We start from the raw sequence: 72,089 nt of genomic DNA on the forward strand, positions 1-72,089 counted from the left end.
CAATCTCCTTTTGCATGGCCTTGGCGTCATCCTCATAGGTGGCTCTGCTTCCACCACGCGAATGGCTTGCACCGGGGTGTATCGTATGCACACTTCCCTCTCGATCCCTCTGACGCTCGAGACGCTCAGAGTGATCTTTACGTTGGGACCCTTGAGACTCTGCACGATGTGAATCTAAGCCTGTTATAACGTTCCAATTCCTTCAGCACTTGGTTGCCCACAGACAGCGCCAATTGTAAGTGCACAATTTGTACCCGGTCCAATCACTAGACGGACTCAGGCTCAAAGAGCCTTATACAATAAACTTTGTAGAGTGTGGGCTTAAAACCTAAGCTATGGATGTTGGATAAAGAGAAGAATAATGCTAGATTGCCGTTATCCGCGTGTTCTATAGATGGGAATAGCAAAGAAACTCTCCTCGGACGTAATCCGAGGACCAATTGTACTGCCTTTCTCTCCTTAAGAACAATATTACAACTACCGTTTTTCGTCCCCCTCCTCTCATACCTCTCTTGTTCTTTTATATCCATCTTCTTCTTCCTTTCTTCTTCCACGTGTAACACAGATCTTTTCCTTAGATACTTGTCCTATCCTGCACCTTCTTGAAGTCTTCAAACACCAGCTGGAAGGCTGAACATTGCTATTCAGAGGTCATTTCTCCATTAATGGGGCCAGGGAGGTAGGTGCAGGGTCTTTAATGTGGTGGTAGCAGCCTTTTCTCTTTTGATATTTATCATATGCTCTTACTTCCAATAACCGCATGAATCATGCCTTTACCCAATAGAGCTTCCAGAGTTCTCCCTCCAAACCCCTTAACATGTCCTATGACCTTTACTTGACCCATCCGAGTAGATACTCCTCCTCGGACAGCTCCTCCAACCCTTATAGCACGAACTGGTCTACGAGCCTCAAAGGCTATGCTCGAACATGCTTTCTCCACCAAATCAGGCCCAAGGCCCAAATACATATTTTAATCATTTTACCCCCCACAAAAAGTATAATTGATAAGGAGAAAATCATCACTTAATGCGATCAATACATATGAATAATAATGATATGATGATATATCTTGAAACGTTGATAAAATTAATATTAATAATTATTTTATTTAAATGAGGAATAAATAAATTTGTAAAAAAAAATTTCTTAAAAACAATGTTTTAGACTATGTTCCTATCAACAAATAGGAGGTGACCATCCATTAAAAAATAAATTTTTTTAAAAAAAGAGTTGACCGACCTTGAGCCAAAAGAATGCTAGATTCATGGAATTTATTTTGGAGATGGATTACAAAAACTAAGACCTAATATATTATGGATTTTACTAATATGTGTCCTAAGGGCACACAATAGTATACTATTTTTAGAAAAAAATTTATTGGGAATTGCAAAAGTTTTACAGTTTTTTTAATTCTTCATAAAATATTTCTAAAAATAAATGGCTTAACATGTGCCCTAAAGGGACACATTAACGAGACCCATATATCATAGCTGTTAGAAATACTGAATAAGTGTATTGTATTTCTCAGTGAAAGAATATACACGAGTGTCTTTATAAAAGAGGCATATAAGTGCAATACAAGTAAGAGTGTAGTACAAGAATGTGTGTTATACAAGTAATCTAGTTGGGCATAAAGCCCACAACATTATACACGTTAACAGCCCCCTTAAACTTAAGGTGGATGTGAGACCAACTTGAGGTTTTCAACCAAAATACGAAGGCGTCCCTTAAGATGTGACTTGGTGAAGATATCTACAAGTTGATCTTTAGAGGAGACTGAGATCAGCTTAAGAGCATCATGGACAAGATGATAATGGATAAAATGACAATCAATCTCGATGTGTTTAGTTCGTTTATGGAAAACATCATTGTGAGCAATATGAATGGCACTCTGGTTGTCATAGTAAAGAGGAGTAGTAAAGGATGTAGACACACCTAAATCTTTGAGAAGCCATCGTAGTAAAATAAGCTCAGATGTGGTATCAGCAAGGGCACGATATTCTGCTTCAGTACTGGAGCGGGCCACATGAGTTTGTTTCTTACTTCGCCAAGAAATAAGAGAAGAACCAAGAAGAAAGCAATAACCGGTGAAGATATCTACAAGTTGATCTTTAGAGGAGACTGAGATCAGTTTAAGAGCACCATGGACAAGATGATAACGGATAAAATGACAATTGATCTCGATGTGTTTAGTTCGTTTATGGAAGACATCATTGTGAGCAATATGAATGGCACTCTGGTTGTCACAGTAAAGAGGAGTAGTAGAGGATGTAGACACACCTAAGTCTTTGAGAAGCCATCGTAGTAAAAAAAAGCTCAGATGTGGTATCAACAAGGGCACGATATTTTGCTTCAGTACTAGAACGGGCCACATGAGTTTGTTTCTTACTTCGCCAAGAAATAAGAGAAGAACCAAGAAGAAAGCAATAACCAGTGGTAGACCTGCGATCTGTGGGATCTCCTGCCCAATCAGCATCAGAAAATGCACGGAGAATAAGAGGAGACTAAGCAGAGTAGAAAAGACCATAGAAGAGAGTGTCCTTTAGGTATCGAAGAATGCACAGAACAGCAGCATAGTGAGTCGATCGTGGAGTAGATAGATACTGGCTCACCTGGTGAACAGCATAGGAAATGTCTAGACGAGTGACAGTGAAATAAACTAGACTACCAACCAAGCGTTTGTAAAGAGAGAGATTAGACAATGGTTTCCTCCCTGAGGGAGTCAGATGCGCATTAAGCTTAACTGGAGTGTCAACAGTGTTGCTATCAGTGAGTCCAGCTCGAGACAAGAGTTTAGAGGCATACTTAGCTTGAGTAATATAAAGTCCATTTGTAGAATGAGTGATTTCAAGACCCAAGAAGTAGCTGAGATGTCCAAGATCTTTCATCTCAAACTGTTGACTAAAAAAATCCTTGAGTTCTTGAATACCACTGAGGTCATCACCAGTTATGATCATATCATCAACATACAGGAGATGTAAAATAGTGCCTTTGTCAGTGGAACGAAGAAATAATGCCGAATCATAATGATTGGCCATGTAGCCCAAGAGAGAGATGGTAGAGCTGAATTTGGCAAACCAAACTTGTGGAGCTTGTTTAAGGCCATAAAGTGCACGTCGAATGTGACAAACCTTGTTTGATTCAACAGAGAAACTAGGAGGAGGTTGCATATAAACTTCTTCACTTAAATCCCCATTAAGGAATACATTTTTGACATCCATTTGAAAAATGTCCCATTTATTGGCAGCAGCAATAGCTAAGAGGGCATGAACAGATGAGATACAAGCAACTGGAGCAAAGGTCTCTTCATAATCAATCTCATACTCCTGTGTAAAACCTTTTGCAACAAGACAAGCTTTGTAGCACTTAATGGACCCATCAGAGCGAGTCTTAATCTTGTAGATCGATTTACAACCAACCACAGATTTCCTAAGGGGGAGTGTCACCAAATCCCAAGTATGGTTTTTGGATAATACATCAAGTTCCTCTTTCATTGCAATCTACCATAAAGGGTCAGTGAAATTCTCACGATAGGTGTGAGGCTCGTGCAGTGTAGCAAGAGTAGTGTAACAATTATAGTCAAGTAAATGTGAAGAAATGGATCTTACCCGAGTTGAGTGACGAGGTGGAATGTCTTGTGTAAGATCTTCAGGCAGAGCAGAAGCAGGGGACCCAAGCTCAGGGTTAGGGTTGGGTAGCTCATCTTCGACATGTTCATTAAAGGGTGAACTAGGAAAGGGATCAATGATATCTGGTGGTTGGACAGAGAAGTCTATAGGAGAACCAGGAGCAACTACAGAAGGAATATGTGCCTCATCTAGAAAAATGTCTAAGACAGAGGAGGAAAATAGGGAGGCACGAAAGTGAAAGAGCTCGACAAAGAGGCGATGTTCCCAAAAGACAACATTGCGGGAGATACGAAGATGATGAGAAACAGGATCATAACACCGATACGCCTTTTTAGTTTCACCATAGCCAAGAAAACAACAAAGCCTTGACCGAGGCTCAAGTTTGTTATGCTCATATGGCTGAAGAAGAATGAAACAGGCAGAACCGAATGAGCGAAGGTGATGATAATCTGGAGATGACCCAAAAAGGCATTCATATGGAGTTTGATTTTGGATGACAGGACTGAGAATGCGATTAATAGCATAAACAACATGAAGTACAGTTTCGCCCCAAAAAGGAGCAGAAACTTTGGCAGAGAGAAGGAGAGTACGAATAGTGTCAACAATATGACAAAATTTTCGTTCGGCTCTACCATTTTGCTGAGAGGTACCTGGACAAGTTAGTTGATGAACAAAGCCATAAGAATGCAAAATAGCTTGGAAAGCATATTGAGTCTATTCAAGAGCATTATCAGATCGAAAAATTTTGGTGCATTTGGAAAACTATGTTTTAACCATTTTTGCAAAATTACAATATACTTGCAATAATTTAGAATAATGTTTCATATGAAAAATCCAACTATAGCAAGAGTAATCATCAACAAAGATAACAAAATATCAAGATCCACCAATACTAGAGACAGAGGAAGACCCCTAAACATCAAAATGAATAAGGTCAAATATATCAGTGGATATTGATTCACTAGTATTTAAAGGCAAAACTAGTTGTTTTCCTAACTGACATGAAACACAATCAAAATTTTATGTAGACATTGAATTTAACAAACCTCTAGAAGCCAATTCTTGAACTCGAGAGGAAGATGTGTGACCAAGTCGGGCATGCCAAAGTGCAAGGGAAGGAATAAAAAAAACTGCAGTAGTTGCAGCAATAGAAACAAGAGCAACAAGTGGAAGACGAAGGTTGTCCACGGGAAATATACACCCAACTCTGGAACCGATCCCAACCTCCTGTCCCGTCCTTGGATCATGCACAATACACCCAGAATAATCAAAGATAATGCGATAACCCAACTCAGCTAATTGTCCCATAGAAAATAAATTGTAAGAAAGGTCAGGAACATTAAAGACTCTAGGAACCAAAAGGTTGGAGGTTGAAACGGAACCTATATTATGACTAGACATTGTGGAACCATTTGCTGTGCAAATATTAAGAGGGTGTGGTGTAGGTTTAAGTTAAGAAAATAAGGAAGAGTGGGGTGTTATGTGATTGCAACAAGTAGAATCCATAAACTAAGAGGTTGGAGACATACCAGATAAAGCTGAGAGAGGAGAAATAAGTTGCATTACCAACCATACGAATGACATTAGTAATGATGTTTTTAAGGTTATCTGTGGACATGGTGAAAGTGTGTCCTGAAGACTTAGACTATGTAGAGACATGAGCCATTGGTTGAACACTCTCAGTGTTAGCAACAGTAGCAGCAAATATTAAAACAGCTGATTTGTTGTAATGATAGCAAGTCTCAATATTGTGGCCAAAACGTTTGCAAAAATTGAAAAAATATTTGCTGGATTATCGGCGATGATTATTGTAACAAGAAGAAGACCTGTCTTTATTCTTCATTTAGAAACAAAATATGCAAAAATGGACTGCAACAATAAAATCAACGCAAAAAACTAGGTAAGGAGCATTTGAACTGCAAAAAGTCAACCCTGAAGAAAGTCAATGGTCAAAGTCAACCTTCAATCAAAGTCAACACTAGTCAACCGATATGGTCAATGCGGTCAACGAACTGGTCAACGATGACATCAACTGACGTGGCAAGTGATGTCAGCAGATGAATGGAGGATGATGTCATCTAATGACATGGCAGTGATGACGTCACCTAGGCTAACGTCAACAAGGGCAAATCTAGCGTATGTAAGTGCGTGGTGGCGCATGTCGGCGCGTGGGGCGCGTGAGCTTCAGTGTAGAATCTTTAAGCGGCGCTTGAGGGCGCATGCAAGCTTCGATGACTGCGAGATTTCCACGATTGAGTAAATCGGGGCGAGACGATCACTGTGGTACCTGAAAAATACTTATTGGAGCAAGATGCACGACAAAGACAATAAGTGCAGTGGTCTATGTGATGCGGAACTCCTCAACGCTGCAGGTCCGAAACCCAAGGACAATAGCTGGAAGGCGTTAAAGGTTCCACAACGAAAGGTTGCCGTAGCTATTGTGACGGCGGAAGCGATGTTGAAAATGGATTAACACCAATAAAGACAAGACTGCTAAGAAAATGTCAGAGCAATGGCTCTGATACCATGTTAAAAATACTGAATAAGTGTATTGTCTTTCTTAGGGAAAGAATATAAATGAATGTCTTTATATAGGAGGCATATGAATGCAATACAAGTAAAAATATAATACAAGAATGTGTACTATACAAATAATTTATCCATGTTAACAACACACTGTGCATGTTACCAATAGCAACACCTGTCAATTTATCATCAAACTGATACGACCATTTCCACAGGCATGGGCTTAAAAATTTCTCTTTCATTGCAAAAATATATTCCTCTTTTTTTGTCCATTTAGGCCGATGACTGTGTGGAGACAAAGCTGCCATCTAAATCTTTTGTTACATCGAGGTGACTTTCTCTGACATTTTCTTGGTAATGTGTAGGCAAAATTGTCGATCTTGATCCCTCATCCATGAAAATCCCCAGAAGGTGACGCGTGGAGAGGAAATTTCATGATAGATTGACACGTATATCAAACGTGGAGAAGCAACAAAGCAAGAGAATATTATGACATGACATATAAGAAAACCATGAAGAACTCAGCTATAGCTCCAATAATCAGAGACAGAAACGAAAAGAAGATCAAAAGAAAGGACAATGGAGAAGAAACAGAGTGATCAGGAGAAGAGGGAGAGAAAGCCAGAGAGTGAAAGAGAGAAGGGAAAGTTAGAAGGGCTTCCTTTGGAGACCAGTCCGTATGTGAATTATGGGGACTCCGAAGATTACAAGCGCCAAGCTTATGGAACTGAAGGTCACCTCGAGCCCAAGACTGGTCGTGGCGCTGGAGCCACTGATGCCCCAACTCGCTCTGGTGCTGCTGTCTCATCTGACAGTACTGCTACTAATGTCACTAATCGCCAAGGGGTCCCCTAATTGTATTGTTGTTCCTAGCTATATAAGAGCGCGAGTGGTCTTTTTTTTCTTCTGTTTTTTAAATCTTTTTTCACCATGCTAAATCATATATTCATATCTAAACCTCTGTTCCAAATAAGATATAGGAAATGTGGTTTTTATACGAGCCTGGTCTCTTTTCTTTTCCTTGTCTGAATAAGATGACTTTATTAGAGAAACAAAGGCGAACTGGGTCTCAAATGACTCCTCTTTTTGCTAGCCAAAACTGGGAGTGAAATGGAGAGGACGAGGATGTATGGTCCCACTTTTAATCATTACAAGAAGAAGCTTATCCGGGTTATAGAGTGAGCTAATGTATTAGGGTTCCAAAATAAATGAGTCACGTGCTACAAAGAAAATATTTTTCATCATCTCTTGAAAAAAAAAACGAAATAAGCAAGAATTCATTTGATTATTTACTGTTCTTTGATTATTATTACAAGATAAATAAATAAATAAATAAAAAGAGGGTATCATACTTTTAATAATGATAAATTAATAATAATGCAACATAACTATGTTGCCCTAATCCTAATTCCTAATGGATTGATTATCCAACATATTCAAATTACAAAAAATTTATAATAAAAAAATCTTTCTTTAAAGTACAAACCCAAAAAAGAGATTTGCTTTATGTGATAACTTACTATAAATATAGACTAGTCATAATACGAGCGATTCAATATGATAGCATTAGCATGACAACATAAACCAAATAAATCTAGACAGCTAACATGACAACTCACTAAATAAAGGTAGCCAACATGACAACATCAAAGTTAAAAACTTTTAATTGTTTTCTACCGAAAAAAATGTGAGTTCTAAATAAACCAAAAAAAGGGTTTTTTTTTTTTTTTTTTCAAGTAATTTTTTGGAAGTTAATTTTCAATTTAGGGGAGAAGTATAAATTTTAGCTATAATTTTCAAATCTAATATATAATTATCTATAGATTAGAAATAAAAATCAAACCAGGGTGAAAAACAAACTTTTGATAAAGTTAAGGACATTTTTATAGGCTAGCCCCCCATTGTTCTCTTGTACGTAGTTCTATCACTATTGGCAATAGAGGCATTCTTTTTTTTTTCCCCCTCTTTTTTGAGATAGGAAATTGGCAATAGAGGTTGGTTATTTACATTCTTAAAAAAAAGGGTTGGTTATTTAGTAAAACCTTACCTTAAAAGGGGTGGACCTAAATCTGCCCCGAAGATCGTGGCCCGAGGAGAAAGTCTAAGGAAATCTCGTTTGTGGAATGGGCTCAGCCCAAGGGCTAACAAGAAATGGATGAGCCTCCCATTGAGGAAAAATAATTTGGGCTCATTATAAGGTAGTCCATAAAACCCATCTTTCCAAGGAAACGTGGCCCCATTGAGAAGCAGTCATTTGCTTAGTTGAATACACTCTTTTTCAGCTACTTTCCCAAGGGACACGTCAAGGAGAATGCAGAGCCCAATGTAATAGTCACCTCCACATATTAAGTTTTTCTCACCTAATGTCAGTCATATTGAATGTTGAATGACTGGCCTGAACCATGGAAACACTCAAACACCCCCAAAGTCTATCTTCATGATCAAGAAATAGTAGGGGAAGGTGCTGATAGGACAGTACCCTCCTTAGCAAAGAGAAGGACAGCTTGAAGAGTAAGAGGAAGAGGATGGCTATAAAAGGAGGAGGAGGGCAACAGGAGAGGAGATCCAGAAAAAGCCCAAGGAAGAACTAGAGAGATAAAGCAAGAAGAGTTTTCATTTGTATTCATCCTTTAGAACTCTTATTTATACCTTAGGAACACAATTCCCATATAAAAAGAGCCTTGATTCAATCATAATTGCCTCCAATCATCTTTTTAATCTTTCCATTGTGGATTTCTATCCCTCATACATTATAAATTAATTGTGTAAATCTTGAACCAAGTATATTTCTTTAGCTTTTGTGTTTTTGACCCCACATTTACTTTTTTATTATTATTATTATTATTATTATTATTATTATTATTATTATAGAAAGTACAATAAAATGTTACTTTCTTTTATAGAAAGAACCATGTGAGTGTCCTCATTCATGATAATTTTAGAGTCGAATGACTTGAAGCACAAAATTTCATTTCTCTTTTTCCGGCGAAAATGGGCAACTGCCCATTTTGCACAAAAAAATAAAGGGCAAATGCTCCCTTTCCCAAATTAATTAGGGATATGCCCTTCTTTTGAAACTTGATTTTTTTAAAATCAAATTTCATAAAATAGATTTTCTGGAGCCATATAGCAACGTTTTAAGGAGCCTATAGTAACGTTTTAAGGACCTATAGCGGCGTTTTTTAACTCGACCTCTATGAAATCGAGTTACATGCAAGTTTTTCTTCTTCTTTTTTACCTATAACTCGACTTCATGGAGCTCGAGTTACAAAACGCCGCTATAGGTCCTTAAAAACTTCACTTAGGCTCTTTAAAACGTCGCTATAGGGCTTAATTTGATTTTGAAAAAATCGAGTTTCAAAAGAGAGGTATTTTCCTAATTAGTTTGGGAAAGAGGGCAACATGTTGATTTTTTTTCGTGAAAAGGGCAAAAGCCCATTTTGGCCCTCTTTTTCCCTAAAATACGTTATTTTCTTTCATTTTGATCAAAACTTCCAATGTTTTCATTTCACTTTAGAGGTATAATTACTTTTTCATTCAGAATAATGATCAAATTTCCCCATATATATATTATTATTTTTTTTCATCTTATTCTATTCCATTAAGGTTGTTTTGAAAATCAACATATTACAATAACTAAATAAATTTATTTTCCACAGAATACTAATTTAAGAAAAGGTTGGAATTTAATTATCATAATTTCATAAATAAGGTTATCCTACAAAAATGAATTTACTAAGGTAAAGATAAACTGTAGTTAGGACCAATAACACCCCCCTCCCTCAACTTTTTGAATGTTATTCACTTATTCTTTATCTCTTTCTCATTTTTTTTTTTTAGTTATAATAATGGAAGAGGAGAATTTGAGTTAGCGTTATTCTTCTAATAAAGGAGAGATTATGCTATCGAACTACAAAGTTCTTTACTTATTTTCGTACAAGGACATAGTTGTTCATGGACTAAGGGGGGCAACCCCCCCCCCCCCCCCCCCCCAAAATTTTTTATTAAATCATAATAGTATATATTTTCTGAATTTTTTAACATTTAGGTCCAAGATAATTACTCTTGGCCCCCTCTTCCCAAAAATTTACATATTGGCCCTTAGAACCCAACCAAAAAAAAAACCCATCACTTTGGTTGATGGCCACTCCACAGACAAACAAACAAAATCCCCAATACATGAGTTTGTAAGTTTTTTTAGAAGTCTAAGAATTTTTCTATATATAATGTGTGTGTGTGTGTGTGGGCTTTTCTTATCTTCTTTTTGTTAACATATTCTTTTTAATTCTCAATCAGTAGAGCTATAAGGTTTGAAATTGATGAAACATCTAAAAATTAGTTAAATAAATAACAAAAGGAATTATATTGAAAACTTTAATTTTTCTAAGATAGTCTCATTTAATTACAAGTGAAAGAAGTTTTTTTAGCGAATGTTTTGCTCCCCTAAGTCTAAAGTCTGGCTTTGTCCCGTATACTTTAGTTTGGATTATATTGCATCATCTTATTACATCCAAACTGACAAAAAATACAAGAAAAAACACAAATTTACCCATTTTCCTTTCCAAAGATGTATAACACCAGGACATGGGTTGACATGATGTTGCAATATAGTATAAAACACAGATAGGTAAAGCGTGATATTGAAATAGTTCAGACTTAAGAGTTAGAAAAAGGAAAATTGATAATGACCGTAGCCACTAGAAGGTATTTTGTCATTACTCTTTTAGAAACCTCCTTTTCAAATTAGTAAGACCTTTTCTAATAGTTGAATTAATAAAGTTATCCTATAAATTTTTTTTAATAACCTCTCTTTTTTGTTTAGGAACGTGTGAAGTGTTGTGTTTTAGTCGAATAAAAAGTCTTCTAAAATAAGTTGTCACTTGGTGTCATTTACGAAATTCTTTGTTAGCTTATTTGCATAATGTGAAACAAAAAAAATAGAAACAACCTTATTTTCAAAAAGTTGATAGTTAGATTATTTGAAATAAAACTGAAATAAAAAATAATGTGAGACCTGCAAATAATAGATAATTTAAGCAAAAAAAAAAAAAACTAGCTTTTAATTGGTTGCCAAGCACATACAAAGACCAAACTTTTATCATGTAGTAGGGGTGGTAATTCGTGTTCGCATATCAGGTCATGAGTATTCAATTATATAAGTCAATATGAATATAACACGTTTATTAAACAAGCTAAGATTCCTCATTCCTAACACGATATGTTTCTTAAACAAGTAACACGATATGACATGCATGACCCGTTTAATAAATATGTCATGTTAAGATTGATACAAATAATATGTTATCAATATAGGTCTTGGGATAAATGATAGGAAATAAGCTTATATACTTAGGGTTTTGAAGGTTAAATTGGTAAAATGACATTGAGTTAAACGAATCAGACAAATTTCGCTTGTTGAACATAACACAACATGTTTATTAAACAAGTCAAATAATGTTGACTCAAATCTAACACGAATTCCGATTAAGCCTCAATTTAACTTACTAAATTCATGTCGTGTTTGTATTATGTTCACAAGTCGTGTCAGATACTGTCACCCTTATCACGTAGTATAGCTATTATGATTTTATTAGTATTCACTCAAATTAAAATGTCAAATATTAAGAAGAATATGTTATAAGTGGGTTTTAGTTAACTTATGTAAGGACCAAAAATATAACAGTCTCTTTAAGGAATCTCCTGCTTGTTTATTTACTCACGGTCCTTCTACAATACATTTGGTAGAGAGGGTTCAACAACAAAAAGTCCTCCCTTCGTAGTCTCTTGATTCCTATTTATATTATTTTCTGCTTTCATCCTAGCCCTACACCTTGCAATCTGCGGTCCTTTTCCCATGACATTTGTCCGTCGGCAACGGAGCAAGATTCTACTTTGCGTTCCGCACTGTTCAGGTCATGTCCACATTAATGCGACGGATAGAGGTGATGCTTGCTAATTAATGCGGCCAGAATGGTTGTTGTCGAGCATTTAATGTAACCTTCCAAATCAGTCTGCTACATCCAGATATTTGCAACACGTCCCTTACGTAACCATCGTCCACGCCACCTCATCTTCGGGCACACCCGAAGAACTTCTCTTCCTCCTTTGCCTCATCTTGCATAATGTATGTTGGCCTTCCTTTCTTAGGGTCCTCGGGTTCTTAGGTCCTCGGGTCCTCACAACAGCCCCTTTAATACTTGAGTTATTAACCATGGATTAATAACCAAGTTTTAACTTCTCATACACGCTTCTTACCCTTCCTATGTTTTCACACGTACAGACGTCTTTTCGCTGCCCCATGATCCGCGTCTGGCGCCTCGTATCCCACGATGGGGCATTTATGGAGTCTGGCGCTTCTTTTCCCGCGCACGTTCTACGGCTGGATGAGAAATGTACGACTCAGATTTCGCTCTTAATTATGAGCAGGAAAGTTACCGCTCTTATTCTTTTACCTCATTATTTCCACTTCTCCCACCCCTATAAAAGCAAACTCTTACGCTGGATGAAGCTCATTTTGACATTTCGAAGGATTGAAAGAAAAGTGAGCTCCCGAGGACAATCTTTAAGCGATCTTCAGAGGTGTGTTCATTTTCCTTTCGTTTTTCTCTACTTGCTTGCTTTTCTCCTCTTGTAGCGGGGTTAATGGGTAGGTACGCTAAGCTAGTGAACACAGATGAGGCGAAGGCCGCCTTTAAGGACCGATATCGGATCCCCAATGACGTAGATATTACGTATTGTGAGGAAGAAGATATTCCACTGGTGTCTCGGCCACCTGAATCCGTTTTGATTCCGATGATTGCGTTTATTGAGGGGGGTATGGAAATTCCTATGGGTAGAGTAACTAGGGATTTTCTAATAAATTATAGGCTTACCCCTTCGCAGTGCTCCCCAAATGTCCTTAGAATCTTAGGATGTACGGATGCCCTTAACCGAAAACTGGGGACCAACCTGACCTGGCAGGATGTAAATTGGGTATATAACTGCCAAAAAGGGGACAGGACTAAATACTATATGAAGTGTAGAATCCCTTCTGTTAGGCTGATTTCTTGTTTACCCGATTCAAGCAAAGGGATGGATGAAGATTACCTCGTCATCTCGGGCAATTGGCATGACGGATTGCATTGCCCTACCCGAGAAGGGGTACCAGGTAGGGTTCCCGAGGACTAACCTAGCACTTAGGATTAACCATATTCTTTTCTGTGCTTTACGTCACTCTACGTATTTGTTCTAATGACTTCATTCATTATTGCAGACGATTACCATACCGCCCCGAACTTGTCTGCCGTGAACCATGCCGATTTGAACAGGATTCTTCGGTCGAAGATATTCATACATAGGGACGGACAGCTTCGAGCAGCCCACGTCATTCTCGGATACACTCATTCTACTAAACGCTTCCAAAGCCCGAAGAACGTAATAAGAGCAAGAGATCTAAGACTAGCTCAAATTGACGTTGCTGCCCCGGGATTCTTATTAGCCGTACCTCCACCTGCAGGAACTCAAGACGCACAACTTCCTGCCCCACTTGCCGCCCAACTGATCTATCCTCCTTTGGAGCAAGCTGCTAATCCTGTTGCTGAGGAAAGAGCTGCCACGCCCGAGCTCCCTCCTCCCGAGGTGACAGAGAAAGATTTCGAGGTGTTTTACCGCCCAGACGCTCCCTCCAGTTCCCAACTGTCAAGCAGCCAAATGGGTTTTCAAGAAAAAGAGCTCGACCTGCTGGCCTTACTACAGGCACATGCAGGCGGCTCTTCGCCAGCGGTTCCTCCTCGTCCAGTTACTCCGGCTGTTACTCAGGCACCTTCCTCGGAGGCGACAGATAAAAAACGCAAAAGGGGCCAGAGTAGCAAAAACGTTATAGAAATCGAAGAAGGGGAAAGCCTCGACCCTTCTGTTAAAGATATCAGGGCTGTGAAAGCCCTTTCCAAGAAAGTTACTCCCACTGGTTCGTCGAAAGACCCCAGTGGTGAGTCTACAAGGAAGGCATCAGCCTGGCGACCCAACTTCACCCTCAGCTCGGGCAGCCCTGTTTTGGATGATGCCAATTTGCGGGATCCGAAGAAGGGAAGTTCGAGCCTGGTGGCTGAATGTTTGGAGAAGGCTCTGTGCCTTCCTGAAGATATGGCCGAGTTGCGGTCCTTCCGCAAGAGAGAGGTCTTCCTGTCCTTAAAACAGGATTTGGCCAAGGTATTTCTTAACCCTTGGCACATTCTATTTATGATCTTAGCTGTTGGTTATGACTAATTTTGTTCACTCCAATATGTCATAGGCAGTCCAGGCTTCTTTTATGGCCGAAGAGTGGGTAGACCATTCGCTGGATCTAGCCCGAAAAGCCGAGCATAATGCCGAGTCAGCAGTGAAGGCACAAAAAGAGGCCGAGCTAAATTTAAAGGAAACCCTCACTCGCTTGTCCGAGGTAGAGAAGGCTCATAAAAACGCTGAGTCTGCCCTGCAAAGCTATGAGGCACAGGCAAACCTTGCTCATGAGGCCCAAAAACAGGCACAAAACAGGCTCGTACTCACTGTTGTTGAGCTCAAGCAAGCGCAAGGATTGCTTGCTACTAAGGAGCAGGAGTAGGCCGCCGCGAAACAAGCAGCGTACGATGCTGGAATGAAAAAGGCTTCGGAAAGCTTGACCGCCCAACTCAAAGGGGTTGCAAGGGCATTTTGTTTGGAGGTATGGGGTCATGCTTTGGATGATGCCGGGGTAGCTGCCGATGCTGAACTTCGGGCTCTAGACAATGTCTATTACCCCGCGGCATTGCGACTAGCTCCTGTTGTCCCCATGCCTCCTAGTGAACAAGCTGCGCCTGTTTTCGCCCCTGACTCTTCTGATACGCCCACAATGGAAAACCCTTCTCCTATAACTCAGACCGCAGAGGAAGTAGCTGAGGGTAGCTTGACAGAGGAGCCTCTAAAGAAGAAGAAAAAAGACAAAGATCCTGAGAAAAGAAAAGACAAGCAACCTATTGCTTAGTCGTTTGTTATAGTTTTTTTTTTTTTTTTATAGTTTTTTTTTAGTTTTTTTTTTTTGTTATTATGACGGATGTAAGGGGCTATTTACTTGCCCCAGTTTTGTAACGAATATTCTATAAAAGACTAGTACAACTTTTCATTCTCTTCCTACTTATTATTTTTTGTATGTAATTCTTGTGCTGTCGTTTAAATATTTCGTTATACACATCCCAACAGAAGCTGAAATGGATAAAAAGAATCATTAACGCGTACACGTCGTCTTATTACTATGCTTGTAATATGCAGAAACACTGAAAGATTAGCTCGGTGACCAAAACTTAATTTCTTAACTTCTTGTGTCGTGTGAAAAGTAAGGTACGAAACACGATTAGATAAACGGACCTAGAGTGGGTTTATATTCAGATCGGACCGTTTGAGATACATGTGCCCTTATAGAGGTTTGTAACTCTTTGAGTTATGGTCCAAGGAACCAGTTAGCATTAGCTTAACACTTGTGTTTTTACAAATGATCAACTTCTCTGAAATTGGTGGCCCGAGGAGCCGTGCAAGGGCTAAGGTCAGCTTAACACTTATGCTTTTGGAAGTGGTTAATTTCTCTTAGGCTTGTGGCCCGAGGAGCCGAACAAGAGCTAAGGTCAGTTTAACACTCATGCCTTTCGAAGTGGTTAATTTCTCTTAGACTTGTGGCCCGAGGAGCCGAACAAGAGCTAAGGTCAGTTTAACACTCATGCCTTTGGAAGTAGTTAATTTCTCTTAGGCTTGTGGCCCGAGGAGCCGAACAAGAGCTAAGGTCAGTTTAACACTCATGCCTTTGGTAGTGGTTAATTTCTCTTAGACTTGTGGCCCGAAGAGCCGAGCAAGAGCTAAGGTCAGTTTAACACTCATACCTTTGGTAGCGGTTAATTTCTCTTAGACTTGTGGCCCAAGGAGCCGAGCAAGAGCTAAGGTCAGTTTAACACTCATGCCTTTGGTAGTGGTTAATTTCTCTTAGACTTGTGGCCCGAAGAGCCGAGCAAGAGCTAAGGTCAGTTTAACACTCATGCCTTTAGTAAATATAAGATTGATATATAAATGCACAGCAATGACACCAATGCTACAAAAGGAAATTCTTCTTAGTAATAATAACGTCGTAAGTTATTTACATTCCAAGGACGAGGCATCACCCTCCCGTCAAGATCTTCTAAGCGATAAGCCCCTACACCTGCTAATGAAATGATTTTATATGGCCCTTCCCAATTAGGACCCAACTTTCCCCAGGCAGGATTTCTTGCTGCACCTACCACTTTTCTCAATACCAAGTCACCGGGTACTAGGGGCCTGGACCTAACTCCTTTGTCATATGTCTGTTTAAGTTTCTGCTGATAGCTACCCATTTTTACGCTGGCTATTTCTCTCCTTTCCTCAATGGTATTCAAACTATCAAACATTCGGTCCCGATTGTTCTCATAGTCATACTGGTCAGACTTTAGGGTGGGAAAGCCCGATTCTAATGGTATTATAGCTTCCATACCATACGCCATTGAAAAGGGTGTCTCGCCTGTTGATCTTCGGGGTGTAGTGCGGTAGGCCCATAATACATGAGATAATTCCTCTACCCAGCTCCCTTTAGCGTTGTCTAGTCGTTTCTTCAGTCCTGCCAAGATGACTTTGTTCGTTGCTTCGGCTTGACCATTTCCTTGAGGATAGGATGGCGTTGAATACCCATTCCTTATGCCCATTTCTGCACAATATTGTCGGAAAGCCTTGCTATCAAACTGAAGCCCATTATCAGAAATCAAGGTATGAGGGATTCCAAAGCGAGTTATGATATTTTTCCAGATGAATCTCTTTGCATCCACATCCCTAATGTTGGCTAAGGGCTCAGCTTCCACCCACTTCGTGAAGTAATCCGTGCCGACAATAAGCCATCTTTTATTACCAACTGCCCGAGGAAAAGGTCCAACAATGTCTAAACCCCACTTAGCGAAGGGCCATGGACTGGTCAATGGATTTAAAACACCCCATGGTTGATGGATGTTTGGTGCGAATCTCTGACATTGATCACATTTTTTAAAATACTCTTGGGAGGTTTTCTGCATGCTCGGCCACCAATACCCTTGAGTCATGGCTCTATGGGCTAGTGATCTTCCTCCGGTGTGGCTCCCACAAAACCCCTCATGCAGTTCTTCCAACAAAGGCTCCACGGCTTCAGGATGTACGCAGAGCAGGTACGGCCCTGCATAGGAACGCCTATAGAGTTTTTGCTCTTCCGACAGCCAATAACGGGGAGCACCTCTTCGTACCTTCTCGGCCATTAGTCCATCTTCAGGTAGTTCTCCGCGTTGCAGGAAGGCTACGATTGGGTCCATCCAGCTTGGGCCCACATGAACGCTATGTATCCGTACTGCCGAGACGTTGGTCAGGCTAGAGGTGAGTAAATCCTCCACTATGACCATACGAGGTAATTTTGAACCCAGTGAAGTGGCTAACATTGCTAATGAGTCAGCATGGGCATTGTGTCCCCTTGGAACTTGTTGTATTTTGAAACTTTCAAACAAACCCAACACCCCTATGACTCGTTTGAGATAGCCCTTCATTCGCTCATCTTTGGCCTCGAACTCTCCATTAACCTGTCCTACTATCAATCTGGAATCACAATACAACCTCACCACCCTTCCTCCCAAATGTCTAACCATTTAGGCGCCCATCAAGAGAGCTTCGTATTTGGCCTCGTTATTAGTGGCTGAGAATCCCAGCCTCAATGACTTTTCAATGACTAAGTTTTCCGGAGAAATTAACACGACTCCAATCCCAGTTCCTTTTCGATTTGATGCACCATCCGTGTAGACTTCCCAAGGAATGACATTTTCCGTCCCAATGGTCATTATCGTCAACATAGTATCTTCGTAATTAATCTGACCTTCTGTGAACTCGGCCACAAAATCGGCAAGGATTTGCCCTTTGATAGCTGTCCGAGGCATATACTTGATATCATACGCTCCCAGTTTGGTTCCCCATTTTGCTACACGACCCGTGTAGTCCGATTTCCTCATGATAGCTTGCAAAGGCAGTTGAGTGAGTACTACGACAGTGTGAGCTTGAAAGTAATGAGGCAATTTCCTTGTTGCGTGCACCACGGCTAAGTGCGCTTTTTCCAGAAGCAGATATCGCTGTTCTGCTTCCTGTAAAGACTTGCTGATATAATATATTGGTTTCTGGACCCCATCATCATTCCGTATCAACACAAGGCTTACGGAGTGATTCGTGACAGCTAGGTAAGCATATAACACTTCTTCCTTATTTGGTCTTGATAATATTGGTGGTTTGGATAAGTACTGCTTTAAGTCCTCAAAAGCCAAATTGCACTCATCAGTCCACCGGAAATCCTTCCACTTGTGCAAAAGGCGATAAAATGGGCGGCACCTATCTGCGGATCGAGATATGAATCTATTCAGAGCTGCAATCATACCGGCCAACTTCTGCACTTCTTTCGGATTCCGAGGGGAATGCAATCCTAAGACCGCCTTAATTTGATCGGGATTAACCTCGATTCCCCGATGAGTAATCATGTACCCTAAAAACTTTCCCGATCCTACTCCAAAAGAACACTTTGATGCATTCAAGCGTAACTTGTGTTTCCTTAAAACTGAGAAGGTCTCATGCAAATCCTTCAAATGATCTTCCATTTTTTTACTTTTAATTACCATATCATCAATATAGGCTTCCATATTACGCCCCAGCTGCGAATCAAACATCCTGGTAACCATCCGTTGATATGTGGATCCTGCATTCTTAAGACCAAAAGACATCACCCGATAATGGTAGTTGCCATTAGGGGTGCGAAAAGCCGTCTTCTCCTGATCATTTATCGATAAAGGAATCTAATGATACCCCTGAAATGCATCCAAGAAGCTCATTCGGGGGTGTCCCACAGTCGCGTCCACCAATTGATCAATTCTGGGTATAGGGAAAGGATCCTTGGGACATGCCTTATTCAGATCTGTAAAATCAATACAAACCCTCCATTTCCCATTCTTCTTTTTTACCACAACAGTATTGGCCAGCCACTCAGGATAGAAAATCTCCTTGATCGCACCAGCTTTCTTTAGCTTACTAACCTCTTCTTTAACTGCCTCTGCATGCTCCTGAGATGCTTGCCGAGAAGGCTGTTGTCTGGGCGTCGCGTGGGGGTTAACATTCAAGTGGTGGCAAATAACTTCTGGATTAATTCCTGGTACGTTATAAGTTGTCCATGCAAAGACATCAACATTATTCTGCAAGAATTGAACTAACTCCTCTTTTTCCTGTACCGGCAGCTTGGATCCAACTTGAAAATACTTCTCTTTATCTTCCCCGATAAATACTTTATCTAGCTGCTCGGCGGTGCCCCCCTGCATCTAGGCCGACTTCCCGAGCAGTCTCCTTTAATTGCTATGATGTCTCAAGAACCTCTCCTTCCAACGATCCTCGGCCTGTTCGAACAGTGGCGGACGTTAGACATTGCCTAGCTACCATCTGACTGCCATGTAGTACTCTGACATCTCCTTGTATCGGGTATTTTACCATTACGTGTAAAGTGGATGAAACTGCTTCCATTGCATGCAACCACGGCCTTGCCAAAATAGCTGTGTATGGGGAGTATGCCATAACAACTATGAAGTTTACTTGTACCTCTAAACCCTCCACCTGCACGGGCAACCTAATCATTCCTCGGGGGGTCATCTGATTCCCATCAAAACCGACCAACGGATAATCATATTTTTCCAAATCTTCCTCTCTCAACCCTAATCCATTAAAGAGATCCGGATACATTATCTCGGCCCCACTTCCGTCGTCTACCAAGACCCGTTTCACATCATATCCCCCGATACGAACCGTAACCACCAAGGCATCATCATGGGGTTGAAATGTGCCTTCCTTATCCTTATCAGAAAACCCCAACACGGGCGTTGCCGAGACCTTCACTCTTTTACTTGCTTGGTGACTTTCTTCTATGTCCTCATTCCCACCTCTGTTTTGAACGGTCATGACCCGATAGGTTTTCCCGAAGTCTCGTCTCCCCTGGGCCAAGATGACATGAATAGTGCCTAAAGATGGTTGGGGGGCATGACCCCAATATTTCCGAGTGCCTAATTGTTCTTTGTTCCCATCCGGCTTTGCCAATAGGTGATTGATCTTCCCAGCCTTAATCAATTGATTCAGATGATCACGTAATGTCCGGCACTCCTCCATAGTGTGTCCTTTATCCTGGTGATAATGACAGTGGAGATTCTGATTTCTCATAGATGCGTCACCGCTCATTTTGTTGGGTGGTCTAAAGTATGTTTCATGCCGAATCTTCTCCAGTATATGATGCACGGGCTCTTTGAATAAGGAGTTAATCAGAGGCATCTCGGCACTTATCGGGTGGCTTGAAAGGTTTCGCTTAGGCCGACTGTCTTGGAAAACCCCTCCTCGGGGATCTTTCCTTTCGGGATACGCTTTCATTTTTCCTTTGCTTTGTAACTGGTATTCTTCTACCCGTTTATACTTGTCTATCCGGTCCATGAGCTGACGCATGTCTACTACGGCCTTCATCGTCAAGGACTTCCTTAGTCCGTGCTCTGTGGGAAGACCCACTTTGAAAGTTCACACGGCTACACTCTCCACATCTCCATCAATTTAATTATACATTTCCCAATACCGATCAGAATAGGTTTTGAGTGTTTCACCTTCCCTCATTGTCATAGATAATAAAGCGTCCAAGGGTTTAGGAATCCTCGTACAAGTTATGAACCTAGCCCCAAATGCCCTAGTCAGTTCTTCAAAAGACTTCAGAAAGCCTTCTGCCAGAGCGTCAAACCACCTCATGGCCACAGGACCCAAACTAGAGGGAAACACTCTGCACATCAACGCCTCGTTGTTCGAGTAAACAACCATCTTTTGACTAAAATGACTGACATGTTCCACAGGATCAGTCCTTCCGTTGTACATAGTAAAAATGGGCTGAGAAAACCTGCGAGGCAGTTTTGCCCTATTAATCCCAGTCACGAAAGGGGATTTGGCGATTTGCCTTAGGGCTTTACCCATTGCATCGCTTCCATCATCCGGATATACTCCCTCAGTAGCTAGTTTCCCCGTCTCTCTCTTCTCCCTTGCCTTTACGCCCGAAGATACGCTGACCCAGGTTGTGCTTTGAGTAGGCTCGAACGCTGGGGGCTTACTTCCTCCAAAGCTTGCTTTTGAACTATCACTGGAATAACAAGCATGACTCTTGCGTTTCCGTTTTCTACTATCTATACGTTTGCGCAAATAAGCTATCTCAGATTGCATTTGCTGCAACATCTCGTCACGAGACATATGCCCCTCATTTGGTGTTTGCCGTCCAGCCCCCCGTCCACTGTCATGTGCTTCTGCCACCGCTGAGATATGTCCCTTCCCCTTTCCTTGCTGGAGACTTGCAGTTACAGCCCGGCTTCGTGAATTTACCGATTCTTCTCCCTCTAGATACGCCTCCGCCATGTATCTCGAAATGGATGGTATCACGTTGTTGTTCCCACAGACGGCACCAATTGTAAGGACCAAAAATATAACAGTCTCTTTAAGGAATCTCCTGCTTGTTTATTTACTCACGGTCCTTCTACAATACATTTGGTAGAGAGGGTTCAACAACAAAAAGTCCTCCCTTCGTAGTCTCTTGATTCCTATTTATATTATTTTCTGCTTTCATCCTAGCCCTACACCTTGCAATCTGCGGTTCTTTTCCCATGACATCTGTCCGTCGGCAACGGAGCAAGATTCTACTTTGCGTTCCGCACTGTTCAGGTCATGTCCACATTAATGCGACGGATAGAGGTGATGCTTGCTAATTAATGCGGCCAGAATGGTTGTTGCCGAGCATTTAATGTAACCTTCCAAATCAGTCTGCTACATCCAGATATTTGCAACATGTCCCTTACGTAACCATCGTCCACGCCACCTCATCTTCGGGCACACCCGGAGAACTTCTCTTCCTCCTTTGCCTCATCTTGCATAATGTATGTTGGCCTTCCTTTCTTAGGGTCCTCGGGTTCTTAGGTCCTCGGGTCCTCACAACTTAATTAGTAAAATCTTTTGTCATCGAATAAAAGAACTGGAAATAAATCTCGGCCCACACCATAAATCATCTGGTGTCTTTGCCTGATAATTAAAAACATTTATCATGAAGATGACGTCATAGAAGGAAAAAAAAAATAGAAGAAAGAGGGGTGTTATAAGACTTTCTACTTTCATCTGTGTTGTCTATTGATGTTTACGTTGATATACTTGAAAAGAGACTAAACATATCACTTCACGCATGTCTTTCAGTCGACACATTATGCATTTGGCATGGATAGCGCAACTCCTATGGATCAAATTTTCTGCTGAAATGATTTGAGCAATATCGAGTACAACAGATCTTCACAGTGAGCAACTACTGTGTAAATACACTAGGGTAAATACTCATTACTCATATCAGATGGGTTGAACACAGCTCGCATAATTTTTTTATTTTGATTTTTTTGGCTGATTATGATATTCCCTTTTGTATTCGGACTGCTTTGATAAAGTTTGTACTAGAACCATTTGCAAGTCGTGTTTAATAGCTTCCTTTCTATCATTGGCGTAAATAAAATAAAATAAAAAACAAAATCAAGATTCAAGACCAAACCGTCTGGGTTTTATTTGGTGTATATATCAGTCACAATTTGTGTCACTCATAGTACACATGGGCCGGAGTAGCCCTCCCATCAGGACCGTCTTTATGCATAGGCAACTTAGGTCTAGGCTAAAGCCCCACATGTCTCAAAAATTTATAAAAAATTCGAAGCTTCATTGCATAAGCCTAAAGCCCCCAAATTTGTACAAAATGTCTCAAATTTATAGAATGATACAATTTTTTTAAAAAGAAAACAAATATAGATGAGTTTTGGATTCTTTTCCTATCCTCCAAGAAAGCTAATAGAAACTCAATCTACTTGAGATTGTAATCTATTTTTTAAAAAAATTATAAAAAATGAAAAAAGTGACTAATTTTTTTTGACAACTTTTTTAATATTTCATAAAAATATTTAAAATTGATTATTAATGTATGCCCTACATTTGAATGAGCGTGCCAAAAAAACTATAATAATGTAAGATAGATGCCTGTAAAATTTAAATTCAAAATACAATTAACAGTTTTGCATCTCAAAAATCATGAGGATTTTAAACTAGAAAGATATATATATATATATATATATATATATATAAAGTTAAATAAATAATATTTAAATATTATAAAAATCTACTTAAATTTACTGCACCTCAAAATTTATTGAGCCAATCCTACCTTGCATCATGAATTGGAGAATGATGTTTAAAGAAAATTCAATAAGAATGTTTTTTTTTTTTTTTTTGAGAAAAAATACGAATAGTCGTATCATATCATATATATTATATGTAAGTTCCAATTAACTCAACTGGTAAAATTTTTTATGGTTGTATAAGAGATATGGGATTCAATCCTCGCCTACACCAAAAACTGATTGATGTCTTGGTTTGATAATAAAGAACAATTATCAGGAACGAACGCCATAGGTTGAAACTCTCTAAATATATATATATATATATATATATATATATATATATATATATATATATATATATATATATTTTATACAAAATTTAAATCTAAGAAAAAATTCAATTAAAATTCAAATTAGAGTCCAATTTGAATGTACATGTCCCACCTAAATTTTCTAATTTTGCCAATTGAGTAAATTTGGTGCAAAAGATGAGAAGTCTAATATAAATAAACCATAATTTTTTTTTTTTGCTGAATGAAAAAGGAGGTCTTCGGTGTGAACTCATTTACCCCACAAATAAATCATATATCTTTAATATAATTATAATTAGAAGAAGAAAGAGTGTGTAATTGTATTAGTTTTTTTTTTTTTTGGTTAATGACGCATGATATTAAAACTAAGGAACAATAAGTCCATTACAAAGATGGTCAGCTTTGTCCTTAGCCAGCAAATCACCCACCACAGGCGGTGGGTTATACAAAAAAAAAAGAAAAAAAAAAAGAAAAAAAAGAAGAAGGTGGTCTAAACTCTAAAGTAAAACTCAGCTCCCATCCTAACTAATCTGTGAGCACAACTATTAGCTTCTCTATAAAATTGTATTAGTTCTTTTTTAAAAGAGGAGAACGGTCTTGTCTATTGGTATTTCTCCCCTCCTTTTAATGTAGGGGAGAATTCAATGAATCGTAAAAATTAAATATGACTAGATGCTTTTCTTACGACTTGGTTTTACCAAAATAATAAGCGAATAAAAAGATTGTCAGATTAAAATTAAAACTTCCTTAACAAATAGAACTTTTGCGTCTTTGCATTAAGGGGGACAAAAAAACAAAGTACTCAATGGTATTCACAGAACGGAAAAAAAATAGTAATGAAAAATAAACACTACATGGTCTTACATACAATGCTCTTAGCTTCCAAAATTAAACAAAGGAAGAATATTCAATGAGCAGAGAGGAAGAGAGAATCTTTAAATCAATGATTTTTCAATATATAATGTATCGTTTTTTAGCTGATTCTATTACCCTTAGAATTAATAAAAGATCTAATTCTTTTATAAAATTAATTTAGCTGGAATTATATATAGACAAATTGGAAGGAAAAAAAAAATCAAGCTAATTTCAGGGCCAGAAGCAACTTCAAAAGGTTGAAAATAACCATATCTGGTTCTCCTTCTCTGCCTGAGGACCTGAAAGGTTAACTTATGCAATAATCTCAAGTATAAACTAGTTAAACTGGGATAATATATTGATAACATAACTTTTTCCAATCTAAATTTGGAACCAAAAGCAATTTCGAAACCTTTTAGGGAATTGGATATTTATCTCTTCTCCGCCTGAAAGGTTAACGCGTGCACACAAAGTAACATCATGGGTCATTTGCGTCGACTAATTGTCGAATTTTCTGATTGATTAAAGTAATAAGAAAGTGATTAAATTATAACTGTTGAGATAAACTAGGAGCAAATTACTTGGTGCTAGGTGTATCCAGTGAAAAATGTGGCTTAGATCAAAGCCAATTATTTATGCCGAAAGATAAGAGAAAGGGAGTGTCCATTGAATCGCAATCTGTCACTCACAAGTCCTCCGTGACAATACATTTAATCTACTTATGCTTTATTCAACGCAAAAATCTTTGTTGTAAGATCAAACTATTAAACCCATCAACTGTATGAAAAGATCATATCATGTACATCATATATATATATATATATATATATATATATATATATATATATAATTGAGTTTAAAGTCTGATTGCATCAAATTGCTAAGAACCCATATGGCACTACTGCCCATATTCAATAAGCTATACCAAATGTTAAGAACTCATGGGTAGAACCCATCCCTAAAACCCTAAAAATCAACTTGCAAGAAAAGTGTTGGGAAATTTCGACCCTAATTTATAAAATTAACAAGTTTAAAACCAAGTTGTTAATTAAATTTATTATGAATAATCCTTATTCAAACAAAAAAAACATCAATATAATATCAATATCATGTACAACAGAATAGTAAATAAGACAAAATATAACGACCTAGGAAAACTAATAAAATAAACTAGTTTCACAGTAAAAAACCTTGAGAGAAAATTTCCCAAAAAACAATTCACTATAATAAAAAGAAGTTTCAGATCTAATACAAGATTATAAAAAAAAAAAAAAAAAATAGTACAAAATTTTTGTCCATAGACTCTACAAACCCAATAGATGAACTTACAGTAGAAACTTTCTACCGCTTTAGAATCTCTGAACTCTTCAATATATGAACGCTCCATCCACAATCACAATTGGGACTTCTAACTAATTAACTTCAAGAATCTCTTGAAATTTTTCCTCATAGTAGGAAGTCTATGGTGGTTGCTATGACTTCGGTTTCTTCACCAATGGAATTTTCATATCTACTTTGAAACTCTTTAGTATGGTGAAATAGAAAAAACTTGGTTATAAAACCCTAGCCACATAAGCGGAGTGTTTCTCTCTCTAAAAGGCTTTCTAATAGATGATTTATAATGTTCTTTAAATACAAATTCAAACGGATCTTAATTCGAGTTTCAAACGAATAAATTATGGGCTTTTTCGCGTTGCTAATCCGCAACGCTCGATAGATCGAGAGATATCAAGACTGCTATTGAGGAGCCAGTAGATTTTGAGCTTCTATTGAGAAGTATCGAGAGGTATTGAAGCTGCTATCGAGGTACATGCTGAAAAAGTGCTGAAAAATTGTTTTTCTTGAGCAAACTTTGCATCTTCAACTTGTACTTTAATTACAACTTTAAGACATATCAAGACTCAATAAAAGACACATAATTTGACAATACCAAAACACATGACCCTAATAGAAAGGGTGTTCAAGAGCTTATAAACACATTATTAAACTTACACTTAATCCATGTGGGACACTAGGATCATAACATAATTGTCTATGTTCTTTTTGTATGAAGTTGTTACACTTTTTTTGCACCAAGTGACTACCTTTCATTAAAGATTTTAATAAATTACATAATTCAACTATTATTTGGAGTGATTTCAAATTAAATCTTGAATCGTGAATAGTTTAATTTAAAATCATGAAATTTTAATGATTTCAATTCACACTCAATAAATTACTATCAACAACCATTAGTTCACATTATAGCTACAACTAAAACCTATCAAGCACAAAAAATCCTTCTATGAGAGTCTACAGTAGTTGTGATATCCTGTACGAGGATTGTGACATTATTATTATATAATACCTATATATATATATATATATATAATCTAAATCTTCTGTACCACTTTTTGTATATCACTCTATGTTCCATCAATCACTACTTTCCGTGTTTTCATTTTACTTTCTTTATAAAATAACTAAAATTTAAAATGAAAAGCATATACATGGTAAATAGTGATTGGTAAAACATAAAGTGATATACAAAAAATGGTACAAAGGATTTTCATTCATATATACACACACATTGTGTCTTATACCTAGTGATTGTGCCTAATGTATGCCCTGTTTGAAATTGAGTATTTTTTTTTCATTATGTCACGCACTATAATTACATTAAAATAATAACATGGTTACTTTATGTAAAACTTTTTATTTTTTGAGAAAGAACTTTATGTAAATTTTTTTTTTTTTTTGTTATTAAAATTAATACTCTAACTAAAATTCTATTACTAAGAGTTTGGGAAAAAAGAACATGCCAATGCATGGCCACACACACACATATATAGGTCCAGGAAAAATATAAACAAAAGTCGATGAGCTTTTTCATATGACTTATAAGTATATTAGAGTTAGTAATATATTTTACTTTAAGGGCAATCTCTTCCCAAAATATTCCAAATATTTAATAAATAAAATAAAACACTACAATATAAAAGCTCAATTATAAAAAAAAAAATCAAAAAATTTTAAAAGGATCATTATATATTTTAAATTATTTTATAATCTATTATAATCTTTGAATTTTTTTATTAAAAAAAACTTGGACTTTACATGGTGAACATTCATCTCGTAATTCAAAAGTATTTTTTATTATCACAACCTATTTTTTTTCAATTCTAATTATATTGAAATGATTTTTTGTAATTTATAGATCATGCATTACACAAGCATAATAGTAGTACTATATAATAAAATTTAAATCCTGAAAGTTGTGGTGGTTTTGTTAAGTGATCATACTCTATTTACATCTATGTACACCAAGTGACTAACCTTTTACTAACAATTTTAGTAAATTAAATAATTCCCCTATAAGTTGGATTGTTTCAAATTAAATTCTTAAAATTTTTAATTAAAACCCTGAAATTTCTAAATAATTTTCATTTCACACCCTCAATAAGTTACTATAAAATACAGCAGAAATCCACATAATATTATAAGAATTCTAGTACATTATATTCAATTATATGGATTATATGCTAACTAGTCATTTAGTTATTATCACTAAAGAATTTAAAATGAAATTAATATCACATAATTTCATGTCCAACTCATATAATATCGTGTATTATATAATAAAATTTTGTCCTATATGATGTGGTTGCATTAGATGCCCACTATTTTTTTTAGTCACATTTTTTCATTTTTTTTCTTCCTATGTCATTTTGTGCACCATAGTATATTAAAATAAATATTTTTTGATCCAAGTGAAACTCTATTGTCAATATTTCAAAAAGCTAAAAAAAATATTGTCCAATTAAAATTCTACTACCAAGAATTTCAATAAATTTAAAAGAATGTTAATTATTTTATTTTAATAAACTATTATAATTTTTGTTTTGATAGTAAAACTGGGTCATGTATGTTTTGCTTGTAATATGTGGTACAGTAATAATAGTACAATTCTACTACGCATTTTCACTATGCAAATAAGTACCTTAAAATCATTAATATATATTATATATTCACTCTAAATTTAAAATTCATATTTTTGCTTATCATTAGATTGTTTTAGTTTTAACGTGATTTAAGTGAGCCATGCATCACATGGGTATATAATACTAATTAGGGTTGTGCAAAAACTGATTAACTTGCCAACTTACGCAGCCCTCACCACTATGTGCAAGTCTATTTAGTAAGGTGGGTTGGATTGGGCAACTAAATAAGTATGTTGGGTTGAGTAGCAGATTGAGATATTTCTAACTCATCACAAATTTATGTTCATCACAAATGGTATCATGGGACCTAAGAAGTTCCCCAAATTACCTGCTCATAATGTTTTTCCCTTCCCTCCACCACGCCCCACCCTCACCAATCTTCTTGCCATTCACATGATAATTGCAGTGTACAAATAGATCTTAAATGAAAATTATACGTGCTTTTGTTACTTTTATTTAATATAGACTCAAACTTATGAATTGCAAATATTTTGTAACTATAAGATAAACAATAAAGGGCAACAATTTTGAAGTTAAAACTTCCAGATTTATTAGACTATATATATACACTAGCCTTTGAGCACGCGCTCAAGCGCATGCTTAGAGGTTTTTCTATTTTTTTAAGTAAAAGTTAATAATTTGCATTTTTTATAATTTAAAAAAATATTTTTTTTATTTTTCAAACAAATAAAAAGGATAAACTTTAAAGATAAGCCGTTATTGTAATTTCATTTTTGAAAGTGAAGGAAAAAAAATTCTAAATTTTAAGAGTTTTTTTTTAAATTCAAAATAAAATTTGTTATTTGACATTTATGACCCTATTTCTAAATGAAGTTATTTTTGAACCACATAAAAGTTCAGTTAAAAGTGGAGAATCCTCTTTTTATATATATATATATATATATATATATATATATATATAAAGATTTAAACCATAAATATTTAAATTAAAAATGTTAAGAATCGTTAGTTTTTTTAAAAAATGTTAAGAGTTGTTAATTGAGCTAAAGATTCTTGGTTGGATATATTATTTATTCCCCTAAGTATTATTACTTTAAGGGAATTTACCAATCAAATTTTGTTTCTTTAATTGTTAAAAAAAAAAAAAAAAAAACGTATTCCAAATAAACCAGTATTTTTTTTCCTCTCCCTTACCCTATATGCTTTTTGTTACCACTAAACAGGCAAAGGAAAAAAGCTGGCCATGACTGTTACATTGTGTCATTAGCTGCTTTTAGGACCATTCAAATTTCTACCACAAACTAATATCAAAATTTCAAATATCTTCTTTACCCAGAAAATAAAAAAATGGATATCATAATTATCACCACGCGAGGATGCAGAGACCCGCTGATTTAACACCAAGACAGTGACTTTGAAAGTGAGAGTAGAGACCTACTCGCTCTGCTAATGGCCTGCACAGAAGCTATTTGCTAATTTTATCTTCATTTGTTTCACTTCCAAACAAGGAAGGATCACTATTTGGTTCGCCTGCACTAACTTTTTCATTTTCTTTCTTTCTTTATTGCTTTCCAGCACTTCTTTTACTTTTATAGTATTCCTACTCCACATGTCTCCTCCTCTATCTCTCTTCCTATTCAAATATCCTCTTCTATAAATCTCTCTCTTTCTTCTTTCAATCTTCACAGGAGACTCAAACAGTTGTTTAAAATATAAAAAAAAAAAAAAACAACAACAAAAACATTATCTTCCACCACTGAAAATGGCAATTAACTGTGCCAAAGAAAGATGGGAACATTCAAACTCATCAGAGCAAGCAGTTGAAGAAGAATTAGATGAAGATTTATCATTCTGTGATCTACCAGTCATTAGTAATTTGGCCGAGGAGAAAGAAGAAGAGCAATCAAGAAAAGAAGACGCTTTGGCAATTGATCGTCAAACACAAGAAGAATTCGATTTTCCCTCAACGGGTGGCTCTCTTTTGAGAGAATCAGAAATGTGTGCTGCTGATGAGGTTTTCTTTCAAGGTCAAATCCTCCCACTACGTCTCTCAGTTAGCTCCCAGAGTGGCTCAGGCGGTGTCAAGCAAGAAAACCAGAACATTAGCCGGTGCACATCAAGGTCTGAGTCCATGGACCATAATTCAACAAGTGGGTTCACTAGCAACAATAGTAGCAGAAGCAGCAGTACTAGAAGTCACAACTCAACAAGCAGCACTAGCTCCAACAGTACATTCAGACGAAATTCCAAGCCAATTAGAGTCCAAAACAACTTTCTTACATGCCCAAGTCCCAAACCCCAGATCAGAATTTCAACAACTCGACAAGGAGCTGTGAGTAGCCGAAGCCGCAACTCATCCGCAAGGGACTTTTTCCGACTGGGTTTGGTACCAACACCTGAGATTGGATTGCAAGACCTTAAGGTTCGTAGAAACAGTAGTGTTAACAAAAATTCAGTCAGTCGCAATAGCAGTCTTAGTAGCAGTAGCAGTAGTACTAGTGCTAAGATTAATAATTGTAGTAGTCGCAAAAGCAACTCTGGTTTGAACATGGAGGATAAACAAATAAGGCAAGGATTCTTGGAGAGAAGACTAGGAGGATTGTTGAGTGGCTGTAAGTGTACAGATGAAACAGTTTCTTCAAATGTTGTCATCATTAAGAGCAATAGTGAAAGTGCTACAACAACGCATGCTAAGAAAGCTGAGAAACTGTTGGAGTTGAAGATGAAAAAGAACCAAGAAGAAAAGCAGCAGGGAAAGCAAGCAATGTCACGCCATCGAACGTATGAATGGTTAAAGGAGCTTTCTCATGCAACTTATCCTCCTGGGTCCTGATAGTCAGAGAGACTACTCATCAACAATATTTGCTCGCATGCCTTGTATTGTATTATTCTTAGTCTTTTTTTAGATTTTTCAATCGTCTTTTTGTCTTGGCCTTTAGTTTGAATTATATTATTCTACTGTGTAGTGGGGCTCCATTATCAAGAACCTTTTTTTTTATCCTTGGGAGAACGAGGTTGTTATTATCTTTAAAGTTTATTTTTTTCTTTTTCTTTATTTGGGTGTGGAAGCAAATTAATGATTGAGAATTGTAGCCGTGATGGGTGGAAATGACACACCGCAACAGAAGTGACGGTGTTGGTGGTTGTGCTTGTGCTTGTCATGATTAAAGTGTGAAACTTTGATGCTTTTACGGGTGTGGATGGTGTCGAATGTGGAAATGGCATTTCATGACTATCACAATTGCACGCGAGAGAGAGAGAGAGAGAGAGAGAGAGGTAATTGATAAATGATGGGAAATCCTCCTTTTTAGTCTGAATGAAAAATGGGAAAATGAAATTGAATAATTGCCAAATCTTTTTAACAAAAAAAATTGGCTTTTATTCGTTGAGATGAAATTATATAAGGATTACATGCAAAATCCTATATTTATAGCTTCTAATTGAATTTTGATACACACACACATATATATATATATATATATATATATATATATATATATATAAAGTAGAAGAATTTTTTTTCTCCACTTCCTTCACCTTATTGTACTTTTTTTTACTTAATTGAATTTTTATTTTTTTTTTGGTTTTTCCTTTTCATTTTCATCTAACAATGTTTTAGGTGCTTGGTTTTTTAATATCTCAGTATATTTGCCAAAATAGTAAAATGTTCGAATTGGATTGGTAGCAATTCCACAAATTCAGAAAAGTCAACGATATTATGGTGACTTGGATAAACCAGTACTTTTTACAGCAATATTAGAAAGTCTTTCTAGTGCTACCACTAAAGGGTGGTGTCATGAAAGTTTACTTAATGGTCACTGGACTTATTCCCAAGTGGTTTGATAGATACTAAATTATGGGTCTAACATCTGCAATGAGAAGTACTTAGGGATTATTGGTAAAAAACCAACTTATTATAATTTACTAAACTCAGCATGTAGGAATAGATATTATTATGGTTGCACCCAAGTAAATAAGCCACATTTAGTCACCCTTCTAAACCCCCTCCCCCGCCACCATTTTTTCCTCCGGAAAAAAAAAAAGTATTTTTATGTTAGTGTTATGTCTGTGATTATGATCGTCAGAAGTCTTGGCCCCCACCTTATTTATTTATTTATTTATACTTTGAGGTACCTTAGAGGTTATATATAATTTGGGTTGCGCCCCTCTAATGCCTTTGTTTGTTTGATTGATTGTTTAATTATCGGTGGTGACAAAGGGTGAGGGAGGGATAATTGGGTGAGACAGAGGTGGACAAGGGATGAACTTGAAAGAGAAGGAGTAGCAAAATATTGGATTGCTTTCTTTAGGAATTTTTTTAACATTATATTTGTGCGGTACTTCTTAATACTTTTTATTTCAAAATGAGATTCATTCTATAAGGATAAGGTATAGTTTTTACACATTCTAATATCATTGTGTCACATCAAAGTTTTTCAAATAAAGATTAAAAGCTAACACACACAATCATAGCCGCATTAACTGATTGTAGCCTTATTCAATCAATATAATCTAAATATTAAAATAAAACAAAACAAAGAAACACCGAACAGAGATGTCTCATAAGCCAAAAAAGCTGTCAGGATTTTGCGCCTCTCTTCCTTCGCAAGTCTTTGTATTTGGACCCTCATAATATCAAGTTTTTATATTAGAGAGTGAAAGCTGTGATTCCAAACGATAAAGTAGTTGTTCATCAAAAAAAAAAAAAACGATAAAGTAGTTAAAGTTTAAGATGGACGCAATATCACACTCACAATATATGAGCTTTAATGTGAAGATTCAAATGTATGTTGTGAGTGTAATGATGCATCCGAAATACTACATACTGCCTCATTATTCAACCATTAGTTGGCTTCTACTAGATCTTATTTTCTAATTATCAAATATAAAGAATTGAAATACTCGTAGATTTAATTTATGCTGAAAAAAAATTTCATTTATTGATCTGTATGAAGTGTTAAGAACTGATTTCGAGTATGTAGTCTAATGGAAATGCTTGTGTTTACTTAGAGGGAACTACCGGCCTCCAGACGGTCAAACAGTGGAAGTGAGAGAATTTAGAGGTTAAGGAAAGAGAGTTAAGATTGTTCTTATTACCTAATTCCTCAATTACAAGCTGGTAGCCTTTTATAATGAAGGCTTACTCGAGTACATTCAAATATTCAATGGACCACTTGGTTTGTTATCTAACTGCCCTAACTAATTATTAACCAATTGCCAACAAACTTCTAACTGTCTTGAGTCTTGACAACTCACAAACAATTAATCAGTCAAGTGCTGAATTGAATTAAGGCATGTGCACATTGCAAGCAATACAGGCTACCAAGCTACTATCAATTACAATTAGGACATGCACATTTGATATTTTTAATAGAGTTCGAACTTGGTAAGGATGGGATGTTTTTACATTATCTAATAAGATATGGCCTGGTGGAGCCAGGATTTTAATTTAGAAGATGCGAGATTAAAAAAAGTAGCGATAGTTACACACTATGGGTTCGCTTAGAAACAACTTATTTAGCTGAAGCTGAAATTTTTTTACTGAAAGTATAGAAAAAAAGTTGAAAAATAAGCTGAATAGTACAATGAAACCCATGAATAGTATTAAAAAATGCAGTGAGGCTCATGAATAGTAGCAAAAATAAGCTAAAATTGCAAATAAACTGAAAATTTCAGCTCATCCCAAACAAACACTATGTTTATGGAACACAGCTGAAATCGTGTTCTTGATTTTCAATTGTAATTGCAAAAATGTTCAAACACAATTTCACCATTTCACCATTATAACTGAAATTGTGTTTTGAAAACACGATATTCAATTGGTGTGTATACGTTAATGTATAACTCAGTGCATGCAATAATAATTAGTGAGATTAAAAGCACAATTAATCTATAAATATTATTTGGTATGAAAATAGCAGACTTTTTTTAAATAGAAAAATATCTATACATTCATGACATCTTCAACCAATTAGCTCTCAATAAAATGAACCTGGGCTATAGACAATTTTGGTTAGAACTAACAAAAGTTACAAAACACCTTTGATAATGATGTGACTTTAAGCACATCTTAAAAGTCAATAAGGATATATTTCATTTAGTCACTTTAAATTCAAAACTCAATACATCTTACTATATCTAATAACATCACATCAGCTTTTTATTTAAATGTTTTTTTAATGAGATGTTATTTTCTGTAAGCAAATGTATTTATGTTTCAATAAGAGATGGGTTCAAGTTACACCTGCTGTAACTCTAAAGAGTTACACATTTTTTAAACCATTAGATCTAAGTAGATCTAACGGTTAAAAAAAGATCCACTTTAATTCTAATATCTTTAATAGATCTCATTAAATATTCCTTATTTATTGTATCTCTACACCCAAAAAAAAATTACACGTATGACTCACTCTCTCTCTCTACGTTTGGTCTCACGTTTGTCTCTCCGTTAGTCTCTCTATTTTCTAACCTGCGTTCTCTCTCTCTCTCTCTCTATCTCCTCCTCCATTGCTCCTCCACTTCCACCTCTATATGTTGCCGGCAGAAAAAAAAAAAACCCAAGCTGGACTGTTTCTCTTTGTGAGTCCTCTGTTTTTATTTTTCCTTTCTTTTCAGTTGTGATTGCTCTGTTTTTTTTTTTTTTGCTGATCTGACTCTATGTGCTCTATGTGAATGCGTATTGAAGTTCTGACTCTATGTGTTCTACGTGAGGCCAAGCTTAATCCTGTTGAGAGAAAATCACCATTGGTTGCTGCCAGAAAAAAAAAAAAAAAAAAAAAAAAAAAAAAAAAAAAAAAAAAAAATCACCATTAGCTCTTAGCAATTGCAGGTTGGTTCTCTTCTCTCAAGGTCAATTGTTATCTTTCTTTATTTATTTTTAATGTAATTTTTTATTTGGGTTTTGTTTTATCGATTAATTTGTTTGCTAAGAAAGTAGAATCCTTTCTTTTTATGAGTACTCTATTTGGTATCAAAAGAAATCAAACCAAACTGTTTCTATTAATCTGTTTAGTACGCTTTTTCTATTTTTTCCTTTCTATTCTGTTGACTGTCTACATTTCTCCTCTACCATTGTTCTAGGTTGCTGCCAGAAAAAAAAAAAAAAAAAAAAAAAAAAAAAAAAAAACCCAATCGCATTAACGTATTGTGAGTGCTCTGTTTCTATTGGGAGTACAATTTGAGTGTTGGATTATGATTATGTACATTTTTATATCTTTGTCATTTTAAAATTTTTTATTTAAAATGTTTGCATATTTTTTATTTGTGTTCATTATTTGTATTGGTTCTTATAGTTACTAAATCACAAATGGAACGTGAAGAGTTATATAATGTCCTAAACAATTCGAGACCATCAGAGCAAGAGTTACGCTTGAAGATTTTGGTGATTGTGAGTTGAAATCCAAGCCATATGTCGGAATGCAATTTGACTCCCTTGATGATGTTGAAACTTTTTACAAAGAATTTGCCAAAAAAGAAGGTTTTGGAATCCGTATCCGTACGAGTAAAAAGGCAGCCAGAAGTGATAATGTAACAAGTCGTATTTATGTATGTTGTAGTGAAGGGCGGCGCAAAACAAAAAATGCATTAGACAATAGTTTGAGCAAAGATGATGAAAACAAGGCCCGTAGAAGTTGCTCAAGTCTTAGAACCGGATGTGAAGCAATGCTTAGAGTCATGAAGAATAATAAGTTGCAGAAATGGGTTGTGAAGGGATTTGACAACAACCACAATCATGGTATTATTAGTCCAAAAAGTGTGTCATACCTCCGATGCCACAAAAAAATGTCTACTGCTGCTAAGAGTCTAGTTGAAAATTTTGGTGAAGAAGGTCTTCCAACAGGCAAAGTTGCCATGATGTTCAATGTAGGTGACCAGACATTTACAAGTAGAGATTGTTGGAATCACTTGAGAGATGTTAGGGGAAAAAAATCTAGATGTTAGAGATGCCTCAGCTGTCCTTGATTATTGCCAAAAACAACAAGCTCAAAACTCCAATTTCTTTTATGCAATTCAATGTGATGGTGTTGGCCATATGGTTAATTTTTTTTGGGTGGATGCGCGATCAAGAATGGCTTATCAATACTTTGGGGATGTAGTGACATTTGACACAACTTACAAAACAAACAAGTATGATATGCCATTTGCTCCTTTTACGGGGTTAAACCATCATTGTCAATCAATTTTATTTGGTTGTGCATTGTTGCAAGATGAGACAGAACAAACTTTTGTGTGGCTGTTTGAAACTTGGCTTCAAGCAATGTGGGGGAAGGAACCAAAATCTATTATTACGGATCAAGATTTAGCCATGGGTGCAGCTATTGCAAAGGTATTCCCAAGAACTCGTCATCGTCTTTGTCTTTGGCATATTAAGAAGAAATTTCCAGAGAAACTTTCTCATATATATCATAAGAAGTCAATATTCAAACGTGATTTGAAGAGATGCATACGTGAGTCACCTAGTGTGGAAAAATTTGAGGAGGCTTGGAAGAGCCTAATATTGACTTATGGCTTGGAGAGAAATGATTGGCTTGAAGGATTATATAATATTCGAGAGTCATGGGTACCGATTTACAATAGAAATACTTTCTTTGCAGGAATGAACACTACCCAGAGAAGTGAAAGTATCAATGCGTTCTTTGACTCCTTTGTTAACTCAAGAACTACATTAAAGGATTTTGTGGTCAAATTTGCAAAGGCAGTGGACAGTCATTATAAGAAGGAAAGGAAGGAAGACTTTGATTCAAGACATAAAACACCTTCTTTGGTAATTGGCTAAAAAATAGAGCATCAAGCTGCTTCTATATACACGAGAACCAAATTTAGCAAGTTCCAAAAAGAATTGGTGAGTAGTAATCACTTTACAAAGGAAAAGGTTGAGAAAAATGGAACTTTTTATAGGTACAAAGTAATAAGTTCCTTTGATCCAGATGATGCATTTATTGTGAAGCTGAACTTGGAATCAAAAGTTTGTGAATGTGTTGTCAACTTTTTGAGTTTATGGGAATTGTTTGTAGGCACATGTTATTAATCTTCCAGGTTAAAAATATTTTTCAGATTCCTAGCCACTACATCCTACAACGTTGGACAAAAGAAGCAAATAAAGAACTCAAAAGTGTAGAATATAGATCAAGCTTTGAGGATGAGCATCATATGTTAAGAGCCTTACGAAGCATCCATGTTTGTCAACGTGTAAGTCAATTGTCTTACCTTGCTGAAAAATCTGAAGATATATATAAAATGATAATCTCAGAATTAGACCACACCCTTAAGAAAGCTTTTGGAATGGAAAATGAACTGTTGGAAGATAAGGAAGATGATGAAATGGATATGCATCACAAGAGTGGTGAATCAGCTGACATTGTTGAAGTAGAAGACTGCTCTGTCATTGTTCCTTTGAACATAAAAGATCCACATGTATCACAAACCAAAGGTCGAAAGAAAAGTACCGAGAAACAGGGTCCTGGTGGGAGAATTAAAGGTGGGCTTGAAATATCCTTAGCTCGTGCTATGACAAAAAGACGATCTTGTCAACTTTGTGGGGGTTATGGTCATAATCGTCGTACTTGTAAACAATATAATGGTGAAGGAAGTGATTACCAAGATGAAGAAAACATTACAGAGGTTGATGATAATGATATTGATGATTTAGCATAAAGTGAGTTCTTTCATTATATTTTTCGAGTCTTTTTTTTTTAAAGAATTTTTTATTGTAATAATATATATCTCATGTTTCAAATTTACTTATACCTTTTTTTGTTCTAGTGTAGGTACATGTGGCTGAAGAGAATCACAAAATGATCATTCCTTGGTGGAACTATGTTTAAGGACCTATGTTGTTAATCATGATGAAATAGTTTTATTTGGTTTTTTGTTTTGTTTTTTAAGGACCTATGTTGGAATACTGTTTTTGCTTCAATTTAATGTCATTAACAATGTGTTTGTAAGGACCTATGTTGGAATATTGTTGTTTAAGGACATATGCCTCTCTCTCTTTTTTTCAAGATTTCTACTGCCCACCTCTTGTTTTGAGGGGGTACCTGCAGCTTTGTGTTTGCTTTTTTAATAATAGTTTCTTAGGGATGGTCTATCTTTGTTTGTGGTTCTAAATAACAGGTAGTACAGCTGTTTTAGGTTACTGCATTAGAGGTTCTGCACTGTCTACTGCACTGTTCACAGTTTACTGCACTATTTACTGCACTTACTGCACTGCATTAGTATAGCTGTTTGTTTACTGCACTGCATTAGTAAACTGTTTGTTTACTGCACTGCACTGTTTGTTTCTGCACTACATAAGTTACTGCATTAGTGGTTTTATTTACTGCATTATGGTTTTATTTAAGGCACTTTACTGCACTTTAAGGCACTGAATATTTGATGTGTTACGCATAATGAAAACAATACAATCCCATTGTATAATTATTTAATATCTTAATTTAAGTTATTGATTAGTGTGATATTCATAAAGAGTTGCATAATGTGTAACTTGGTTAACTTGGTCTTATCATACCTATGAATCTTAGTTAGTCTACATATCTTTGATAACAACCTGCGGTATATACCTTGATCCTTCCCATTCTTCATCATTGCAACATGGGAGTGCCACCCCTATGAAAAGGTTGACAAATCCATATCTTTTCAAATAGGCCTAAAGAGTTAAAAGAATTGATTCACGTAAAATGCACAAGTTCAATTTGCTTTCCTTAGCGAAATTTGACATGACTTCCAATAATTGAAGGGTCCCTTCACCATAACTATGTTAATCATGAGAAGTTGTACCTATATCAATGGTACTGTGACTGTCATTTAGTCTCCATCAATCATGGGAATTCAATTGGGATGACTATAAAACCAAACCAGTAAATTTGATGCATTTAACTATAAACAAGTGTGCTTATACAAAACTTTAGACATATAATTACAAATAGTTCAAGAAGTGTTGTAACCCCACATTTGAACGACTGTAGACTAGTTCAAAAGTGAATTAATGTGGAACTAGTCTCTACAAACAATCAGATCATTACACATGTATATAAATCACAGGTAGTATAGCTGCTTTAAGTTACTGCACTGTCTGCTCTGTTTACTACACTTTTTACTGCACTGTCGTTTAGGTAGTCTTGGCTTGAACTCTTCCAATGCACTGTTACGGCATTCTGCCACTCTGCCTGAGTCTTTGTCTTGATACACTCCAATACCAGGAGTAGAAAGCCTTTCCCCGTATGTACAAGACCTTGCGCAATTCGCACTTGTAAAAGAGGCAAAGGAGCTCCATCATTTTCATAATACATATAAAAAAATACTCCATGAAATACTGTCTAGAAAAGTATAAGGAATTCAATAGAAGCATTACACAGATTTGACTATTATTGTCATTGGAAGATTAGTTCCAGAACCATATAATTCTTTTATGCTAGAAAGACCATATCCAAATTTAATGAAATACTATTAAAGATATTAGAATTAAAGGTTTTGGTACATAGTCCCAATTCAGATACATTTGTTAAGCATGTGGAGGAAGTGACTCATGATCTTGGCCGGTCGCTAGGCCTATTGCTCTTAGCTAGTCTTGAAGTGTCCACAGATTTAAAAGAAAAGATTGGGGACTTACATAAAGAATTGATGAGTGCAAGGTTTTGTTTGGATTCAAGTCCTAGTTCAAGTTGGGTATCGGAGTTTGTTAGTGAGTTGAAAGTGGTGAATGAAATAGAGGAGGAGAGTATTAGTCTTGAATCTCTTGATATTGGTGATGTTGTGTTGCAACTCAAGTATGGCAATGATGAAGAATTCAAATATGCACTTTTGGGATTGAATGAGTTAATTGGAAGTGAAAAAGTTAGTAATGAATGGATTGATAAAGAAGGGATTATTCCAATTCTATTTAATCGTTTAGGTTCAAGCAAGCTGGAGAATAGGTTGAATATAATTCAAATACTAAGAAGACTAGCTTTGGAGAATGCTGACAACAAGGTATATGATATGTAAATCTATTGTTTGTGTTTCCCCACTAACTCAACATTCAGATTGGACTTCAAAAATTACAAATTTATATGTTTTTCATTAATTTAAGTTTCATGAAAAGACCATACCCAAATTTTTTAAAATGGAAAAAAAAAAAAAATTCATTGGGGAATTTTATCAAACAGATGGAGCACAAAAGGAATGAGCCCAAGTTGTGAAATCAATTAGCCATGAATTCCTAAATACCCAGTACAAAAATCACTCAAGATACACCATTTTATCAAGGACTTAACTGTAATTATCAAATAGATCAACATGATTATCAAAGGGAATCAAAGAAAAGCAAATAATTAAAAAATCAAGAACACCTGGCAGAACATTTTTTTTTCTGGCAGCAACCAATGGTGATTTTCTCTCAACAGGATTAAGCTTGGCCTCACGTAGAACACATAGAGTCAGAACTTCAATACGCATTCACATAGAGCACATAGAGTCAGATCAGCAAAAAAAAAAAAACAGAGCAATCACAACTAAAAAGAAAGGAAAAATAAAAACAGAGGACTCACAAAGAGAAACAGTTCAGCTTGGGTTTTTTTTTTTTTCTGCCGGCAACATATAGAGGTGGAAGTGGAGGAGCAATGGAGGAGGAGAGAGAGAGAGAGAGAGAGAGAGAGAGAGAGAGAGAGGGAGAACGCAGGTTACAAATTTTCTGGCAGTTTTTTTTTTTTTTTTTTTTTCTGGCAGCAACCAATGGTGATTTTCTCTCAATAGGATTAAGCTTGGCTTCACGTAGAACACATAGAGTCAGACCAGCAAAAAAAAAAAAAACAGAGCACTCACAACTGAAAAGAAAGGAAAAATAAAAACAGAGGACTCACAAAGAGAAACAGTCCAGCTTGGGTTTTTTTTTTCTGCCGGCAACATATAGAGGTGGAAGTGGAGGAGCAATGGAGGAGGAGATAGAGAGAGAGAGAGAGAGAGAGAGAGAGAGAACGCAAGTTAGAAAATAGAGAGACTAACGGAGAGACAAACGTGAGACCAAACGTAGAGAGAGAGTGAGTCATACGTGTAATTTTTTTTTGGGTGTAGAGATACAATAAATAAGGAATATTTAATGAGATCTATTAAAGATATTAGAATTAAAGTGGATCTTTTTTTAACCGTTAGATCTACTTAGATCTAATGGTTTAAAAAAGGTGTAACTCTTTAGAGTTACACCAGGTGTAACTTGAACCCATCTCATATAATAATGTGTCATGTCTTTATACCTTAATAGAGGGTGTAAACCAAAGAGTTTTACACTAAGTCCTTATAGAATTTAATCTATTTTCACTACTATTTGGTTTTATTATTTTTATTTGAGTACTATTTGGTTTTAAGTTGTAACCTTAGGAATTCTCAACATAAAAGTTGTGGTAACCTCGTTACCTTAGGAACTGCTAACTCTAGCCATACTAATGCATTGACTGTTATGACATACAGCTACTGCGCACTGTTGCTGCTGCATTTACTTACTTAGGTTGCTGTGTTATTAGCAAAACACCCAGCAGTTGCAAACCATTTTATTTTCTGGGCTGGACCTACCATGAATAGTCCAGTGAGTCCAAGCTCGTTTGGGGCCAGTGTAGTACATCATTGAAAAGTCGCTGTATTTTCACGAATGGTTGGGCCAGCTCTATATTAAATATTAAGCCCTTGAATAATTCTCCGAAGACCTAGCCTCTGTCCCATGCCAATCCCTAATTAACCTTCCCTCGCAACCCACAACTCAGCTACAAGTACAAAGCCTAGTGGAAAATTCGTAACTGTATCGATTCTACACTACTCGAAACTCGACAGGTTGACCAGTACTATTTGCTACAAACAACCACAGAAATAAGTGGTAAAATTCTCCCTCTCTTGGAAATAGATTCATAGAAGTTATAATTAATAAGATTTATAATGATTTTGTCGAGCTTTTGGAAGCCATTTTGTTAAGCTTAATGGTTGGTAGGTTTGGCCCAATTGGTATTCGAGATTGGATTGACACTGCCTTCCACTCCCAACTCCCAATTGAGATATTCTTCGTGCACTCCCATGTGAATTTGATCTGTCTAGAACATGAAAAATATAAAAGGGTCAAAACAAACAAGTATTATCAGCTGGCAGAAAAGCTTCATTTATGGGATGGAGTTGTGAAATTCCGTGAATCATCAAGAATCCAAATGATTCTAGACACGTGCCACCATAAACAATTTGAAGCCGGAAATCAACTTGGATTTTTTTTTTAGAATCATTTTTTTTGTTTGTTACCTTGATCTGTATGGCAAACGGTCAAAGTCCAACCAACCTTTAACTTTGTCTAAATTTAACTAACTTTTAAGATGTATTTCAGTATTTGTAGAATCAATTGTCCATGTAGTGGAAGAAAAATTATATACGAAGGATGATGAATTTATAAATTTTGATAATTTTATAAAAGATTAAATTCTGTAATGATGTGGTGTAGAACTTATATTTTATCTCTTTAATCCTAACATGCCATATCATTTTAACACATATTTAAGAATAAATACAACCACATTCAATCAATTTTAATACCCATTTATAAATCCAATCAAATTAAAAGTTTATTGAGATATTATTAGGTGTGATATGATGTATTAAATTTTAAGTAAAATGTTAATGTGGCAATTTCTTATTGGATGGTATAAAATATGAGTTTTACACCTCATCCTTACTAAATTCGGACTCATTTCATAAATAAAAATTAGTTTACATAATTAATTTGAACAAAATACAGAATTTATTATGATTACAATTAAGTAAAAACTAATCATTACATGGTAAAATTTATATAATTGTATTTATTATATGCCACCTCCGCCATTCAAAATAATATGCAACTATTTTGTGATGTAGTAAAATATATAATTTATTTTTTGAAATACATACAAGATCCTAACTTATTAAGATAGCCATTTGTAATAAAGTATTAATCTCATAAAAATATTTTATTTTAGGTGCATTAACTATTAATTTAAAAAAAAAACTCTTTATGAAACCAACAAAGGGCAAGGAGCTTTTTTATTTTATTTAAATTGAAATAAAGATTGAACAAAGTGAAAATTGTAAAATAAAAAGGTATAAGAAATGATGTGTTGCAACAAGAGCTAAACCTCAATCTTGAATATGTAGTAATCAACTTTGTAAAGTTCCATTGCATCCTATACAAGTGTAATTAAGTTAACTCTATAAAAATAATAACCTTAAACCGTTTTTGGTCCAAAATTCTTGTCCAAAGAGATTAGAAGTTCTCTCTCTATCTTATTCCATTTTAGTTTTCAATTAAACTAAAATTAAAAGAAATTTGTTGGCATGAAAGTGAAATGTCAAGTGTGTAGGCCAAAATTTTTAGAAGAGAAAGAGAAGGAAAAATAATAATAGCAATGTTATTTTATTTGAATCAAACAAATAACCCAATATTGTTTTTTTGGTTAAAAACAAGTCCAACAATTTCTTGGACTTTAGTCAAAGTACAAAAACAAAAAATCAAATTTAAACTTAAATGTCTATGTGTCTTATGATACCTGCAATTCATATATACAATATGATATATTCATACGATTTGCATCTATGAATCGTATGATTTTTGAACATGGTTAATATGTACCTATGATATAATGATTTTGATCTTGCTTGCCATCTAATGAATTTTTTTTTTTGATAAATTGTAGTTGAGGTGGGGGGGGGGGGGGGGGAAGGGAGATTAAAAATATCAGGATATGTCAACTAGTTGAATTACAAAGCTTTTAGCATTTAATGCTATATTTCAAATGGAAGAAAGATGGTGGGAGGGAAAAGAAGGTTGTAAGAAGAAGGTGACTAGTATATATATTAGAATCTCCTTCCCCCTGGCCTACTCAATCTCATCTCCTATCCCTTGTCTTCCTCAATCCAAATATAAGGGTAAAGAATTTTAAGTTTTAAAACTTAGTCAATAAAAGTATTTAAAGCACACCAATCAAAATACAAATCTTACTATCACCAAAGGAGTAACTAGGTGGTAGGTTCATTAATTTGAGACGTTGTGTAAACTCAAAAGTTTTAAATTCAATCTCCCCCTTCCCCTATATATAAATATATGTGTGTGTGTGTGTGTGTTTATTTCTCAAAAAAAAAAAAAAGGTTTTAAATTCAATCCCTCACGCAATTGATCCATAGGTTTTCAAGAGTATTTTATAGGTAAAAATAGAAAGTCATTCCAACTGCTAATATTTCACTTATTTTTATCAAACAAAATAAATAAATAATAACACAAAGCTTGTTGAAATGGAATGCCCTTTTTCCAAATTCTTATTTACATAATTTCATTCAATTGCGCCTTGGATCGGACCTATTTGTACATTTCTTAATTATTTATAAGCGTGTGTTATTTGCTAAAAACATTGGGATGAAGAAATGGAAAAAGTATAATATCGTAAATTATCAGATGTCTTTTCGACCATAGGAATTTTAAACAAAATAGACAGGGACCCTCGTTAGTAGCTACCATCCAACTGTAAGGAATAAATTCTTATTAATTACATATGATTACTTGATAGATAAAGCATTCACTGACTGGCAAACAAGGACCCCAGTTGAATATGGTATTTTTAGTTTTTTACCCTCAAAAAAAAAAAAAAAAACTTGTACAGTTTTTTTTGCTAAAAAAAACAAACAAAAAAAAACTTGTACAGTGGTACGCCATAAAAGTCTCACTCAAATCTAGCGCTAGCAGTTCTGTTTTTCTCTTAAAATAGTTCATTCTGTAGCTAAATTCTCTGTCGCTCTTAAAGCTTTTTTTTTGCGTAATAATTGCAATTTATCTCCTGTGATTTTGGAAACTTACAAGTGAGATTGTCGTACTACTATATAGTTCTTAATGAATTATAGTTTATCAAAAAGCAGTTCTGTTTTCTCAAGAAATTTGCTAAGCGTTGTAAAGAAAATTTTCCCTGTTTTTGTGTTTTACCGCAACTGGAATGAGACACAAAGATTATACGTACAACTTTCTAAAAGATTAGCAGTTGAAATAGTTTTAAGCGAGTTAAAATAGACTTAGCAAGGTGCTTCAAGTTCTTTGTCCTAAAATGTATTTCTTGGTCATGTAACTCAGTTTATTTTCTGTTTTTTTGTTGCTCGCGTTGAACTCTTCTCTTCTTTACATAATGCATATTGTGCCCAAAAAAAAAAGGTTATAGTGTTTTTTTTTTTTTCCTCTCGTAGAGCATTTGCAATGTAAAATTGTATCATGTTCTATTTTACCATTTTAAAAAGCTACTTTATCAATTATACTATATTATTTTACAACATACCTAATATTCTAATTTTTATTTTCCTATTTTACTCATTAAAATAATATATACACGCTCAGAGGCTCTTTTATTTTTTGAGTAAAAATTAATAATTTGCATTTATTATAATTTGAAATTTTTACCTTTTCCAAACACAAAAAAAAAAAAAAAAAATCTAAGGGTGTGATGAATATGTGAGGTGAATTTTGTAGATTGGAGGAGTTTTAAAACTAACAAAAGAGTGATTCTATTTTGTAGGAAGTTAGTGAGTAGATGTATGAATTTAAATCAACGTAAAAGTAGGAGTTTATTAGAAGCATGAATTCTAATAAATGTATTCCAACGTAGATGTAGGAATTTATTACTTTTGTCAATTTACTATTTTAACCCCATTTTTAAATTGTTGGTTAATTAATTTAGGGGTATTTTGAAAATCTAATTTAAAAGTGAATAAATCAATTTAAAAATTAATAAGAGAGTGTTCCTAATTTTTAGGCAATATTTTAGTGGGAGTTAGAGTTGCATTTTTACTTAATTGTCCTTTAGTTTTATCTCTACTTAAACATAAGGGTGTATGGACATTTTTGAACTAAAAAATATGGAATCCAAACAAGGGAAGCCCCTTAAATAATAGTATAGATTTTTTTTTAAGTGGTCCTATTTTGCAAAAAAAAAAAAAAACTGTATTTTTTAATTTTATATATATATATATAATTTTTATTTTGAAAATCTAATTTAAAAGTGAATAAATCAATTTAAAAATTAATAAGAGAGTGCTTCTAATTTTTAGGCAATGTTTTAGTGGGAGTTAGAGTTGCATTTTTACTTAATTGTCCTTTAGTTTTATCTCTACTTAAACATAAGGGTGTATGGACATTTTTGAACTAAAAAATATGGAATCCAAACAAGAGAAGCCCCTTAAATAATAGTATAGATAATATATTCCAATACAACTCTCCCTCTCTCTTCTTCGCATCTCTCTTCCACTTTATCAATTAAAATATACTAGCCTTTGAGCACGCGCGTGCTTAGAAGCTCTTCTATTTTTTGGTAAAGATTAATAATTTGCATCCATTATAAATTGAAATTAGTACATTTTTCAATCGCAAAAATATCTAGGAGTGTGATGAGTGTTATGCGTGGAGAAAGGTTAATAATTTTGATATTTGGTACAAACACTCATCACACCCCTAGGTATTTTTGTGATTAAAAAAGGTAGTAATCTCAATTTATAATAGATGAAAATTATTAATATTTACCAAAAAATAGAAGAGCCACTCACGCCCGTGGTCAGAGGCTAGTTAATATTTATGTATTTTAAACTACTAATATGACCAAAAGTGTCATGAGAGTCACTCCAAAAAATGAACACCGATATAGCATTGAAAACATATGTTCATATGTAGATTTATGGAACAAATTCTTACTAAGAAAAACTAAAATTTATGGAATAAATATTTCACCTTACTACCGAAAAAAAGAGAAGTATTACGTCCATAACATTTTCACAACAAATCCTAAGTGTCATCTAGGATTTGTTGTAAAAATATTGTAGACATAACATTTTTGGGAATAAAAAAATGTACAGCATGACTCATAACTCCAGTCATAACTTCTTTGCGGTTGAGATTTCCGTGATAGACATAGACATAGAACAATTGAAAGACTTAACACCTGCCAATATAAACAATCGATTAGCAGAAACAAACATATGACATAATCATTAATATGTAGTTTACTATGATTCCAATGACACTCTTTTATTAAAAAAAGAAAAAAAAAATCATTTGAAGATAACTTTTTATTCACCTTTACATAAGACTATAATTTTTGTGCCATTTTTTATTGGCATGTACCCAAGGCTAGAAACTAAATTTGTTAGAGGAATGTCTTAGCACGAATGAATTTCTCTTTTGTTGAAACAATATCATAATTTCTGGCATTTTTCATTAAGAGCAGGTCATTTCTATTCAATTTGAAAAGGTTACATGGAAAAGAACCAATAACACATCAACATAAAAACAAATACGTAATAGTTAAATCAAGTTCTGCATTACTAACCTTAGTATGCATTTCTCCGTCGATTCCTGTTGCATGTTTTCAAAGTTTTAGTTTTCATTTATAAATGTAGTTGAATTGATGAAAGTAACTTAGGAAAAACCCAAACAATGGGAAATGTGCAATTTTGGGGATCTTAGGAATTGCTCACCATTATCGTGGGCTCTGGTTGAAAAGGCAAGAGTTGAAGAAAATTCTTTAAAATTGTTTGATGGAAGGATAGTTTGGTGAGTTACCAGCCGTATAATTCATTCTAATTTTTCTCTAGAGTAATGGAGTAACATGTGCAAGGTGAAAACTGAATCTAAAATAGGAGTGGAATGAAATTATTTGGAATTGCAAAGTGAGTAGAAGAGCAGGTAAAAGTGGGGGAGATAGAGATAAAAAAAGTAGTAACTGATCTAGATTTTGATTTAGTGGGAAGTTAGTGGTATGGCTGGATGGTTGTGTATGGTGTTTGAAGAGTCAGAGTCAGTTATTCAAGGAGCAAATAGTTTGTAAAATGTTTTTTTATATTTTGCTAAAATTTAGGAGTTTTTGAATTCATAATTTTACATGTCTAACCCTATTATTTAAATTTTACAAACAGTTGAATTTGAGGGTATTTTAGGCATCAAAATTGAGGAATCCAAATAGGAGAAACCTCTTAAATAATAGTATATGATGTGGGATGAAAACACTCAAACCACCCAAACCGTCCATGGACGGTCATCACCTCGGCAGCCGTCCAGAAGTTATCCTCAGGACGAGGGTAACGAACAAGGACGTCCAGAGGGTGATAGCGAAGCTACATCCCTCGTCCGTGGGATGCGCACAGCCTACCCTAAGAGGACTCGTCCACGTAAAGATCCATGGACTAGGATTTTACACTTGGAATCAGCAGGTGCACTCGACGAAGGAAATTCAGGACGAGGGTATCATACTTAGGAGAATCTCCGAATATAATGTGACAATCCTTTATCCCACGCATAACGGTCATGTATCCGTTGTGAAATAGAAGTGTAACTCCTGAACGGTTATGGCAGTTACGTTTAAGCCTCGAATCCAGGAGAGGTTCCTATTTCGATAACCGTCTATGAAGGCACTATATAAAGACTGATTCAGACAAGGCAAAGGTATGTTCAGTGTTTACTCAAAAAAAGTTGGAACTCAGATTACTTAGAGGGAAAAACTAACTTTACCATCGGAGGATTTTTGGCCGGCAGCCCCGGTCGCCTTTGATACGCTTTTCTTTCTTTTTCAGGCCGTAGAAAGAACCAATAGTCCTTTCAAGTCCGAAGCATCCAGCCTACTGATTTTCTTGGCATCATCAGTATAGATTATAATTTTTACAATTGTGCTACAATGTCATCCTGGCACTGTGGCACAATTGCAAAAAAAATTGCAATTATGGTATTTTACAAGTCCGGTTGCCAACACCTTTTTGTGCCTTGATTGTATTTTTCCCTTACATTTTCCATTTGCAATTGTCAATGGAAAAACTCTTATAAAACTAATTTGAAGTGCACCCAAAATAAATTCATGGATGAGTGTTAGCTTGTGAGTTGTGATATCGACACAATTGACAATACAAGCAACTAAGAATACTTAGTCATCCCAGTGTAGGATACACGATAGCTCTCAGGACTCAGATATGTCATACATGCAACGGATCTAGTCTTTGGTAAAAGCATATATGGATGAGAAGAATGGGAACGAAATGAAGTTTAAAAAAGAGAATGCGATTTCCATGACTTTGAAGGACTCAACTTTTGACTTATTCATAGACCAAATCGTGGAGAAGAAAAATATTCTATTCTCATTTTCTCTTTAAAATTATTATTTTTGACTCCATTTTCTCTGTTTTTTTTATAAGCCCATTTTCTCTTTTAATTAAGGGTTATGCTTCTTTTGCAATTTTCCTTTCCCACATATTGAAAATAATCAGCAGAGTTGGCCATTAACGATACTAACCCTTCTCAAAAGTTCAAACATTTAAGCCAGTAAGAAAATGCCACAATCACATTCACATGGCAGATATAAAATTGATTTTTTTTTTTTTTTCTGTGTGATATAAAATTGAAGCTATCACTTACTTGCCGGATGAGGTTGATTTGTGTCATTCTCGATCTCTTTTAATTAAAACCAAAATCTTTATTTTATTTTATTTTATCTATTTCTTCTGTTTCAGGAAGTCAAACTCACCCCAAAGATGGAGACGTACGGTGGGTTGAACCTGGACTCAACCTTTAACTTTGGGGGACTCCAGGGCATCACTCAATCAAGAAAATCTTCATGATTTGTGTCATTACCTAAACATAAGTATAACTTTTTTCTGATTTTCAAAAAAAAAAAAAAAAAAACTATAACCTTTTTCTCTACCTAATTTTTTGATTCCTTATGGCTTCTGCTACTTAAGAAACTTCTTAATTGGTTAATAACTTGGTATCTTCTCTCAAACTTTTGTTGTAATTTATGTTGTAATTTTTCAATTCAATAATTTAGATTGTCAAATTTATGTTGTACTATTTTCTAATTCGATAATTTAGATTATTGGATCGTGACTCGGGCACTATGTTTTTTTTAGAGGATAAAACAGTGAGAAAATGGAAAAAGTGGGAAAGATTTTTTTTTTTTTTTTAAATTTCTATTGTATGTATTTAGTAGAAATAGAGAAAAAGTAAAATAATAGAAAGTAAATTATTATTATGTTTCTTCTTGTTATTAAAAGTGGAATGATGAAAAAGATAAAAGTAATTTTGTAATTTTATTATCAATATCATTTTCTTCTTAATTTGAAAGAGAAATACTATGTTCACAATATTTTCACAATAAATTCTAAGTGGTAGGCTGTTATTGATGATTCATAATTGATTAAAAAGTAATTTCAGTGATAGATTTAATTTAGAACCAATAACAACTTACCACTTATAATCTGTTGTAAGAGTATTGTAACAAAAAAACAACGAGTTAGGTGGGAAACTCCGAGTCCAAATCTTCTGTCTCACTTTTCCTGCTCCACTCTATACTCCACCAATAAAAATTTGCCACGTATTCACCTAATTAATTAAATACTACTATTAATTAATAACGGTAGCATTAATAAGTCAATAATGATAGTATTTAATTACTTAGATAAACACGTGACAAGTTTTTATTGGTGGAGTATAGAGTGGAGCAGAAAAAGTGGGACAGAAGATTTAGATTAGGAAACTCCAGCCACTTCATTTTGTCACCCTAATCATTTCATTCTAAGTTTCTTTTTTCTTTCACTCTTTTCCCTTATCATACTTTTTACCCTAACCATACATATAGCACTAATTAGCATTAGTTACAGTCAAACAAGTATGTAGAGATTCAAGAGCTAGCCCGCATAGGATTCAAGACCTAGCCTGCACTAATAACTTTTTTTTATATGTATATGCGATAAGATAGGGATTCAAGTTTGAACTAAAATAAAAGAAAAGACGAAACAACAATCCTGAAATGGAGCAGCAAAAATTAGACCAACGGCAACGACTGTATGAAGACGGCAAGTGTAATTTTCAGCCCTTACTTCCATAGAGAGAATGTTCGAGTTGGCCAAGCAATTCGATTCCACACCAATCTGACAAATCACTGGATAAGTTTTTCTCGGTCTCTACGTCAAGGCCACATACTCATCCAATACCCTTTACTTTGAACAGTCTCTTTGGAGAAATTAGGAGGACGTGATGTACAAGAAATATGTTCAACTATTCTATTAAAATATTCTTATATTTTTAAAATTGTTAAGTGAAAAAAAATTTTAAATAGAAATTGACTATTGATTTAGTAATTTTAAATAAGTAGATATTTTTTAGTAAAATGATGAATAAATGATGTGGTCTATTATGAGGACGGTATAATTTCTCGTTTTTTCATACAGCTAGTTTGTTTAAATTTTCTTACTATTGTACAATTTTTTAAATTCTAAATAATTTTAAATACAATAATAACTTCGTTAATTTTTTTTTTTTACAAATAATTAACCTTTAAACTTCTAGTTAAATTAGTTTAACTAGTAAAATATAAACGCCGAGATTTTGGGCTCGTTTAATAATATTATTCTAGTAATATTATATATAATATTATTTAAATACAAAAACCGTAGTCAAAATACAATACCAAACCACCTTTAACTCGGTCTCTCCGTCTGCGTACCCGACAGACCCTATTCCTCGTTTATAATCATCAGACAAAACTAAAAACTCGTACACACAAATCATAAAAACCAAAACTAAAGTAAAATCTCGTATGTATTATAGTCTTTGGTGACCCCCACAGGCCCACACGCACCAAAGACTTCATGGTCCGCATCCATTATATATTCCAGGAAAAACACACTCTCTCTCTCTCTCTCTCTATTTCTTTAACTTCTAACGCGGAATTCCCACGGTTCTTTCTTTATTGTAAAATAAAATACTTGTTGCCACCAAACCCACGTCTTTTCCAAACAAAAATTCACGAAGAATCGAAAACCCGTACAACACTCATTTTCACAAACCCCAGAAACCCAAAAAAGAAGGCGCAGACATACAGACAAAGACCCAAAAAAGAAAATTCAATTCCCGGTAGAGATGTTGGAGATTTGCAAGAAGCCATTGGAGAGGTGCTTTGGTGTTGGAGATGGTGGAGATGGGCTACTTTGGCACATGGGCTTGAAGCCCCACTCATTTGGGGACTACTCCATCGCTGTGGTCCAAGCCAATTCCTTTCTTGAAGACCAGGGACAGGTGCTCTCCTCTCCTTCCGCCACGTACGTCGGAGTCTACGACGGCCATGGTGGCCCCGAAGCTTCTCGCTTCATCACTCACCATCTCTTTGCTTTCCTTCACAGTATGTTTAACTTTAAACCCATCTTTTATTAACTTTTAACTATTTAAGCATTTCATTATTCATTTCAATTGCAAAGAAGTATCTTTTGGTTTTTGATTTGTTTTGGGACTTAAGAACTAGGAGGGTTTTGCTTAACTAAGTCTAAGACTGCTAAAAATATTACCAATTTTGGTTAGAGATTCTATTATTTCAAATTCAAACTAATAGAAAAGAATAGTCTTTTAATTCCTTTTTTTTAGCTCAGTTTTTCCCAGGAGGGTAATTGTTACGCAAACCATGTTTTTCTAATCATAATTAATTGTTTAATTGAATGAGCTTCATATTTAGTAAAATTTATTTAGGTATTTACCGTATTTTGTGGTTTTCCTCTCAGACTTTGCAACAGAAGAGGGGGGATTGTCGGAGGAAGTTATCAAAAAGGCATTTAGTGCCACAGAAGAGGGATTCTTACATTTCGTGAAGCGATCATGGCCGGCTCAGCCGCAGATTGCTTCGGTGGGTTCATGTTGTCTTGTTGGGGCAATATCGAATAATGTTTTGTATGTGGCTAATCTTGGGGACTCAAGGGCAGTTCTTGGCCGCAGAGCATCACAAGGACAGATGAATAGTCCGGTGGTGGCCGAGCGGTTATCTACTGATCATAATGTTGGAGTGGAGGAGGTGAGGAGAGAAGTCGAGGCACTTCATCCTGATGATTCAAACATTGTAGTGTACACTCGCGGAGTTTGGCGAATTAAGGGCATTATTCAGGTAAGACTCAGCTTTGTAATTAATGTAAGCCTTGATAGTTAATGTTTGTTATTTGAGAGTGATTTTATGAACAATGGGGGAATCTGGTCTGGTGGCTATTTAATGCAAGCTGATATGATCTATATGTTTGGTACACACAGAGATCAATTTTAAAAAATCCATTTGAGTTCACTTATAGTAATATTTTTCGTGTGCTTTACTTATTTTATCTTTCTGGAGTACTGTTATGATTTATATGATAGTCATTTTGCCTGTATGTGCTCTGTTGGACTGTTCAATCTGAAGATTTGCGTTTCTTTTTGGTCTCTTTTTTTTTTTTGGCAGTTTAAGTGACAAGTTCTTTGAGTTCTGTATTCTGTGGTAAATCAGAATTTTTTTTTTCTTTTTTCCCAGTAAAGAATGATTTCAAGCTCTGTGATACAAGTAATCATGGAGTTAGTTTGATCCAGCTATAATGGTCATCAGTCTGTGGTATTGTGTTAACACCTTGCACTCATATCCATGTTTAATCTTTTACACATTAATATCTACAACCTTATAGTGTACCTTGAATGAATAATATGATATGACTTATTTTTTCAAACCTACTTTCCTTTGGGAAAAAATGAATGTTTCTAAGTTTTTTTTTTTTTGAGGGGGAGGGGGGAGGAATGTTTCTAAGTTGATGTTGAAATTTATGAAGAGACCACGACAACCATTAAGATCTTTATCCTTTAAAAATCTGATCTTGCTCTTATTAAGTGTATTGTGTAAAGTATATTCTTTTTTGAAAATATAAGATTCTTAGAATAACTCTTTCCAAAAGTGCTAGAAGGAAATGTGGAAGTCCTCATCTTATGTTTTCCTTGCTAGTCAAACTTTCTGATGTGGGTGTCGTATTATCCCTTTTTTCATTGATATCCTTCTATTTTCACATGTTCTGGCTTTTTAGCCTCTCTTTGAGACAGCTATAAAAGTATGATAAGTATAAGCCATGACTCATGGGATACACGTGATCTAAAAAGCATTGTATTTTGAAATTGGTCACAATCATCTCAGATTTTGTCATTGCATGATCTGTGTGAATGATATTAGAAATTGAGAGCTTAAAAAATAGTTTCCATGTCCTAATGAAACCATACTTAAATGGAATAGTAATGTCTTTTTTGACACCATTCTGATAAATTTTAATTAGTTGCAGTGATGGTTGATATTTATTAGTCAAAGAAGCTTTTAAGTGGACTTATTCTTCTTTCTTGATAGCAGCTACCGGATATCTTGATAATGAGTTTTATTGTATATAATCTAAAGGGTTGTTATGTTGGAAAGTCCTTAGATTTATGCTTTTTCTTATAGGTCTCAAGATCAATTGGAGATGTATACCTGAAGAAACCTGAGTTTAACAGGGATCCTCTTTTCCAGCAATTTGGATCACCTGTTCCTTTAAAAAGAGCTGTAGTGACAGCAGAACCCTCAATAGTGATTCGGAAGTTAAAGTCAAATGACATGTTTTTGATATTTGCATCAGATGGTCTCTGGGAGCATTTGAGTGATGAAGCAGCTGTTGAAATTGTCTTCAAAAATCCAAGAGTTGTAAGGGCCCTCCAAATTGTATTTGTGCTCTTTTATTCTTCTCTGACTATCATTACATATTTATGTATTTTTACTGTTGCAATACAGATTTTATTGATCTGTATTTTAAATTGTTAGGGTGTATGAAAAGATATTAAGAGCTGCCGAAATTATATTGCAGGGAATAGCAAAGCGGTTGGTTAAAGCTGCAGTACAGGAGGCTGCAAGGAAAAGAGAAATGAGATATGAAGACATAAAGAGAATCAAAAGAGGGGTACGACGCTATTTTCACGATGATATTACTGTCATCGTTTTATATCTTGATCATTCACGAGGTTCTCCAAATGGTAGACTCGGGGATGACAGCCTCTTTAACTGCACTAGTACCCCTGTAGATATCTTCTCTCTAAATGCAGATATGGGTGCAGATGATGCAGAGGTCTCATTGCATGCTCTCTCCTAAGGTGAATTGTAGCCCAATGCTATGCAATGGTCTTTATGTAAAAGTTATAAGCTATTATAGAGATAAGTGCGTCTGGCTGGAAGAAAGGATACTGTTTCAGAATACATAACACAGGGGGGGCTGTACATAACATTGATAATGAGGGTTAACAGAATGAAATGGCTGCTGACTTCCCAACTTGGGTTTTTGGCCTCATTTTGTGTCCCTTTGTTTTGGGGATGATTTTTGACTATTTGTAAATAATTTGTTCTTTTTATTTTTTGTACTGGAATTATAGGTTAAAATGCATGATGAATTGAAAAATGCCAGTAAGATTGACTCATATTACAAGTGATTCTGCCTAATCACGAATATAAATCCTCTGTCTTACTTTGTGAGCTCCACTGTATATTCCACCGCCACCAATCACAATTTTCTATGCAGTCTTTTAACTTTTCTTATAAAATAATCTAAGTTTACAATGAAAAAAGAAAAAAAGACACTTCATACCATAATTGGTGAATGCAATCCAACTAGAGTGCTAGAGTGCATTATGAGGACTCGTTACCTCTCTCAAGTACTTTTTAATGTGGCTATTTTATTAATTTATAGTAATAGTAGGAGAAATTTATAGTTTTTTACTGCACATAGTTTTTCTTTTTTAGCTAAAAAGGTCAGCAATGATTGAACCTAATCCATCCTCCCCAACTCCAACCTATGCAAACGTTTGTAATAATAATTTCAGCGTTCACTACATTTAACCCAGAAAATTATTTTGCACTCCTAGACTAATTGAAATCAATAAAAACAAGCTACTTAATACAACAAATAATAATAATAATATTAATAACTTTTTCGTATCAGTTTTTGAGATTTATGTTTCATTATTTTAACCAAGGCCGTGGCGAAAAATCAGGTTTTGCATGTGACAGTTCTCGATTACTTTGGGAGTGTGGGAAAAGAGCAACATTTTATATTGGAAATTTGGTATTTCCAAAGGCTGCATGATCTTTGCGCTTTTAGCGGTTGTCAATAGCATATGACCCATGAATTATTGAATTAGTAAATTCAGATGGTCATTGATATGACACCGGTAATCAGCTGTAAAAAAAATGACACCGGTAATCACTTTTTGTACAGTTATAATCCTAAGTGGTCACAGTTGTGTTTCATATTTTCAATAAGTTTGATTTTTAATTGAATAACAAGTTTTTTTTGGGAAAAAGAAGTCCACTAGAGATATCAGACTTTTTTTTTTTTTTTTTAGAAACACACATATATAGGGAATTAAAATGGATGAGATAAGGGAATATACTCACACGCCAACACCAAAATTGCATGCGGCAGCTAGTGTCGTGGAGCAAGTGATAAACCCCTTCTCAATATGACACCTTACCGATGTGGGACGACTTAACAACACTGAGTATCTTTTTTTTTTTTTGTTGAGAAACACACACACACACATATATGGGAAGGAGATGAGATAAGAGGATACTCACACGCCAACACCAAAACTGCATGCGGCAGTTAGTGTCAAGGAGCAAATGATAAACCTCTTCTCAATATCACACATTACCGATGTGGGACGACTCAACAACATTGAGTATCTTTTTTTTGAGAAAAACACACACCCCCCCCCACACACACACACACACACATATATATATATATATATATATATATATATATATATATATATATAGGAAAATGGGATGAGATAAGAAAATATACTCACATACTAAGGACTAACAATTTTTCAATAAATTTATTGGATACGCCAATATGAATTAAGTCATATATTACCTAATAATGATAAGAGTAAAAAGTCAAATATAATATAGTTAGGGTCAAAATTATTAGATTTATTTATGCAAAATTGTTCCCAAAATTCAAAAAAAGAAAAAGAAAAAGAATAGTCCTAAATTAGATTTGACACGGTCACTTTAAAGAGTATATAAAGTAACTAAAATATTTTAAAAAGTTAGTTGAGCGGGCATTTGTCAATGACTCACCTATCCATGAATTGGTCTTTAGTAAGGCTGCGTTCTAGGTTTAGGTCAACAACATACCCATTAGGTATATGACCAACAAGGTGGCTGAAAGTATTTGTGAAATAGTTGGAGAGGTACACAAGTCTACCGATGCAGTCAATGAGGATGGATGTAATTTTATTCGAGTTCACGTCACATCAGATATTAACTTGCCATTGTGTTGAGGAAGGAAAGTCTGCCTAGAGAATGGGGAGAAACGGTGGGTTTCGTTTAAATATGAGCGGTTGCCAAATCTTTGCTATTGGTGTGGCAAGATGAGTCATGATGATAAAAGTTGTGAATTATGGATTCAAAGCAAAGGCACCCTACAGGTCTCAGAACAACAATTTGGTCCATCACTTCGGGCTTCTCCATACCGTTTAGCAGGGAAAGCAGTATTTGTGGTGCTTGGGATTTTTGAGAGAAACTCATCTCAACCTACATGGAGTGACAAGGTAGACGCTGATAGGAGTATGAGTTACTCCAGCAGGGCAGCACCAACAGAGGGAGGCTACGTGGTACCAGAAAGGACTGAAACGGTGCATGACAGGATTGAAACGATGCATGAGGACGTTACTTCATTTATGGACTCTGAGGGTTGTGAAATTGATTCCTCATTAATGCTGAAATCGGGTTCACAACTGGTAACTGCTTCAGACTCTAATATGGGAATCTCTAAGAGTCCAAAATCTCATCCAATAATTGGAGAATCCAGCCAAATTAATGCACTTGCCAATTCGATTGTGGAAGTAAAGAGTGATACATTGGCAGCAAATATTAGTAAAATTCAATCAGCAGTACTTACGCATGACAGCTCACCAATTATTGCTCCTATTAATTCTCATTCACAGCAATCCCAACGGCAATTATTTAAAGCAATCAATAGCCTAGTAAGGCAAAAATATCACCAGCAGCAATTTGGGTTAACGAAGCGAAAATTAATTTTGAAGCTGAGGTGGCACTTTCATCAGGTAATTCACGGCTTCAGAAGCAGGTTGTGCTTGGGCAGAATGCAAAGCAAGCAACGTGGAGGAGGGTGGGGAACAGAACATGCAAGGAGGCAGAAACTCCAATCTGTGAGGGTGGGGAAGGGGAGAAGAGATCAATTGAGGTTCTACATATCCCCAATGGTCTACCCAACAAAAAACGTGTGGTTGCCGTTGGTGATGAAATTTCAACAACTGAAGTGGTAGAGGTTGGTTGCCAGCCTGCTAGTCACCATGAGTCACCTAGTGTGAAACTGTAATAGCCCCACATACTTTTATTTGAGGTTATTATTAAATTTTTTTTTAAATATAATTGATGGGTCATAGGTATTCTTTTTATTAGCAACTGCAGCCCACTACCTAGGAGTGGCAAAATTTGACACGACCCGCGAACCCGACACGACACGACACGAAATTAGCAGGTTATGGGTTGAGACTTAACGAGTTCATGTCATATTCGGGTTGACACAGCTAACCTGTTTAATAAATGGGTTGGGTTAGTATTGAACACATAGAACCCGTTTGGCCCGCCTGACCTATTTAATTAAATGATATTTTACCAATATACCCTTCAAACTCTTGGTATATAAATTTATTAGTTGTTGTGATTTATTTTCTTTGACATATTGTGATCGATTATTTGTGATATTGGGATATGTTTTAATTTTGAATGATTATTTGTGATGCAGTTACTCGTTAGTTTTGAATTTTATATTAAAAATATTTATTTGTTTGTTTTTCATTAATTATTATTTTTCATTTTGATAAAATCTGATAAACAGGTCGACACAACTGACCCATTTAATAAATGGGTCGTGTTAGGGTTGAGGAATCTTGACTCGTTTAAGAAACATGTCGGGTTAGTGTTGACTTATGTAGTCGAATATTCATGACTTGACACGACACGAACCCGACACGCAAACACGAATTGCCACCCCTACCACTACCCCACTAAGCCCACATCTCTAATACGAGCTACAGGGTAGAGGAAGAAATAGTCAGGTTTTTCATAGAAAGGGTTTTATCAAAGAGACTAAGAAGTGTTTTTCCTTGGAGTTTAAAGCCCATACAAGTGAAGAGGCAATCAAATTGTTCAAGGTATAGTTTCTCACCATTAGAAACAAATAATTAAGGAGTTATAATTTTATCATGGAAAACTTTAGTGATGTGTAGATTGTTGAATTGGTAATTTCTTAGATTATGGTTTACACTGTTTCAATAATTCTGGAATCCTAAGTTGCCACTATTCGGACCCTAGAACAAAAGCTGAAATTATTAAATCCATGAATAAGGCTGGCATCATTATCATAGGGCTATAAGAACTTTTGGGCTACTGATCCATACTGTAATATTAATTCTGTTTTGCTGGAGAATTTGCACCTAACCCCACCCTTGTGTCACTAGTTAGCTCTCATTTTTGTTAAGGTCCTATATTTCTTTTATTGATTGCTTTAATAGTCTATGCCTAGGTGTTGACTATTTCCAACACAATGAACCATTTAAGGGTTCAACACGTCTACAAATTTTTTTAAAATGATAAGGACATATTTGAGATTTTCATACCAAAATTCTCATATTAAATTTGTAGGGTCAATGAATGTTGAATTCATGAACATGGCCATATTGGTTTGGCCCACCATTTGCATTGGGTTTATATATTAAATCCTAAAGTATTGCCACTGCATTCCTCATGGTTAAATGAGTTTTGATTAATGCAAGGATGTATTATTGATTAGAATAACATTGGTTGGAGAAACGTTAATTTAGTGTTGAAAGTGTTATTAGTTCAGCAAAGTATAATCCTAGTGAGTCCATTTGTATAGTTCTATAAGCTTTATATTTTGTAGAAGATATTAAGTATATTTCCATGATTGATTATATGTCCTATTTATGAATATTTTGAAACTATTTGGAGAGTGTTTCAGTTGGACTTGCAGAGTGATTCAAGTGCTGTAAGTAATTATGCATAATATGTACAAGTTTGTTCTTTAGGTTCTTAGAAATTAAAGGTTTTCAAAAGTTATGTTTTTAAAACTCACGTTTTCTAAAATTTATCGAAAGCAATTTTTTTTTTACATCATTGAAAGAGAAATTACAACTTTTAGATAAGGTTTTAAAGAGAAATTTTAATTTTAAATAACTTTTTAAATGTCCAAATCTCATTTAAAAGATGATTTTTAAACTAAACTATTTTCCAAAAATAATTGAGTTTTCAAAGTAAGTTTTCTAAAAAGATTCTTGTTCTTTAAATTTGTTAAAACCAAGTGATTTCAAAGTCATATTCCTATTCTCCAAATGGTATTTAAAATGTTTCTCTTAACAAATTGAAATTTCAGATTTACTCAAGAATTGTAATATATTTGGATAAATTCCTCAATTCCTATTTGTTCCCTAAGGGAATCAAGCATCCTTTGATTTATGTATCAATTTAATATTGAAATATTTGATATGCCTTTATTGTTGGAATAGTTGTTAATATTATGAAAATTATTCTATGTTGTATAAACTTTGCTTTTTATGATATGTGACTCAAAATAAGTGTTTTTTTAGAATTGATCAGATATATGTGTAAATCCGCTCATAGGACTGTATGTGAAAATATGTGTTGATCCTTCACCAGTAGGGTTAGATGTTGGTATTCGCTCACGGGATTGTATGTGAGAATATGTGATGTGTATATGTAACACTGTGCTCTAATCAATTATCTGTATGTGTTTTCGAATGACTTTAAGATTTGATTATATATGTATTAAGTGGTTCTTTATATGTTTAGAAAACTATATTTGATATTTTGAGTGAAATTGTGAAATCAAACTCGTGCTTTGCTTGACTCTATTCCGTTGTGTATTCTGTATAATAACTTACTAGATGTGTGGCTCACCCCATCAATTACTATTTTCAAATTAAAGTGTAGTTAGGAATATAGAACCTTTGGATCGCTTTGTAAGGTGCAAGGTAGAGCGTGGAAGTTGTAGGCGACTTCAGTATTACTTGAAAACTTATAGAATTTTAGTTACCTTTATTTTGTAATTCATGTTTTATATAGTCGGGATTATTTTCAATTTGTGGAGTTTAGATTTTTGTAAGAGGTTTTTAAGAGTACTTGTTTCTTTGGAGTTTTAATTTATTTTGGATCAATTATGTTTATTGAGTTATATAAGTTCATCAGGTTAGTCATGCGTCTAAATTCATATTAAATGGATTTGGGTCGTGACAGGAATTGTTGTGGGCTTGGGAACCCACGTATAGTTTGAGAGCTTGGAAATTATATTCAGGCAAAAGATTCCTCTATTGTGTTCTTGTCCAAGATATGGACAGATGATGCAAGGCTTGATAGTGTGTTGCAAAATTTTGACTTCTCCTCAAATAGATGGACAGTACCAAGTGAAAATCAAGGGGGTGGTTTGGTTTTGTTGTGGAAGGATTGAATTAATCTTACTGTGGTTGATTCCTCCAAATACTATATTGATGCTTTGTTGGCAAGTTATCGGAGCAGGCTTAGTGCTTCACAAGTTTTTATGGGGAATCGATTACTTAGAGGAAACATGAAGCTTGGTCAAAGCTTAGTGATTTGAATACTCATCCAACAATTCTCTAGCTTTGTGGTGGTGATTTCAATGAGATAACTAGACAAGAAGAAAAATTGGGTGGAGCTCATTGAAGTCATAATCAGATGCAATTGTTTAGAGACATTATTGATGAATGTGGTTTTATGGATTTGGTGTTTATAGGGCCAAAATTTACATGGTGCAAGCATTTTGACAATGGACACTCAATATGGGAGAGATTAGATTAAGGTCTAGCCACAAATTCGCAGTTCCTAAGATATCCAGGGACTTGGGTTTTACACCTTCCATGTCTCTCATCTGACCCTTGCCCACTACTTATCAATCCAACAGGTATAGAACTTGCACTTTAGAAAAAATTATTCTGCTTTAAAGAGATGTAGCTTTCTGATAGCCGATGTGGGGAAATAGTTGAAGCAGCCTGGAATTCATGTGCTTACACAGATTCAAATAGAGTGGTAATTAACAAGGTGAAACAATGTGGAAAAGACTTGACATAGTGGAATCACAATGTCTTTGGCAATGTCCATAGGGAGCTCAACCAAAAGAAGAAGTTACTAATTGAGGAAGAAGATATGGCAGTGAGGAGTGGGAACAACGCACGATTAAGAGCTTTGAAAATAGAAATTAATACCTTGTTGGATCGTGAAACTAGAATGCGAAAGCAACGGTCTCGAATATTATGGTTAAGCAAAGGGGACGGCAACACCAAGTATTTTTATAGTCATGCATCTCATTGCTTCAAAAGAAATTCTCTAATGGGCATTTACAATTTTGACAATGTTTGGACCGAAAATATGGAAGAAGTTGCATAAGTTCTCACAAATTTTTATCAAGATTTGTTTACTACCTCCAATCTAAACCTACCAAATGCAGTCCTTGACCAAATTTTAAAGGTGATTGCTGATGAAATGAATTGCCAAATGATGAAGGAATTTAGTGTAGAAGAAGTGGTTGTTACCCTAAAAAAAATGGGACCTTTGAAAGCCCCTGGCCCAAATGGGATGTCTCCCTATTTTTTCAACATTTTTGGCCCATGGTGGAAGGTGATATTACACACTTGGTGCTCTCATGGCTGAATTCAGGTACCCTACCCCACTCTTTAAACCACATACATATTACACTTATTCCTAAGAAAAAAAATCCTAAACATGTGACAGATTATCGCCCCATTATCCTTTGTAATGTTCTTTACAAGCTCTTTTCAAAAGATTTGGCAAAAATGTTAAAAAAAATTCTCCCCTCAATTATCACTGAACACCAATCTACCTTTGCCAAATATCGTCTTATTACGGGCAATATACTGATAGCTTTTGAAACTTTACATTGTATGAAAAACTATAAATCTAGTTCTACAGGTTGCATGGCTCTGAAATTAGACATGAGAAAGGCTTATGATCGTGTTAAGTGAGATTTTTTGGAGAGCTTAATGTTAAGGATGGGTTTCAATGATAGTTGGGTGGGCCTCATTATGACTCGTGTGAAGACTGTAACTTATTCAGTGATGGTTAATGGTGAACCAAAAGGGTTAATTAATCCAACAAGAGGTCTTAGACAAGGGGACCTCATTTCCCCTTTTCTATTTCTTCTTTGTATGGAAGGCTTATATGGCCTTATCCAAAAGGTAGCTATTACTGGAGACATTACAGGCTTTGCACTTTGTAAAAGAGGGCAAAAAATTACTCACTTATTTTTTACAGATGATAGCCTGCTGTTTTGCAAGACAACACCAAGGGAGTGTGGTAAGGTGATGGAGTTGCTATTAAAATATGAAATTGTGTCGGGCCAAAACAGGGACAAAACTGAACTCTTTTTGAGTGGGTCAATTAATGAAGCTTTGAGGTAGGTTATCAAGGGGATTTTGGGGGTTAGAGAGGAGCACCATTATGAAAAATATTTGGGACTTCCTTCACTGATTAGGAGGCGGAAAAAAGCAAGTTTCAACTATATAAAAGAAAGGGTATGGAGGAAATTGCAAGAGCATGAAGAAAAACTTTTATCACAGGCAAGTAAGGAGGTCTTGATCAAATCTGTTATCCAAGTCATCCACACTTACACTATGAGATGCTTTAAGCTACCTATTGTGTTGTGCAATGAGATTGAAGTCTTGATTAGAAGGCTTTGGTTGGGTCAACGTGGAGACAAGTATAAAGTTCATTGGCTCAAGTGGGACGACAAGAAAAAATCAAAGTGGATGGGGGTATGGGAATTCGTGATTTAGCTCTCTATAATGATTCATTCTTCGCAAGCAAGCGTGGCAATTAGCCCATAATAGGCATACTCTTTTTTACAAAGTTTTTAAAGCCAGGTTCTTTCCTAATGGCTCTATAATGGATGAAAAGGAATCTAGGAGGGGCTCTTATGCTTGGAAAAGCATCCTTCGTGGCAAAGATGTTATTGAAAGTGGTGCAAGACGAAGAATTGGAGATGGATGTTCGGTGAAAATATGGCAGCACTGTTGGTTGCCCATTAAACATCCTACCCGCATCTCAACTGCCCCACTAGAGTCCTTGGAAGATGTTACGATAGATTTGTTGATTGACACTCCAACAAGGACATGAAACACAGGTATAATTGTTGGCCTATTTGCTCCCACAGAGGTTGACCTGATCAACTGTATTCCTTTGGCACAACAAGCATATGCAAGTGAACTATTTTGTCCCTTCACACAATCAGGGAAGTACCCAAGCAAATCTGGTTATAGGTTTCTTAAGGAGGCACAAGATGGCTTTGGAGGCAGCAATGATCAACTTGTTGCAGGTTTTTGGAGAAAGATTTGGGTGCTGAGAGTCCCAAACAAAGTTAAAAAATTTGTTTGGTGGGCTTGTAAGGATTCTATCCCAACAAAGGTGAACTTACGGTGGAGATCCATTGGTATTTCGCCAAGGTGTGAGCGTTGTTCCAGGGAAGATGAAATTAGAGTGCATGCCTTATGGTCTTGCAGAGAGTTGAACTCAGTTTGGTAGGAATTAGGTCAATGGAATTGTTATCGCACCAACAGCTTCTTGGATTTCAAAGAGCTAATCTCTTAAATTTTGGAAAATCATGCACAACCCAATCTCTTTGCAATGACAGTATGGACGATTTGGAATCAATGAAACCAAATTTTTCATCGCATACCAAACTGCAACCTATGATGCACGGACACGGATACGGCGATACAACAATTTTTGAAAAACAAGGACATGACACGACACAGCATGGACACGACAATTAAATAATTAATTAAATTTTATATTTAGGCATATTTTTTTAAATATTTTTAGACATAAAATATGTTTATATCTAAAATTTAAATTATGTAAGAACTACAAATGAATAAATTAACACCCAAAGTAATACAACAATACACATCAAATGTTTAGAGTACAAACCAAAAGTTTAAATAGGCTACATTCAACATCTAACTAGAAACATAAAAGGAAACCAAGCTTTATTACAATATTTAAGTAAATCACCTACAATATTTAAGTAATTTAACTTTAATAAATAAATAAAACTATAGTAGTAATAACTAACAACATTATATTATATGGCACATAATGTTACAACATTATATTATATCCCACTCTCACACAGTGACCATGAGAGTGGCATTAAAAAAAAAATGTTATAACTTAAATAAGTAACCCATCCCATTCACCCAACCAAATGGCCAAACAAATATCTGAAAGAACAAAAAAAAAAATAGAGAGAAGCTTAAAGAGGTCGGACCTGAGTTGTCCACGCCGAGAGAGAGAGAGAGAGATTGGAAGGGACAGGGATGGCATCAAAGTCTATGGAGCTCGCCGATTGGCCTAAATTAGCTTCGGCGAGGGACAGAGGGCAGCGGCACAACGGGCAGAGATCAAAGGGAGGGTGGGTGGGTTAAGAAGTGAGAGCTTGAGATGTGGGTTTCACTTCTCAAACTTTTGTTTTAGGGTATATCATGAAATCAACGGTATTGGTAAGTCCATCTGTCAAAATCTGTGATTTTCTTCTTCTTTTTTCACTGCTGGCGTGTCGAACGTGTCGGAGCCGCGTCGGAGAAGCGAAAAAAAAAAAGACATTGCTCGGACACCGGAGTCTGGCGAATCGTACCGGTTCCAGTGTTCGACACGTCGCCAAAAATGCCATGTCAATGCAACCTAAGCTGCAACACGGACCAAATCACACAAGTTGCTACTGAGAAGCTAACGAGTTTGTTGCCATTCTTCCTCCAACAATCCCAGTTCTGCAAAAACCCAAGGTAGTATGGAAGCCACCTCCTAGTGGTATGTTCAAACCGAATTTCGACGGAGCAATATTCAAACAAGAAAACAAAAAGTGGTGTAGGTATAGCTATCCGAGATTGCAATGGTCTTGTGATTGCCTCACTTATCCAACTATTTCCCCAAGCCTACGTTGCTATGGAAATTGAAGCAATTGCAGCATGCTGTGCACTGAAGTTTGGACAAGAAGTGGGAATACATGAAGCAGTATTAGAGGGTGATTGCCAAGCAATTATATGGGCACTAAAGGAAGGCAGAAATTCTATGGCATTAGTAAAGCCACTTATTCTTGATGCTCTTGGGTTTTCTAGTTCACTTACAAAATTACTATACTCTTACATTTAAAGAGATGGAAATAAACTTACACATAGTTTATCTTGACATTCTATTAACGTCAATGACTATATAGTGTGGATGGAGGATGTTCCACCACCTTTTTTTTCCATTGTTTAGGCTGACATACCCAGCTGTTTCCCCAAGCCTACATTGTTATGGAAATTGAAGCAATTGCAGCATGTTGTGCACTGATGATTGGACAAGAAGTGGGAATACATGAAGCAGTATTAGTGGGTGATTGCCAAGCAATTATATAGGCACTGAAGGAAGATGGAAATTCTATGGCATCAATAAAGCCACTTATTCTTGATGCTCTTGGGTTTTCTAGTTCATTTACAAAATTACTATACTCTCACATTTAAAGAGAGGGTAATAAACTTGCACATAGTTTATCCCAACATTCTATTAATGTCAATGACTATGTAGTGTGGATGGATGACATTCCACCATCTTTCTTTTTCATTGTTTAGGTTAACATAGCCAATTCTCATTTACGTTAATAAAAGCTTTACTTGTCTTCTTTCTAAAAAATAATAATAATAATCATAGCAACAATTGACTTTGGATATTTTATTTTACTGTATTTTTTTTTTTATATACAAGATAGAAATTTTACTCTAACCTAATCTAAGTGTATATGTGTGTGAAGCTCTCTCTTGAAGACTTGAACTCCAACTCTTGTCCCCACACACCCCACAAGTACTTATACTTGTTGAGTTACCATAGCGCCAACAATGACCAGTGGTTATTTTACTCTATTTTTTTTTACCTAGCAACCATAATTAATCTAAGCAACAATAAATATACTGTAATACATTAAGAAACAATCATTTTGTATCTTTTCATTTTTTTCATAGTATAATTATACTAAATTAATGTTATTTTAGACATTCATGGATTCCTTTTGTACATACTTCACCCCTTTAATTGAAGTCATGGCTCCATCTCTAACTGCTGCAACAGAATTTAGTGGAATGGCAGAATTATAATAATTTTTTCTCATTGCACTTTTTTCCTCAGCATTATTCCAAATCAAGAGACTCTTTAGTCTTTATTATTGGCTTTATGACTAATGATCTGTTTGGATTGAGGGGGAAGAGAGGGGGAGTAAAGGAGGGTAGAGTAGAGTTGACAGAAAATATACTAATTTGAGCCAACTCTACTCTACTACCATCTACTCTCCCTCTCTCTCCCTTAATCCAAATGGACCATAAATTTGACTCCCTATTTTCTTGATGTCCTTGTAATTTATTTATTTCATGATTCTATTTATTACCTAAAACAAAGTCGGTTGACACAAATAATAAATATGTTAGATATGGTTTTTTTTTTTTTTTTGAGAATCAAATATATATGGCTAAGTTGTATCTAATAAAATGTGAGATTCTGCAAAACAACACTTAATAAAAATAAATTGATTTAATTTAAAAATTAAAACATGCACTTAAGTTTATCTCTTCTTCTAAAAAAAAGTTTATCTCTAATAAATAGTATCTAGCTTGTTCAATTTATAAAATCATTTATTTTTAAAATGAGAACTTTGGTTCGAATCTTGCAATAGGCCCTTTAGGATATACACCACTGTAACTTTCTTTAAAAAAACCTTATCTCCTCTCCCGTGTATGTATGTTAAAAATACTTAGTATTCTCAATAACAAAAATTTCGAATCTTGGAATCATTATGAAACAAATATTATATGTCCAAATCTTATCATAAATATGCATAATTTGTCATAATTAGTGTACCTACTGCCATACATTAGTGGAAGATTTTAAGAAATGGGAGTCTTGTTTGTCTTAACGCCTTTGTGACGAAAAAAACTAAGGTGCTCCGGAAGCAATGCTCCCTCCTCTCACATGAGGGGTGGGCTCCACACGTGGATCCCACCATGAAGCCCACCTCTCACATGAGGAGGGAGTATTGCTCCCAAAGCATGTAAGAGTTACCCCATTTGTGACAAACTTAATTCAAGTCTTCAACTCGATGGAACTTTTAGCAACATTCCCAATTCATTCTACTTTCTACGACCACTTGGTGGTCTTGTTTTATTTTATTTGGCTATACCTAAAATAATGTGGACCACCTTAAGCACTACTAGTTATCCTCCTTTTTTTTCTTCTTTTTTTCTTTTTTGGAGTTTCTACAAAGTTGCCATGGTTAAGTTGACAAAATAATCTTCTAGAATAATGATCTCCACGCAGATAGGTTTTGATGTCTCGCTATGGCACTTTATTCCAACGAATTTCACGTGTAATCTGATGGTGAAGGGGATTCTAATAGGGGAGATCTGATAGGTCTTGTGGGATCTGGTCTTTTAAGTTGTAGCCCTAGAGGGTAGAGCATAACAAAAGTGATGTGATACCGTTGATACTCGCATGGAGCAAGATAGGATATATACACAGACGTATATAAATTAGATGTTCCTTAGGTTTTCCTCTTAAGATTCTGCCATGTGATTACATAACTTAAAAAATAAATTTTCATCCATGAGAAAAGAGCCACATGGCAGAATCTTAAAAGAAAAACTTAAGGAACAACATCTAAGATTCTAAGTACTGTACCTAAATCTTGCTCATAAATTGATACCCTTTACTTTGAACTGTCTTTTTGTAAGGTGAGTTTGTTTAATTTTTCTTACAATTGTACTATTTTTTAAAATTTTAATTATTTTTAAATACAATAATAGTTTGATTAATTTTTAACAAATAGCAAGCTTTTAAACTTTTAGTTGAACTTTTTTTTTTCTTTTTTGAGAAACAAGAACATGAATTCATTTAATCAACAGAAACTTCTGTCAAACAGTAAAAGATTGGTAGTATCACTATGGATGTCCTCTAACCAAATTTGAGGGAGATAGGATCCTCTATCTAGTTTAGCTCACTTAACAGCAACATAGTTGCCTTTAAGTTTCACATGGGAAAGAGAAAAAGACCTGAAACTAGCTACAAGTTGGAGAGAATCCTCAATCAAGTGACCAAAGGGTGCCATACAAACAGGGGCGGAGCTATATATAAATATTTAACATTTTAATTATTAGCCTACAAAAATGGGACTCGGCCCCCCCAAATATTTGAGCTAGTCCAATGATGTTCTTTAAAAAGTTTTCCAATTGACCTAGTAGTTATAGAGAATATTTTTTTTCTCACGTTTATTTTTTATTGTAAAATGTGTTTCTGTGTCTGTTAAAGTCTTGGATCATTCATATCTTTGAAAACTTCATTAGTTCAATTGAAATTTTTTTACTCACTTTGGTAGACAATTTGGTAACTTATATTAAAAATGAAAATTTTAAGGATTCACTATGAAAGTTTCTAAATTATATGTGTGTATATATGTATGTGTTTGTATGTGTTTATGAAAGTTTGTATAAACTAATAAATTAATATCATAAGTTGGCCCCCTCAAACAAAAATTTCTGGCTACGCCCTTGCATACAAACTTCATATGAGTTGAGAGATTTGATAATAGCTTCAGAATCCCCTTCAAATATGACTTCCTGCAAGCCAATCTCGTGTGCAAAGGAAATTGCTCTCCTGCAAGCTAAGGTTTCGACGTCCTCAACAGATGGGGGCAAGGCTATTCTTTCAAAAAGAGCACCAATAACATGGCCTTCATGGTCCCTAATCACCACTCCAAGGCCAGCTGCAGCTATATGTTGAAAGATAGTGCTATCAAAGTTGGCTTTGAAGTGTGGATTAGGAGGCAAGGAAGTCAATACCGTACTGAAGGCCGTATCGGTTTGGCCACCGGTACGATATATTTCGGATACTGATCAATACCGGTGTACCGTTTCGGGTTTACCGTTATTTTATATATATATATATATATATATATATATATATATATATATATATATATTATATACATACACCAAAATCTCTAGAACCATGTTTATAAGCATATAATATTTCACTTATATTATAGTAAATATAAAAGTTTATCATAAAACATTACCTCAATTCAGAAAAAATTATTCATAGTTTTAGACTTTAGTATCAATTAAAAGGAAAACAAAAACACAATATAAAAAATAGAAAGCTTAGTTGTTCATTGCATACTAAGAAAACAAATAATAATAATAAGTTAATGTAAATAAGTTACCATTATGCCCTTACAAAAATTCAAAAATTACAAAACTAAAAAAAAAAATTCTGTACGGGTCGGTATTGCTCGAAATTGGCCGGTATAGCCGGTACGGCCGGTATTTTTTCTGATACAAAATAGAAGTATACCAATACCAGTGCACTGGCCGGTGCTGGTACAGTATCGACCACCCTGTTGGGAGGGGAAGACCAGTGAACTGGAGAAAGGGGCTGCTGTAATAGTGATGGCCAGTGTTGGGCCCTTTGGAATTCCTGAAGCCACTCAATGGCATCAGCATGAATCTTGGAGTATGGCAGCAAGGGTGAGGCAAGTTGGGTAGAATTTCTTTTATACCAAAGTATAAATGCTGAGTTTTTTTATTCGGTTTGTCAGTCTCCTTCGCAATAGGAGTAGCAAATGGGCAGATTGGGTCATAAATGAGTTGTGTAATTACTCATTTATCTATTTGTGACCCGTTTATATATAAATTAATTACCCATTACCCACCAAGCCTATTCAATTAGTAATCCACCCATTAAACCCAATATAACCCAAATACATCTATAACTATTTGAATACCCTCTGGACCTCCAAAATTTTCAAAATACCATTAAATAACCAAATACCCCTACACTTTCAAAATTACCAATCTACCCTTGGACATCCAAAATTATGCTCCAAAACCACTAAATTGACTAAAATACCCCTTAGAATATCTTTAAAAGAAACTAGCATCAGTGTGTGCTCAAAGACTCTTTTATTTTTTTGGGTAATAGTTAATGATTTGTATTCATTAACACTTGGGATTATTACATTTTTTCAATCATAAAATACTTAGAGGTGTGATGAGTATTATCACTCCAAAATGACTAAAATACCCCTTAAAATATCTTTAAGAGAAAAAATAATGCTGTGATGGAAGGCCTTTATGCTTTTGTTTAGTGCCCATCAATCATAAAGTAGTTGCCCTGGCCTCTTGGGCAGGCAGTTGAGACCAAAGGGGCCGTGGTCCCCCAAAGTCTTCAAATTTGTTCTATAACTTAAAATTTTATGGTGTTAATGAGGTCCTTTAAAAAAAATTATGTTGTCCCCGCTGTTTTGTCAAAATGTAGAAATGGTTCCTCTTATCCAAAATGAAACTTTTGAAATGAGTCCGGTTTCCAATTAGTTGAAATTGTGTAATTTTTCCTAGTCAAATAACATATTTAAGTTCAAATCCCTCTTATGTGGAAAAAAAAAATTCAATAATGTTTTGAAATGATATTAAAGAATTAGGCAAAAAACTTATTTTCGTCCCTACATTTTCACACGATTCCTACTTTGAATCCTATATTTTATTTTCACCACTTTTAGTCTCTAAAATCAAAAAAGCGATCTCGTTTTTGTTCCTACCGTCAGTGCCCTAATGGCAAAGTCGTAGGTGGC

The 72,089-nt window shown here is 35.3% G+C and overlaps 5 protein-coding genes and 1 long non-coding RNA gene across 7 annotated transcripts; 4 read left to right on the plus strand and 2 right to left on the minus strand.

Annotated features, from left to right (window-relative positions):
• Positions 1-6,666: 6,666 nt before the first annotated feature.
• LOC142623188 (uncharacterized) lies at positions 6,667-7,220 on the plus strand. Its single transcript, XM_075796584.1, has one exon. The coding sequence runs from the start codon at positions 6,735-6,737 to the stop codon at positions 7,008-7,010; it is 276 nt and encodes a 91-aa protein (XP_075652699.1). The 5' UTR covers positions 6,667-6,734; the 3' UTR covers positions 7,011-7,220.
• A 12,321-nt stretch (positions 7,221-19,541) lies between these two features.
• On the minus strand, positions 19,542-20,687 carry LOC142625356 (uncharacterized). Its single transcript, XM_075799035.1, has one exon. It carries the CDS (start codon positions 20,685-20,687, stop codon positions 19,542-19,544), a length of 1,146 nt encoding a protein of 381 aa, XP_075655150.1.
• A 9,244-nt stretch (positions 20,688-29,931) lies between these two features.
• On the plus strand, positions 29,932-31,534 carry LOC142623838 (uncharacterized). Its single transcript, XM_075797309.1, has one exon. It carries the CDS (start codon positions 30,265-30,267, stop codon positions 31,333-31,335), a length of 1,071 nt encoding a protein of 356 aa, XP_075653424.1. The 5' UTR covers positions 29,932-30,264; the 3' UTR covers positions 31,336-31,534.
• A 4,384-nt stretch (positions 31,535-35,918) lies between these two features.
• On the plus strand, positions 35,919-38,156 carry LOC142625358 (protein FAR1-RELATED SEQUENCE 5-like). The gene is made up of 3 exons (XM_075799036.1): positions 35,919-36,387; positions 36,437-37,266; positions 37,539-38,156. The coding sequence occupies exons 1-3, from the start codon at positions 35,919-35,921 to the stop codon at positions 38,154-38,156; spliced, it is 1,917 nt and encodes a 638-aa protein (XP_075655151.1).
• A 1,197-nt stretch (positions 38,157-39,353) lies between these two features.
• On the minus strand, positions 39,354-41,077 carry LOC142626345 (uncharacterized). The gene is made up of 3 exons (XR_012842492.1): positions 41,027-41,077; positions 40,829-40,921; positions 39,354-39,747 (listed from the first exon to the last, which is right to left on the minus strand). It is a non-coding gene; the product is annotated as an uncharacterized LOC142626345 (long non-coding RNA).
• Positions 41,078-52,181: 11,104 nt separating this feature from the next.
• Positions 52,182-55,777, plus strand: LOC142626238 (putative protein phosphatase 2C 63). 2 transcript variants are annotated; one of them, XM_075800039.1, is made up of 5 exons: positions 52,199-52,669; positions 53,043-53,419; positions 54,755-54,991; positions 55,152-55,244; positions 55,399-55,777. In XM_075800039.1, the coding sequence occupies exons 1-5, from the start codon at positions 52,411-52,413 to the stop codon at positions 55,540-55,542; spliced, it is 1,110 nt and encodes a 369-aa protein (XP_075656154.1). In that variant the 5' UTR covers positions 52,199-52,410; the 3' UTR covers positions 55,543-55,777. The 2 variants fall into 2 exon arrangements, with proteins under 2 accessions (XP_075656153.1, XP_075656154.1); XM_075800038.1 differs by having other exon boundaries at positions 52,182-52,669; positions 55,152-55,777.
• Positions 55,778-72,089: the final 16,312 nt, after the last annotated feature.

Source organism: Castanea sativa, chromosome 2 (assembly GCF_040712315.1).
Source record: "Castanea sativa cultivar Marrone di Chiusa Pesio chromosome 2, ASM4071231v1".
Classification (NCBI taxonomy): Eukaryota; Viridiplantae; Streptophyta; class Magnoliopsida; order Fagales; family Fagaceae; genus Castanea; species Castanea sativa.

What these genes read in the sequence shown, in the direction of transcription:
- LOC142623188 (XM_075796584.1), top strand. Translation starts at nt 6,735, where the DNA reads ATGGAGAAGAAACAGAGTGATCAGGAGAAGAGGGAGAGAAAGCCAGAG.
- LOC142625356 (XM_075799035.1), bottom strand. Translation starts at nt 20,687, where the DNA reads ATGAAGGCCGTAGTAGACATGCGTCAGCTCATGGACCGGATAGACAAG.
- LOC142623838 (XM_075797309.1), top strand. Translation starts at nt 30,265, where the DNA reads ATGGCAATTAACTGTGCCAAAGAAAGATGGGAACATTCAAACTCATCA.
- LOC142625358 (XM_075799036.1), top strand. Translation starts at nt 35,919, where the DNA reads ATGCAATTTGACTCCCTTGATGATGTTGAAACTTTTTACAAAGAATTT. An exon ending in AGGTGACCAGACATTTACAA is followed by an intron (nt 36,388 to 36,436) that starts GTAGAGATTGTT and finishes AAAAAAATCTAG; the next exon opens with ATGTTAGAGATGCCTCAGCT. An exon ending in GACATAAAACACCTTCTTTG is followed by an intron (nt 37,267 to 37,538) that starts GTAATTGGCTAA and finishes TTAATCTTCCAG; the next exon opens with GTTAAAAATATTTTTCAGAT.
- LOC142626238 (XM_075800038.1), top strand. Translation starts at nt 52,411, where the DNA reads ATGTTGGAGATTTGCAAGAAGCCATTGGAGAGGTGCTTTGGTGTTGGA. An exon ending in TCTCTTTGCTTTCCTTCACA is followed by an intron (nt 52,670 to 53,042) that starts GTATGTTTAACT and finishes TTTTCCTCTCAG; the next exon opens with ACTTTGCAACAGAAGAGGGG. An exon ending in GAATTAAGGGCATTATTCAG is followed by an intron (nt 53,420 to 54,754) that starts GTAAGACTCAGC and finishes TTTTTCTTATAG; the next exon opens with GTCTCAAGATCAATTGGAGA.